General features: G+C 44.4%; 2 protein-coding genes and 1 pseudogene across 2 annotated transcripts; 2 read left to right on the forward strand and 1 right to left on the reverse strand.

Moving 5' to 3' along the window:
- Positions 1-7,003: 7,003 nt before the first annotated feature.
- LOC120639170 (probable carboxylesterase 5) lies at positions 7,004-8,558 on the forward strand. The gene has a single exon (XM_039915182.1). It carries the CDS (start codon positions 7,041-7,043, stop codon positions 8,490-8,492), a length of 1,452 nt encoding a protein of 483 aa, XP_039771116.1. The 5' UTR covers positions 7,004-7,040; the 3' UTR covers positions 8,493-8,558.
- A 9,336-nt stretch (positions 8,559-17,894) lies between these two features.
- Positions 17,895-54,892, reverse strand: LOC120712247 (annotated as a pseudogene).
- On the forward strand, positions 51,514-52,882 carry LOC120712246 (zinc finger MYM-type protein 5-like). The gene has a single exon (XM_039997998.1). It carries the CDS (start codon positions 51,756-51,758, stop codon positions 52,848-52,850), a length of 1,095 nt encoding a protein of 364 aa, XP_039853932.1. The 5' UTR covers positions 51,514-51,755; the 3' UTR covers positions 52,851-52,882.
- Positions 54,893-72,089: the final 17,197 nt, after the last annotated feature.

Below are 72,089 nucleotides of genomic sequence, written 5' to 3' on the forward strand. Positions count from 1 at the left end.
TCCTTGTATGGAAATGTTGCAAACCGACTTCTAGAGGATTAGATCAATCTTCCCGCCAAAATGCATCTGGACGGGAAGCAGGGCTAGTTCGGCCGAACCACTGGTTCGGCCGGCCCCACTTCACCGCCTCTGGCCACTGTCCTTCTCTGGTACACTGCTTGGTGGGTCCTGATGTCAGATGGTCGGTGCTGGGGCTTTGTTGGTCTGTCAGGTGGGCCCTTTTTGTAAGTGAAACGCAGGTAGCGATCTTCTGTGCTTTTCTTGTGCGTTCACTTGTGTTTTCTTTTGTATTTAACTTGTGGGTGCCTGCGGATCACAATTCACCAAAACTCGTGGAACCAATTAGCAAAAAAAACTCTATAACTAAGTTTGGTGCTCAAATGTTATGAAATGCTGCAGAAGTTGGCGGTTGGATTTTCAACTTAAGATCCGCCGACAACCTGTTTCTGATGCTGTAGCTGATCCGGCAGGAGCCGACCGGTCTGACCGGTAGGGTCCAAGTAGAGTCCGAATACAACTAGTGATTTTCATGGATTTAGATCTTGTAAAAGGATTTCTTGCGGGATAAGTCCACCCCACCCTATAAATATAAAGGGTCACAGCAGATTAAGGGATCCAATCGATCAAAAATACAACAATACATTACTTTTCTATCTTTTTATTTCCTTTATGTTTATCTCCAAACCCAAGCTCTTCCACTCTCCTATCTGCTGTTTTCCTTTGTCTCCGCGACGTCTGAAGGCATTTTAGGTTGCCTGCCGATCCTAGAACAACCCTACGTGTGCTTTCCCTGACGGGGTCCCTCCCAGGCGAGCGTTCGTCGGACTTCGCCGACTCACCCAGGCGACCGGTCTGACCGGTCTGACCGCATCTCGCAGGAGGCGCTGCATCGAGCCCCTCCTCGCGCCGCGCGACCGTGTGCACTCGTGTGTTGGCCCTAGATTGACGCCAATACATTTTGGCGACTCCACTAGGGAAGAAGAATTCATCATCGGCAAATATGGCCGAGGATAAATCCTATTTCGACCTCAGGAACATTGATAATCCTGAATATGATGAGATTCTAGAGGACCAGCGCCAAGCTTTGGAGATCAAGCTCAAGGAAATAGAAGCTGAAGCCTAGAAGAAGCTGATCTCATTGTATGGGAAGACTTGGCAAGGTGTTATCCAAAAAGAAAAATTCGTCCTGCCGACTCTCTCATCTACTACCTCTACGGATGCACCTGAGGTAACAGCTCCTGTAAGTTCGACATCTTCCAATGTTACTATGGAGCAAGTTGAGAAATTGTTCGCAGAGCGAGATGTGTGATTAGTTAATCTGTTTACTGAGAAGTTTCTGATATTAACCGGTAAACAACTAGTAATTGATGACACATCACCTGTTTCTACTGTTGTATCTACAGAGATTCTTGTCCCTCAACCATCAGCAACATTACCTTCGAGTCAACCGCAGTATGGAATGCCAATGCATTATTTCAGTGGTCAAATAGTGACGCCAACTAATGCGTTGGTGGCCCAGCAAACATATTCCGATCCGCTTACAAGCATCCATGGTTCGGCTAACTTTTGCCAAACATATGAGTTGGAAATTTCTACACCACCATATTCCACTCATAATTATAATATGCCACCGGAACCTCCCAGAAGTACCATGCAACATATCGGTCCTATCACAGACAAGATGTTTGACCGATAGGTGTAGCGATGGCAACACAGACAGCAACCGGTCAGACCGACCCCATCAACCAGTCAGACCGGTTCCCCAGGTCATGCGACATCGAACAAGCAAATTGCATCTACTTCCACGCAGCCAAATTCTTCGATTAACATTGAGAAATTTCTTGCTGAATGTAAGAATGATTTGTCCAAGATGATCAAAAAAAATCATAGAGTAGATGTTAGAGACAAAACTCAATCTTACCAAAAGTTGTATCATATGTCTTTTGATACGGTTATTTATCCTGCTGGTTTTTAGATTGCGTGAATTTGTGAAGCTTAATGGAGATGATAGTAAAAGCACTTTCGAGCATATTAGCCAATATCTTCCTCAATTAGGAGAAGATGGCTCTATAAATGAATTGAAATTTTGTTTATTTTCTTTATCTTTAACTAGAAGCACTTTCTCTTGGTTTAGTTCTTTGGCTCCTAACTCCATTACTTCATGGGAACAATTAGAGCAAAAGTTTCATGATCACTTCTTTTTTGGAAGTTATGAGCTTAAATTGTCCCATTTAACATTGGTTAAGCAAATGCACGATGAGTCTGGTAATGAATAAATTAGAAGATTCTGCGATACAAAAAATCGATGCTTTAATGTGAATCTTGCTAAAAAGGATTTAGCAGATTTAGCTTTTAATGGCTTGCGTTCTCACATTAAAGAGAAACTAGAGGGCAATGACTTTTTTGTGGTTAATCAAGTGCATCAAAGAGCTTTGGCTGCAGAAAACCGAAGCAAAGAGTGGCAAGAAAGTCATAGGCATCATCGTCCCAATACTCATGCTCTTGAGTATCATTCAGATTCTTTGGATGATGAGTCTAAGGATGTTTACGCCGCTAAATTTGTGTGGTCGCCCAATGATAAACCAAGTACTTGCGCTTGGTTGAAACCGATTCCTAAAAATCGGCATGATGAAGTCAAATATACTTTTGATGTGTCTAAGTGTGATAGAATTTTTGAGTTAGAAGGCTTGAGAAAATTAAGTTCTCTCGCACTATTCCATCGGTAGATGAGTTGAAACAGCGTGGTTATTGTTAATTACACAATACTTTTTTTCATGCTACCAATGATTGCAATGTTCTTCGTAGACAAATACAATCGGCCATAAATAAAGGACGATTAGTTATATCTGCAATGCAAGTTGACCTGAATCTTTTTCCAATGCATGCACATGTGCTTGAATTAAAGAATACCAAGGTTTTAATTCGGCCAAGTCAAGCCGAATCGGCTAAAGAGAAAAATGTGATAACTGGAGAAGAGAGACCTCAGAGAAATATACTACAGAGCAAGACTCCTCGAGCTGCAACAAAGACATCCACACTCGGGGGGGGGGGGGCAAAGAAAAGAAAAAAGGGCCGGCAGCAAACTGACCGGTCAGACCGGTTCTTCGAGCGGTCTGACTGGTGTCCAAACCGGTCTGACCGGTGTGTCGAGTAAATCAGAAAACTTCTCCACGGCTGAAGTTAGAACAAGGCTAAGCTTTAAGAAGCTCTTGGCCAAGTACGAGAAGGAAGGAGCTGCTCAGAAGCAGAAGGAACGACCGAATAAAGCCAAAGGTACAAAATCAATGTCAACATCTAATGAGCAATCAGACCTTCACCCATACCAAGATAATTGTGTTGTCATGCCATATTCAGAGCCGGTTGCTCCATGGTTTTGGCCATATTCCTAGTATTACACGCCTTTGGATTATAGTAGGATGCATATGCAATCATATTATATTCAATATCCACTTATGTATCCAAATCATGCTTCGCAACAAAGACCATTTGTTACTGGTGACAATCTGGTCAAAAGATATCTTAATTGTAGTAAAGAGAGGGAGAAGAATAAGAAGAATCAGTACTTACAGCCGAGGTGGTGTCCCTAAGTCTTATCTCACACTAAAAAGAGGAGGCTGCAACGTTTACACAAGCAAGAAACGATGGAGCAACAAGTGGAGGTCAAGTCAACAAAACCAGTAGCAATGAAGAAAGTTTGGAGACCGAAGCAAATTTTTTCATCATCAACTTGAAGTGAAGCAAGACATGACCGATAATTTTTATCACCTTTATCACAAAAATAGCCGATGATGTATTATTGATCATTGCCCTTAGACAATTTTGGTCTAGAGGAGTATTCTTTGGCACGCAAGCTTTGTCAAAGAACAGGGGGCATATGTTGACGACCAAAATTGGCAACAGATCATCAGACCAACCGGTTTGACCGGTCATCACAGGCAGTCTGACCGGTCTGTGATGCAGTAGCCGATCCGGCAGGAGCCGACCGGTTTGACTGGTGGGTCTAACCGGTCCTAGCAGAGTCCGAATACAACTAGTGATTTTCATGGATTTAGATCTTGTAAAAGGATTTCTTGCGGGATAAGTCCACCCCACCCTTTAAATATAAAGGGTCACAGCCGATTAAGGGATCCAATCGATTAAGATTACAACAATACATTACGTTTCTATCTTTTTTATTACCTTTATGTTTGTCTCCAAATCCTAGCTGTTCCAATCTCCTATCTACTGTTCTTCCTTCGTCTCCGCGACGTCTGAAGGTGTTCTAGTGGCCTGCCGATCCTAAAACAACTCTACGCACACTTGCCCTAACGGGGTCCCTCCCTGGCGAGCGTTCGTTGGACATCGCCGACTCACCCCGGCGTCCGGTATGACCGGTCCATCTGACCGGTCTGACCGCCTCACACAGGAGGCGCAGCATCGAGCCCCTCCTCGCGCCGCACGACCGTACGCACTCGTGTGTTGGCCATAGATTGGCGCCAACACCAATGCTGCTGGTAGTGCAGCCGTGGAGGAGGTGATGGCATGGTGACCGCGGACATTTGAGGAGCCGGCATGAGGGCTGTAACCGGCATTAACGGTCGTCGTTGGCGTCCACGAAGTGGAAAAATGAGGAAACGATTGTCGATGGGGAAGAAATGTAAGTGTGAAGGATCCATTCTTACTTGTTGAAGTTTAGGTCTGGTGGCCTCGTTCCTGTCTCTTCTTTAGATGATTGGATCATCGTGAATCTGTCATTGTTCGTCATGGCGGTGCAGAGATCGTCAAGTCTCTGTTCTTGCTGTTCTTAATTTTTTTGGCGAGTCCATGAATGGAGATCGTGAATCCGCCATCGTGTTCTTGGCCTCGTCGATTCGTCACGTGTAACACGCTGACTGCCTGGATAAGTGTCCGATCGTCGACGGATGCTTCACTAATCACTAGTATAAGGCAAGATATTATACACATAAATCGTGCGACAAACTTAAGATGTTGATGTTTAATTAGATGTTAGTACATAATAAATATTGTCCTCTGCTCCTCTAGTAAGGAAAGAACGAAGAGCTAACGTCAGTAGGAATTCCACCTAAGAAAAATCAATACATGTGTCAGGTGTCACGGCCTGCCACTTGCCACTGTCACCCCCCTGACTTTGACATTGTCACCCCTAGCGCGCTGTCCTATGTATACTGGCATCCGTAGTTGTTGGCGCTTTACAAACAGTTCCACGAAACTACGCACGTGGCACGTATCAATTATTATAGACATGCAGAACCTTCTCTTCTTATTAAATTGAAGTCTTGAGCTTCACGTGCTTCAGATCAATAAAATTAAATATGATGGTCCGCAGCTTCCGGGCACGTATAGTCCTAATTGCACCACATTCTGCTGCACGTCATGCGTTTAATTTTCGAGCAGGTCAGCTCTAGCTCATCAGGGCATGTGCATGTTGCTTTTGATTGACCACGAGTCCACGACGGCTCAACACATGGTCGCGATCGATCGGATCCCCAGCTAGAACGAATTAGTATCAAATTAAATTCGTGTCCTAGTTTAATCAACACATGGCACCTATACTAATTCAAGTCTTGTCCTTCTCGTTAGGTGACGAATTGTCACGTATAGGAGCTTGTCAAAGTATTGTCACACCTTGTACGGAGAAGAAAAGTGCACGCATCCGGCCAATTTTGTCCCCCTCCACGTGCTACACATGCAATGCAATGAGACCAACCATCGATCGTCCTGTGTCTTCAACGTTTGGCTGCTAATCAATCAATATACAAATCTTTAGTAGTCAACGAGCAGGTGTAAATGATGATCGAACTACTTCTATTCTATCCATTAAGGTGTGGAACTCGTGATCATGCGACTTTGTTCTGCAATTCTTGTCCCCAAAATAAAGATGATGGACCGTGAACGTACTACTGCTTTCAATAGAAGCATAGGGAAACTGGTTAACAAAATGAAAGAGGTTGTAAAAAAGTGAATTCATTTTCCCTTGGGAGTTCTGCTTCTTGCAAAAACTTTGGAAACCTCCCCTGTTCGGCGGGGCCATCATAAGAAGAAAGGGGTGGCTATCTTTTGGTAGAACATGTACCTAAAAAATTCGCTCTTTATAGTGTGAATTATAGTATATAGATCTATTTCTACAAATGAAATAGGCATTTCAATAGGTGGATTATTCTTATGCGAAGGTACCATCGATAGAAATGGATTTCCACCTACAATTTATTAATGCATATGGGGAAATAATCGTCTATTTCTAGAGACCGACTAAACCTACGTGGAGACACGTACGCTATCACCCACCTATAAAAATGATTTTTGTTCTAGGGTGAAACACAACAACGACAGAGAATGTATCCGTTGCGATGCTGAAAGGCATCATACATTATTTCTGATCATCTTGTAAGCTGATCTGTAAAACTTTGGCAGTGTGCAGATGTAGAGGCCAGAGCATCTCCCTTTCAACATGATATGTGCTCACTTCCCAAATTCCTATCTTAAAAACAGCAAAAGATGCACTAGTGAAGAGCTTAAGAGCTTTGGTTTACAAAAAGGGACGACATCAAACTTCAACTTCTCAGAATTGAAACATGCACGGCTTCTTGTTGATGCATCATTGGGTTCATCCGTCCAAATGAAAATGCATAAGTAAAGTAGCCCAATAATAAGGAAGATGAAATAAACTTATAAAGCACTATATTCTAGCTAATTTTTTCTGATATAATACCATGCATGGAAAGCTTATACTTTTTTGCAGAAACAATCACATAGCACATACTTTTCTGATATAGTTTAAGCTTATTGCTTGGCGGAATTAGTCAATGCATGCAACTTATTAGTCTATTGTTATTTTACATTGTATATAGGATTGGAGCAGGTCGAATTTTGCAGCCGGCCAAAGCTAAGAGGAATTAAAGAGACCAACACTGCAAGTGGCAAGAGAAGATTTTTTTTTTCTTCACTCAAATTAATTAAAGAGTGTCAGCATTTCAAAATGGATCCAATTTGTAATATGATTGTACCTAACGGACTGAAACGAAATAATGATCTAGCTATAAATGCCCAACAGGGCCACAAGCTGCTACCCCAGAAGCCTACAACGCAGCACAACAAAGAGGTGCAAACGCATACAGATAGACTGCATCAAAAGACCACGCAATATGCCTGCAAGCAAGAACTTTGCGGACCATGCTGTCGCTGAAGTCGACCTTGACTTGTCCCCGTTCCTAAAACGGTACAAGGATGGCCGAATCGAGCGGTTGCTGAGGAGTACTCCCGTGGCTGCGTCGGAGAACCCGGCAAACAACCGCGGGGTGGCAACGAGAGATGTGGTCATCGACCACAGCACCGGTGTGTCGGCACGGCTGTTCCTCCCCTCCCGTGCCGCCATGGCCGCCGGCAGCAGGAGGCTCCCTCTCGTCGTGTACATCCATGGCGGCTCCTTCTGCACGGAGAGCGCCTTCTGTCGGACGTACCACGGCTACGCCACCTCCCTTGCCGCGAGTGCCGGGGCGCTTGTCGTCTCAGTGGAGTACCGACTCGCACCGGAGCACCCCATACCCGCAGCCTACGACGACGCATGGTCTGCGCTCAAATGGGTGGGATCCCTCGCCGACCCCTGGCTAGCTGAATACGCAGACCCCGCGCGCACGTTCCTCGCCGGTGACAGCGCAGGCGGAAACATCACATACCACACAGCGGTACGGGCCAGCCGAGACGGCGGCAATATGGGCGTCAACATTGAGGGCATGGTCATCGTGCACCCCTACTTCTGGGGAGCCAAGCGGCTGCCTTCTGAGGAGGCTTGGGATGGCGCAACGGTGTTTCCACCAAACGGGGTGGACTGGCTCTGGCCTTTTGTGACCGCGGGCCAGGCCGGCAATGATGACCCTCGGCTTAACCCTCCTGAAGAGGAGATCGCGTCGCTGACGTGCCGGCGCGTCTTGGTGGCCGTGGCTGGGAAGGACACCCTGCGGGAACGCGGGTGCCGCCTCCTCGACCGCTTCCGCGACTACTACGCACGCACCGGAGGCGAGGCGACGCTGGTGGAGTCGGAGGGCGAGGACCACGGCTTCCACCTCTACAGCCCGCTGCGTGCCACCAGCAGGAGGCTCATGGCGAGCATCGTGGACTTCATCAACCAGCCGCCGGCGCCGGAGCTGGATGATAGTTTGCATTGGCATGTGTCATGCGAGGGTAAGAAGATTGGCAGGACGACGACATCGGCAGCCAGGACGGCTCCAAGGCCTATGATACTAGGTGTGCCTCGCCGGCCGTTTATGGACGTATTCGGCTATGGGATGGATATGAAACGTCATTGCAGTGGCTCGAGCTCGACGACCTGCATGGCGTATGCAACGTCAAAAATTGGAGGAGGACGTGCTAAATCTGCTTCACCCAAGAAAAACTACGGGCTATTTTCGGGCACCGTGTGGCCTAATAAGCAGGCATACAAGGGGCCAGCAGCAGCACTCCCGGGAGCTCGTCATGTTATCAAGAACATGTGGTAATAACTAGGGGCTGATGTCGTCTTCACAAAAATGTGGGTCTGTGTTTTAATAATCTCTCATTAACTATTTATAACGTGTTATGCCAAGATAATATACATGTACTATTGTATATTATTATAGATAAATAAAGGTGAAGGATTATTGCATTTGTATTTTGCTACAATAACAATGCTCCAAAACGACTATGGACCCTTGATTTTGGATAGATTTTAACACATATTACCTCTTAGAAGATAGATTTTATGGATTGGATGTTAGTTGCATGCTCCGGGAGTGTTATTTTGTAGATGAAATTGCATGCCTCCATGCGTTATTATTGTTTGTATCCGAACAAGTTAACGGTTCCCTGATCGATCCTGCTTTCTGCCACCGTACGCCACCGCCATTCCGTGCCTCCATGCGTCCTTGACGTCATAGTGCCCCGCTTCATCGTCCCCGCCACCGCACCATCTCCCATCCCCCAGCCAGCCCTAGGGTACCGTGCGGCTGGACCGTCATTGATTGCCGCCATTGCTGCATCCTCTTCGACGTCCTCGGCAACAACGTTAGTCTCTTTGTCTGGGACCTGTCACCAACAGTCGCCTCGTGCTGCCGGAGCCCGCAGTCGCTCACCCGCTCTACGGCACGGCAGTGTTCTGCACCGCCGCCTGCAGATGCGACCACCTCGCCTACCATGGCGGCCCGTTATGCAGCCATACAGGTACTAGTGGCCCCGGCCCATTTGGTTACTCCCTAGAAGTCTCTGGAATGGACTTTGACCGCTAATTAAGGTGTCAAACAAAACCAGTTTACAAAACCAACTCCAGAACTACTGCGCTAGGAACCCTGACGAATCTAATGAAGCCTTGACGCATGATTAGAAGATGGTACTGTAGCATCACTGTAGCTAATCATTAATTAATTGCTGCCATTAGATTCATCGCGAAAAGTTACACTCATCCCTGAGGAGGTTTCGCAAATAGACTTCATTTAGCCCGCCATGCATACAAGATTCTCTTCTAGATTTGGTTTCTAGAAGGGAAACCAAACAGGGCGATCACTCTCAAGTACGACCTAGGAAAGAATCAGCTATCACCATGAACGTGACAGCGCCACACGTGTATATGGGAGTTTTGCAATCATGCCAATGGAGGGTGGTTCTCTATAGGGTTTGCCCACATGGGTCCACAACGAGGAATGTCAAAATATGGAGGTAGGTGCTGGATGGGAACGATGCGGGGTCATTGAGCTCTTGGCACCTTTGATCCTGGAATCTTCCTGCAGTAACCAAGCACGTGTAGTTGGTTCTGCGGAGGTCCACATGTTATTTTTTGTGAGGAATGGTGGTGGATTCTTCACGGTTAATTGAACTCAAATCAGGACGGGTGAGGAAGATAAGTAAGCCAGGGTACTATGATGTCGTCTTCCCCTTCATGAGCTTCTACATGAAGGTAAAGTGCTAGCTCTATGCTTGATTGTGATTCTTCAGTGTACAGCTTCTGCTTCTATGTCTGCTAGGTAGACAGTTGCATCTAAACATGTGACACCTATCTGAGAACGTTACGTCACAATCTATCTCATTATGGTCATTTTCGTCTTGTTAAGGATCATTCTTGATATATTCAAGATAGATGTGCCTAGGAGTACCTTAAGGATCATTTTTGATATATTCAACTAACCTTAAGTTGTTGATGTGAAACTTTTGAAATCCCCTCTTTTGGCAAATCTGAAACTTACGTCATTTAACTTGTGTGCTTGGTAGTTTTTGGTTTTCAGAAAACGCTAGCAGAAAATGGTCATAGCAGAGACAGATTAATCACTACTGGTCCCAAAATATGGTAGAACCTGGCCAGTTCAAAAATCCAACAAGCTGAGCGTTAGTATCTTGCAGGGCTGATGCATTGAAATAATGTTCAGTGTTGTGTTGGGTACTTTAATTAATTTCAAGTGTAGGCCACCAACCACCATGGCACCATGCATGCTCAGTTGTAGACCTTGACCGACCTCTCTGCACGGGTGTGGTCTTTGACGTCGACAGCCACGAGAGGAACTACGACCTCAGGTCAGTATGGCACGAGCTGCACGAGCTCTGCTATGACCCGGGGCGCAGCTTCACGGGTCCTTCCACCAGATGCACTCGAGCGAGCCCTTGGTCCATGCTAAGTTTCCTCATCGCATTCTGCTTCTTCTCCTTCCAACTGTTCCAAGTGATCCTGACACTTAACCCCTTGGTACAGAAGCACAAAAGCAGCAGTACACTACTACAACAACCGTCATCACCGCACGGTTCAAAAGATGCATCACCGCCGGTTCGGACAATCGGACCCTGTTGGATTTAAGTGGACAGTGATAGGTTGGGCCATCACCGCCAGGTCTAGAACCAATGGTGATGCCCTTCCAAAAAAAATGACGCTGGCTGCCTGCGTCGGCGCTAGCGCGCTATATATGCCGCCTGCCGCCCGCGCTGCACCATGCAGCGCACTCTACTCTCCGTCGGGCCCCAGTGGCCGCTCAAGCCATGCCACACTGTATGCTCCACTTGTGCTGCCGGCCACTCGCCCTGTCCCCCCCCCCCACCCCCAACTGCGACCGCTCGCACCACACTGCGCCGCTGGTGCTCCACACTGCATCCCTATCCCCATCCCTGGCCGCGGCTGCTCGACACAGCACGTCTCAGTCCAGATCTATTACTACAGAAATCTAAACCGAGGCGGTCAAAAAGCATTAAGGTTAACTGTGCTCTTAACCGAGACAATTTTTTAATGCAATCGCCTTAGTTAATCGAACAAAAAAAATAAGAAAAGCAAAAGCCCGCCGAGCCCATCACGATCCCCTCCCCATGTGTTGGCCACTCGCCCGCCGCCCACCCGCCACCTGTAACACCCAAAATTTAAACTTTGTTTGAATTCAAATAAATTTGTTCAAATGGTGTTTAAGTTTGAGAAAAAAGAAGAAAACTTCTCTCCCTTTTTCTCTCCAACCCAGCCCATCTCTTCCCATCTCTCTTTTTCTCCTCGGCCCAAACAGCCCAACCGCCGGCCCAGCCCACCCCACCTCTTCTCTTCTCTCACTCACTGAAGCGCCGGGCCCACCTATCGGCGCCATCTTCTGCCTCTCGCCGTCCCCATTCCAAACCAGCGCGCGCCCTCCATACCCTGGACGCCCCGCGTCACATGCCCCTTCCCTCTTAACGCCGCCATGATGGCCGTTAAGGCCTCGTGACGCGCTTCCTCCTCCCTCGCACGGAAACGCTGCGGCAATCACGGCCATTATTGCCGCCCGCCCGAGCTCACCGCCCCATCCCTGGCTCACGGCCGCACCAACCCCTCCCCCCTATAAAACCCATGCTCGAGCCACTGCACCTCCTTTCCATTCCACACGACTCACCCATGCTCCTCCACTGCAGCCAGCGCCGCCACCACCGAGCTCCGCCGCACAGAGCTCCACGCCACCGTCGATCTCCCACTCCACCGCGTCCATTCGCCGCCCATTCCTTGGCGAGGCTAGGTGAGGTGGTGAGGACCCTCGCCGCCCTTTTTTCCCTCTCTTCCTCGCTCTATCCCGGCGGCAATTGCTCACCGGAGCCACCGCTCCGCCCCTCGCCGCCGAGCAACCACCATCGGCCTCCCATCCGCCTCCCTGACATCGCCATCACACTCGCCCTCACCTGCTCTCTCTCCCGGCCCTTTTCCCGAGCCGAACGGACGCCCGGAGCGCCGTTCCGCCCAACTCCGGCGGACCCGCCGCCGCACGTCGCCGCGCGCCACCGCCGGCTCGGCTTAGTGCCGCCCGCCGAGCCGCCCTGGGCAGCGCCGAGCCGAGCCAGCACGCCCGCCGAGCCGCGAGCCGACGCCCCGAGCCAACCAGAACCGTCGAATCAAGATCCGACGGATCAGATCCACCCGGACCTTTGTCAATACTGGTCAAACCAGAGGCGCCCATGGTCTTTTTGCTAAAGAGACCCTGGGTTTTATAGAAATCAACCCGCCGTCTTGATCAGTTCAAAAATAATTCGAGAAAGGTCCTTTTTCTTCCGTTTTAACCCCTGATCTTCCTAGAAATAGAACCCGCCGTCTAGAGCTGAGTTTTCGCATGCTAGCCCCTGCGTACAGGGGTTAATTAAGGTTTCAGCCCCTGGTTTCTTTGAAGCTAGCCCCTGGAAGTTCAAAGCTCTTGCAAACAAGTCCCTAGTGCACTGTTTTAGCCATATCTTTCACGTTTTAACTCCGTTTTCAGCGATTCTTGCGCTCATGTGATCCTTGCTTCGCGCTCTACATCTGTTTCAACTTTTAAAGTAATGTTTTTACTGTTTTTTTGTATTGTTTGTTTCGCTTGCTTCGCGCTCTACATCTGTTTCAACTTTTAAAGTAATGTTTTTACTGTTTTTTTGTATTGTTTGTTTCGCTTGTGTGATCATCTAGATGACGTGTCGTTCGAGGGTGATCAAGAGCAAGCTTTTAAAGAAGATTTTCAGCAGTTAGCCGAGGAAGGAAAGTGGCCTTCTCCCTCTTCATATTATGATTTGTCCCATTAACAGCATGTTAATTCACTTTACTGTTTTTGCATAAATTTGACGGGAACACCTATTAAGGACTTTACCTGGTCTTTTACCTTAATCTTGGAACACCGGGTTTAATATTTTGTTGGTTAGAAATGTTTAGTTGCTTTACCTTGGGTTGGTTGTTAAAATCTTGGAAAATGTTAAATATGTCTTTGTTTATATCATGGATAATGGTACAAGATCACTTTATGTTAATTGGAACATGGAGAACCACCTAGAAAAATCGTACAACCACAAGAACCATATGGCTCTGGTCTTGGCTAATTAATTAGAGAATATAGTTTGAATCAGTCTTACCGAAAGGGCAAGAGGGGCGGCGGTAGATGGGGTATAACCCGGTCCTCTTGGGAAGTGGGCTTTGCTAAGAAACTATGCCCATTAGGGAGGTTTATGCTCTACTACTGCTCCGGAAACCTTAGCGGACTACTTCTTATTAGGAAATCTTTGTAAAGGCCTCGTAGCGTCCCTATGCAATCACACCTCGGAAGTGTGGTATTGTGCCTGATCAGCACATGCGTGGTTGGGTTCAAAGTTCTTCTGAACTTTTACACGACTTGTGGTGAAAGTGTACAACCTCTACAGAGTGTAAAACTGATATATTAGCCGTGCTCGCGGTCAAGAGCGGCTTGGACCATCACATGATAATTGAACTTGAAGAATAATTAAATTGTGGTTCTTTGGTTTATGTGGTTGGATCCTTTATGCTTTTGCTTAAGTGGGTTGGTATAAACTTATACTTAGTTAATAGGTGCTTGCTAATAAAATATGATCAACTAATATAAAATTGCTCACCGCTGCAAACCTTTAGCCCATCTTGTTTAACCTTGCATGTTCCCTCACTTGCTAAGTACCCACCATAAGTGTACTCACCCTTGCTTAAACTGCTGCTCAGAAGAGAACTTTGAAGTGGAGAACTTCGATGATTTCGAGGAGTTCTAGGCGTACGTCCACCAGTCAACTGCCTGTGGGAGAAGTCGTGATGTGGACTTCGTTTAGGATGTCGGTGAAAAGTTAAAGACTTTTTTAGTCTATTCCATTCGGAGTGTAATAATGTTGTCTTACTCTATTATTCCTTTACTTTTCGAGCATTGTCTTTTGATACATTCACTCGACGTCGATCATATGTGTGTAAACTTGATTCTGGCACACATATGAGATGCATTCGATTTTTTGTATAAAATCGAGTGTGACAACGCCGTGCCCACCTCTGCCGCCCGCCATGGCCGTCGGCTCGCCGTCGCAGCCGTAGCCGCCCGCCGCATCCCGCTGCCGCCGCCAGATCCGCCGTCGCGCCCACCTCGGCCACCTGCCCGCCGCATCCCACCACCCGCAGCCACCAGATCCGCTGCCGCACCCATCTCGGCCGCCCGCTGTTGCTCGTCGCTACGTCCCGCCGCGCACGGGCAGCCGCTCGCCACCCAACGCCACGGTAGAGAGAGAGGGAGAGAGAGAGAAAGAGAGAGGAGAGAGAGAGTGAGTGGTGAGGGATGAGGAGTGAGGGAGGAAGAGAGTGGAGCGAGTGGATTAGGGTTAAGGTTTGTTATATAGTCGAGTGCAGTAGTGGGCTGTGGGCTGGGTCTGATTTACCGAAGCGGTTGAGTTAAATTGTCTGCCTGGGTTAATGTACTAACCGAGGCGTTTACATTAAAACAACCGCCTCGGTTAATAGACATTAACTGAGGGGACATTTTAAGACGCCCGCCTCTATTAATCTATTGTGCGAGGTAGTTTTTTATAATCGCTTTGGTTAATTAAAAATGACGGTCTCGGTTAAACGCAGGCATTAACTGATGAGGTGGTTAAAAATCGTGCCCGCCTTCAAAGCCATTTTTAAAGGTCACAGTTAATGTTTTTTTTTGTAGTAGTGGTCCCACCTATGGCAGAAGGGGCAGATGGGCTGTAGGGGGAGCGCAGGTGCAAGGGAGGGGAGGCAGCGGGGGAGGGGAGGATCTGCGGTGGATGGGAGGGAAGGGAGGCCAGGGAGGAGCAAGGCAACAGAGAGTTGTGGAGGAGGCAGGGGATGGTAGAGGAACGAGAGGGAGAAGAATGACAAGAAGGGGAAGGGGCGGAGGGAAAAAATATATGTGATAGGCAACACCATCAGGCCCTATTATGACCTGACGGTGATACACCTACATCACCGTCGGTTCGTATTACAACCCGACGGTGTTGTCCTTTATACTATCACTGCCGGTTCGCATTATGACTCGGGTGATGCCAACTATGACCGCCAGTCGAACTAAACCGGCAGTGATGTGGTGTTTGGAATGAGTAATTCTGTAGTAGAATGGCTCGCTGAAACATTCTTCCCGGTGATTCGATACTGTTACAAGTCTGAGGACTACTATACATGACAGCTTAGAATTAATAAAGGCGTGAAATAAAATATTGATAGTCTAATGTCACCCAATAACTGATAGTTGGGGTTGTTGACGCAAAAATCAACACATTGGAATCCGAAGGCAAGTGTTCGCCAAGCTTCGAAGAGTAAACCAAGCGTGTCAGTCAATCTGACCTGTTGATTGATAAGGAGACAGGGTAAACGTTAAATTCGAGGGAGTATCGGCTGGAGTTCCGAAGATCCCTCACAGGCCGTATCGGCAGGCGCTGCCGATACAGAAATCGACAAAATCAGCTCGGTCAGCCGATTTGAAATAGACGATCAGCTAATTCAGCCGATGTGCGCAGGGAGCAATGTAAAGGCTACAAATGTGTTACCTAAACAACGCTATCAAACAAACACTTGAAATAGATCTAATCGTCTATATAATATTTTGAATAAAATAATGCAATAAACAGCCGATCAAACATATTACAAGCTGGATAGATATCAATAAAAGCTAAAACAATAGGTAAAACCTATAGAACTAGCAGATATCGATAAATTGTGAATTAATCTAGACGAGACGACAGCGATACGCCCGGAAGTCAAAGTCTAAATATAATTCGATAACTTTTGAATAGATCTGAACGCGATAGCAATGCGCCCGGAAGCTAAAGCTTAGATTTACTTAGTAAACGAAAAACTTACCAGCAGATCAAGTCGCTCGAATGTGAGGCGTCCTTGATCAACTCGAAAGAGCTCGTCGAAAAGAAAAGAAAAGGCAAAGTCGCCGAAAAGTAAATTGCAGATAAAAAATAGGGTTTGTTGATTGATCGTGTGATAAAACCTTTTACAATGGACGAGGGCACATATTTATAGCCTAGGCTAACTTGACCGACAAACAAAATCTAACTTAAAAACAAATACTTATATACATGGACTCTATCTTCCTTTTCTGTAGAATCCCTATAAATTATAAGCTTCATCTTTTCCGCCGAACAATGCATCATCGGCTTCCTTTCCTCGCTCTATTCTGATTGGTCCGTGCTCCCTTAATCCTCGGCGCAAAACTGATCATGCACATATCTTCACGGGAAACAATATAGTATTCCTAATATCATCCCCGAGTCCAATACGAAAACACCTTCTATTTTGCTTAACCTGACCAATCAGTCCATGGAACCTCAAATACTCTTCCAATCTGAATTATCTCTTGATACGTTTCCTCATATGTGAAGTCCAGGCATATATTGTTTAATATGCGTGATATATCAAGCTTGACTCATCAACTGTCCCATCTTTAAATCTATCGGCCCTCACACCTTCAATCATCCAAATAAAATGATCCGGCCAGAATACCAATCATATTGTTTCCTTCACACGTAACTTCACATGTTGCAAGCAAACTCTTGTTAGCTTGTGCTCCCCTTGCCACGTGAGAATTCCCTGCTATCAGGCTTCCGACTTCATCGGCAATAGCTGTTGACTATCGGCTTCCCTATCGACACAAAGAGCCAATCGCTTCATAATTCAAATTACATTGGATTTACCAAAATCCGGTGCCAACAGGGGTGAATTAAGATGTTGGCACACATGTTGTCAAATAAAACTGTTGGCACACATCTCTGCCAACCATGGATGGAGGTTTAGTAATATAATTAGCTCTTAATAAGTGTCTTCATCAAACTATTGGCTGGTTGGAAACTTCTTGTTTAGCCTTGTGTGAGTGATTGCAGACGTACGGGCTGCAAACCTTGTATCGGCTGTAGCCTCTTCCTGAGGTCAAAGCTGGGAACTCTTTTTCCTATTATCTAAAAAAATGTTGTCAAATAAAAGATTTTCCAATCAACAAGGAAGATATATATAGACGCAACTAACCCCTTGGTGCACATTCAGTAGTGGAAATTTTTCTGTAAGGAATTGTACTACTTATCTAGTTTTTAAGAGTGGTAAAGTTCACTGTTATATATATATTTATTTATTTATTTGTTGTGTAATACTAGTTAATATGAAAATTATAAAAAAAATACACCCAGAATTTGTTTTTTGTTGTGAATTTACATAAATATAGTATGGTCATCTAAAAGACCAAAAAAAAACAAAATATTTTTTTTCTCAAACGCGAATAATGAAAACAAACTTCGTAATAACACAATTAGGGGGGTGCACGTCACTGGCCCGTTGGGTGAAAACGAACTTTGTTCCGCCCCATTCAACATAGAGAATGTGATGAGGTGAACGGATCGGAGAAAAGCATAACATGGGCCCATCAAGATTTTGGCATCATTGAGAGGAATCGCTCAAATTATCTCGACTAAACCGGATTATCATTCATTGTTCAATCTATCTTAAGAGAAATAATCCCGGTAAGTCCCCGGTATGCATGCGCCTCGAGCATCGCCTAGGAACAACTCGCATACAGTTTCTACACATCATGGCAACCATCACAAGGATACATATGATCGAGAGAAAAATTTTAAACTTTTGATTACAAGTCTTAATTATCTTACAAAAACTTATGAGTTTTAACTATAACATAAGAAACCAAACATAAAGTTTTCAGCAATTAAATGCTCTTTACAAACAAAGATGTATCCTAGGTCTAGGTGAATATCCTATCATGTTTTTCATAGATTCAGAGCTAAGATGCAGTGGGGAGAAAAAGAGTATTAAGTAGCAATAATGATGTACTTACCCATATATATACAACATATGCAGCGAAATAAGCATATATAAAATCAGGACACAAAAGCAAGGGCCGGCATATATGTATTGTTCAGCCACTGTTGGCAATCCACACGAGGAGGGAGCGGAAGTACTTGGCCACGGCGCCCTTTGCCACCGGAGCCTCTTCCACCGGCTTCCCAGCAGAACTGGGTGCAACCCCAGGATGTGCTCCGGCATGAAGTCATGCCTCGTCAAGATGCCGACCACCGGCGACCTCTGCAATAGTATTTACGTTAATTAGTCTCACCAAACTAATTAATAACCACAAATATATATACTCCTAGTTAACTTACGTCGCAGGCCTTGGGCACGACAAGGAGGTGGCGCAGCCCGACTTCCCGGAACAGCACGAGCGCCTTCGCCAGTGACATGGTCTCAACCACCGTGTACGGCGACGTGTTGGTGAACGGGTGAAGGTCCACGAACATCTCCATCTCCTCCGCCGAGAGCTGCACGTCGGCGATGGTGTCCTGCTTCCCGGACCCGCACTTGTCGAAGTCTTCCGGCATGAACCTCCCCGCCACGTACTCCTTCCTTGGGGCACCGCTCCGGCGCCGCCAGGAACTCCCTCTTCTTCAGCAGCACCAGCCCGTACAGCACGGGCGTGTTGGGACTGATCAAGCCGATCAGCCTCTCACTCACAAACTCTCTGCACTAATGCAAGGAAGCACTCCTTGCTAGCTTCTCTCGGTGGAACACAGGGACACACAAGAAGAATTTTGCCGCACTGCACACCAGTGCTTTTCTCTTTTTTTTCACCACACTTAACACAATGATTACAGAGGTTTAAATAGTACTCTCACACACACACCACGTCCGGCCACACGACTCGGCCAGGCACTCCGTGATTTCACCACTACCTACATGCAAGCCACTACTTGCATGCTGATCACCACTAACACATGCAGGCAGCCATTAGCTAGTTGATCCACTTTTCACGCCACTTGCATGTTCACTTGACTTGGCCGCACCTCCAAGCCACCATGCACCAGCATGCAGTCACTAACATGAAGATCGCGGCCTCGCTAACCAAACTAACTCATGCATGCACCTGCTAACACACTAACACGACACGACTAATGACTCACAAAAGGATAAACATCAAGATTATCTCTAACAATCACCCCCTTAATCTTGATGAATTTATTTTGCACCTCCTCGTTGGGCTTCAAAGCAGCGTGGGTTCGTCGTCGGCGTCTGCCACGGCGAGTTGTGCCACACCCTTCATCACTTTCTTCACTGCAGCAGGACACTCATCGGCGAAGTGTCCGAACTCACCACAGTTGCGGCAGTCGATCTTCGACTTGTCGAACTTGCTGCAGTACTTCTTCTTGTCGCTGCTGCTGGAGCCTTCACCACGTAGCTTCTCTTCAGCGACTAAGGCCTCCCACTCAGCACGTGTCAGCCGTGGCTCGGCACACGCGGCCAACAGCTGCTGCTCCCCCTCCCTATCACGACGCCGCCCCTTTGAAGACTCCTCGAACGCCCTCAAGCGCCCGATCGTCTCCGTCACCAACATCACAGTCACATCCCCCCATTGCTCGATGGTGCTGATGAGGGGTTGGAACTTGTCGGGGACCGAATATAGGAGCTTTTCGACGACAGTGGTCTCCTCCACTTTCATGCCGAGAGAGCGAATCTCGTTCATGATCGTGGTAACCTTCAAAGCAAAATCATTAATTTTCTCAGAATCACCCATGTACATACCATCAAGCACCCTCTTGAGGGTCTGTACTCGGGCCTTCTTGACACGCTGTTCACCCATGTTCATCTCCTTGAGAGCATCCCACGCCTCCTTGGCCGTCTCGTGCTCGGAGATGCTCATCACCACAGCCTCCGGCACAGCTTGGACAATGGCGGCGAGAGCCATTTGGTCCATCTTCTCATCAACGCCTCCCTTGTTCACCACGGCAGCCCACACACCTTGGGCGCGCATGAAGATCTTCATCTTCACAGCCCACACGCCGTAGTTGTTCTCAGAAAGCATGGGGTAACGGAGTGTCACCCCTGCCTCCTTCACTTGCTGCACCACCAGCTTGTTGTCGCCGCCGTCGTCGCCGTCAACACCTTTGCCAGGACGGCGGCCCGGCGGCGTGTACGCTCCATCCCCAGTCATCTTCTAGGCTCTGAATACCACTTGTTGGGACTGATCAAGCCGATCAGCCTCTCACTCACAAACTCTCTGCACTAATGCAAGGAAGCACTCCTTGCTAGCTTCTCTTGGTGGAACACAGGGACACACAAGAAGAATTTTGCCGCACTGCACACCAGTGCTTTTCTCTTTTTTTTCACCACACTTAACACAATGATTACAGAGGTTTAAATAGTACTCTCACACACACACCACGTCCGGCCACACGACTCGGCCAGGCACTCCGTGATTTCACCACTAACTACATGCAAGCCACTACTTGCATGCCGATCACCACTAACACATGCAGGCAGCCATTAGCTAGTTGATCCACTTTTCACGCCACTTGCATGTTCACTTGACTTGGCCGCACCTCCAAGCCACCATGCACTAGCATGCAGTCACTAACATGAAGATCGCGGCCTCGCTAACCAAACTAACTCATGCATGCACCTGCTAACACACTAACACGACACGACTAATGACTCACAAAAGGATAAACATCAAGATTATCTCTAACAATCACCCCCTTAATCTTGATGAATTTATTTTGCACCTCCTCGTTGGGCTTCAAAGCAGCGTGGGTTCGTCGTCGGCGTCTGCCACGGCGAGTTGTGCCACACCCTTCATCACTTTCTTCACTGCAGCAGGACACTCATCGGCGAAGTGTCCGAACTCACCACAGTTGCGGCAGTCGATCTTCGACTTGTCGAACTTGCTGCAGTACTTCTTCTTGTCGCTGCTGCTGGAGCCTTCACCACGTAGCTTCTCTTCAGCGACTAAGGCCTCCCACTCAGCACGTGTCAGCCGTGGCTCGGCACACGCGGCCAACAGCTGCTGCTCCCCCTCCCTATCACGACGCCGCCCCTTTGAAGACTCCTCGAACGCCCTCAAGCGCCCGATCGTCTCCGTCACCGACATCACAGTCACATCCCCCCATTGCTCGATGGTGCTGATGAGGGGTTGGAACTTGTCGGGGACCGAATATAGGAGCTTTTCGACGACAGTGGTCTCGTCCACTTTCATGCCGAGAGAGCGAATCTCGTTCATGATCGTGGTAACCTTCAAAGCAAAATCATTAATTTTCTCAGAATCACCCATGTACATACCATCAAGCACCCTCTTGAGGGTCTGTACTCGGGCCTTCTTGACACGCTGTTCACCCATGTTCATCTCCTTGAGAGCATCCCACGCCTCCTTGGCCGTCTCGTGCTCGGAGATGCTCATCACCACAGCCTCCGGCACAGCTTGGACAATGGCGGCGAGAGCCATTTGGTCCATCTTCTCATCAACGCCTCCCTTGTTCACCACGGCAGCCCACACACCTTGGGCGCGCATGAAGATCTTCATCTTCACAGCCCACACGCCGTAGTTGTTCTCAGAAAGCATGGGGTAACGGAGTGTCACCCCTGCCTCCTTCACTTGCTGCACCACCAGCTTGTTGTCGCCGCCGTCGTCGCCGTCAACACCTTTGCCAGGACGGCGGCCCGGCGGCGTGTACGCTCCATCCCCAGTCATCTTCTAGGCTCTGAATACCACTTGTTGGGACTGATCAAGCCGATCAGCCTCTCACTCACAAACTCTCTGCACTAATGCAAGGAAGCACTCCTTGCTAGCTTCTCTTGGTGGAACACAGGGACACACAAGAAGAATTTTGCCGCACTGCACACCAGTGCTTTTCTCTTTTTTTTCACCACACTTAACACAATGATTACAGAGGTTTAAATAGTACTCTCACACACACACCACGTCCGGCCACACGACTCGGCCAGGCACTCCGTGATTTCACCACTAACTACATGCAAGCCACTACTTGCATGCCGATCACCACTAACACATGCAGGCAGCCATTAGCTAGTTGATCCACTTTTCACGCCACTTGCATGTTCACTTGACTTGGCCGCACCTCCAAGCCACCATGCACTAGCATGCAGTCACTAACATGAAGATCGCGGCCTCGCTAACCAAACTAACTCATGCATGCACCTGCTAACACACTAACACGACACGACTAATGACTCACAAAAGGATAAACATCAAGATTATCTCTAACAGGGCGCCGGCGAGAAGGGCGGCTCGTCGACGACGGGGAACGCGTGGTGCCCCGTCGTCCGGAGCATGTGCACGACATTCCCGACCTTCTCCACGCCGCCGAAGCTCCGCAGCGGGCCGGCCACGACGTCGCCGACGGCGAGCTGCCGCATGTAGGGCTCGGCGTGCCCGTCGAGGTGGGGCAGCCCCTTGAGCTGCAGGATGAGGTCGTAGATGCTGGAGTTGAAGGAGTCGGCGACCGTCTTGGAGATGAGGAGCACGAGCATGACCAGCGGCAGCAGGAGCAGGTTGTTGGTGAGCTCGAGGATTATGACGCACACGGACACGGTCATCCGGATGGTTCCCCCGAGGAAGGACGCCGAGCCGAGGATGGCGACGAGGCCGTGGTCGAGGCCGGAGCGGCTGCCGAGCAGCATGGCCACGAGGCGCCCGTACGTGGCGCCGGTGAGGATGATGGGGACGAACAGCCCCGACGGCGCGACGACGCCGTAGCTGAGCACGCCGAGGCCGTACGACGCCACGAAGAAGGTGAGCATGGAGACCGAGTGGTAGACGTCGCTGGTGCCGGTGGAGTAGAGGTTGCGGATGGCGTCGTCGTTGATGTTGAGGAAAAGACTGGCCAGGTCGTTGTAGTGGCCGGCAGGGCAGTGGAACCGCCGGAAACGGTTCAGCTCGTGGCAGGTTCCGTTCGTGGGGCACGGCCGGCACGGCGCGAGCCACGGCAGGCCGAAGATGCAGCACGACGTTAGCATAGACACGGTGGCCGCCAACATTAGCTTGTGCGCTCCTCCTCTCCTGCAAATTTATATTGGAGTTAGAAAACAGAACTTAAATAATCATGGGTGATTATTTAAACCCAAGCAATGATGGGAAAAGGAAAAAGAGATAGGAACGTGAATTGGTAGAACGACAAACTCATTGATCATGTTGTAGACTCGTAGAACCTTGATCATGAGGAAGTTGTAGAGACCCCCAAGCAGTGCGCCGGTGACGCCGATGACGACGACGATGGGGATGTCCTTGAGGTGGTAGGTCATAAGGTTGTCGAAGAAGGACCACCAGATCAGCGCGCTTCGCCACCTGATCGAATCATGTATCCGCAATGCACAGCGTCAACGATAAAGGACGACAAGGACAAGGATTCTTGTTCAGTCCTGGCTCTCAAAGTGCTAGAACTTGATAGGATCAAATTGCTTTCGTTGTTTACCATGACGAGAGGGACTCGAGGGCGAACAGCACGCCGGCCACTGGCGCGCGGAACGCGGCCGCGACACCAGCGCCGGCGCCGATGGTCACGAGGTCACGGCGGTCACGGTCGTTCTTGAAGTAGCGTAGCCAGCGGCAGGTAAGGCCGTACTTGCGTGAGCCTCCCTGCCCGAAGATCGCAGCGATGCACGCCCCCGGTGTGAACCATCGGTCCTGCTTTGCCGACATGCAAAGAGGACGAAACGGCGGCAATGTTGCCTGCTATCTGCATAGGGCAGCAGTTTTCAAGAACAAATATATAGTTTGTGCGTGGCAAAAGATTCAATCATTAGTGCACTACTGTCGGGACACTACTAAAAAACGGGCCAAAAGTCCTAGTCAAAAGTACCAGCTGCTTTTGCAGCCGGTACTAATGCGTGGCATTAGTACCGGCTGCAAAAGCAGCTGGTACCTTTGGCCAGCGGCGATCAAAGGTAAGGGGTTTGGTACCGGGTTAAAGTATTACCCGGTACCAAAATCCCAGTATAGGCACCGGTTAGTGCCACCAACCGGTACCAAAAGAACAACCGGTGCCTAAAGGGCGGACAATGGCACCGGGTTTTGCCATGACCCGGTGCCGCCACGTGGCCACAACAAAGGCACCGGTTGGTAGATTCAACCGGTGCCTATGCCTATTGTTTGGCACCGGTTGTTGAGCAACAACCGGTGCCTTTGAGCCACGTCTATAAATATCCCAACCCCTCCCCCCTCCAAGCTACCGTGAACTCACTGTTCGTGGCAGCTGAGTGAGGGGAGGGGAGGCGATTTTTTTTCTTCAAAAAAGGTTAGTTATTTTTCTCTATAACTTAGCAATTGGTTTTTAGAAGCAGTTATCACTTAATTTAGTTTATATATGTGATAATTATTTTTAGTTGTAGCATCTTATTGTAGTTATATGCGTTATCAATTTATTTGATATGTGAATACTATCAAATTATTGTATTTATATGTTTTATCAATTTATTTAATAAGTGAATAGAATCTATTTATTATAGTTATATGTATTATCAATTATATATTTGAATTCAAATTTTGTATGAAAATATTATCAATTACATATGTAATGGGGCTTTATTTAGTTCACTTCAAAATTCCAAAACTTTACAAGATTCCACATTCGAGATGCATGCTGCGCCAATTCGAGACCCGCAGCTCAGCTAGGCCAGAAGGCCACATGTGTCGTTTCTTGTACAAAAATATAAAGTTCCATATAGAGAAACAAAGTTTTTACACAGTCATGCAGTCAGAAGGCCATATGCATCTTTATAATTTTGTAGCTAAGTTTTATTAATAGCATATTCAATGTTAGTTATAAATTGGTAGTATGAATGAACTATTTGTACACTAAAATGATGTATATAAATGTATTGTGGATCCAGATGAGTCGGCAATGGATGTACATGACCGACCGGCGTTCAAAGGAGTTCATTGATGGCATGCATGAATTCATATAAGCGCCCGAGAAACACAAGTATGGCGGTTTCGTTTGTTGTCCATGCAAATTCTGTAAGAATGAGAAGGATTACTCATCATCAAGAACCATCCACAGTCACTTGTTCAATAGTGGTTTCATGCCGAACTACTATGTTTGGACCAAGCATGGCGAAAGAGGAATTATGCTGGATAATAATGTAGAAGAAGAGGACAGGATTCCTGACTTTGCAGCCAATTATAATGTCTTTTTCAATGACACTGCAATGGGTGGGCTTGAAGAAGATACTGAAGGATATGTTGTAGAAGATGATCTTGGTCAGATGCTGCGCGAAGCTGAGGAAGTTTGCGAAACAGAAAAGGAATTGAAAGATCTGAAGCGTATGTTGGAGGACTACAGAACATTATTGTACCCTGATTGCAAACAAGGCCAAAAGAAGTTGGGTACCACATTAGAATTGTTGCAATAGAAGGCATCAAATGGTTTATCTAATAAGGGATTCGAGGAGTTGCTGAAACTTATAAAAAACTTACTCCCTGAGGGTAACACCTTGCCGGCAACAACATACGAGGCAAAAAAAAGTTGTTTGTCCTTTAGGATTAGAGGCACAGAAGATACATGCTTGTCCTAATGACTGCATCCTATATCGAGGTGAGTATGAAAATTTAGATTCATGCCCTATATGCAACGCATGCTGGTATAAGATTCCTCAAGATGATCCAGGTGACGTTGAGGGGATGCGTGTCAAGAAAAGGGTGCCTGCCAAGCTGATGTGGTATTTCCCTCTAATACCACGTCTGAAACGTTTGTTCATAAACAAAACGAATGCTAAATTGATGAGATGGCACAAAGAAGAACGTAAACAAGACAATATGTTGAGACACCCCGCTGATGGGTTGCAGTGGAGAAAAGTGGACAGAACATTCTCAACATTTGCAAATGATGCGAGGAATATAAGGTTCGGCTTAAGTACGGATGGCATGAATCCTTTCGGTGAGCAGAGCAGTGGCCATAGTACCTGGCCTGTGACACTCTGTATATACAACATTCCTCCCTGGTTGTGTATGAAGCAGAAATTTATTATGATGCCGGTGCTTATCCCCGGCCCGAAGCAACCCAGTAATGATATAGATGTGTATCTGAAACTACTGATTGAGGATCTTCTATTGTTGTGGAAAGAGGAGGGTGTTCGTATGTGGGATGCGCACGCAGAGGAACATTTTAACATCCGTGTATTGCTTTTCGTAACCACCAACAATTGGCCAGCACTAAGCAACCTCTCCGGACAATCCAATAAGGGTTATAGGGCATGCACCTATTGTTTAGAAGAAACCGACAGCACATACCTCAAGCATTGTAGGAAAATCGTGTATATGGGTCATCATCGATTTCTTCCGATCAAGCACCCATTAAGGAGGAGGCATGCTCACTACTATGGAAAGGCAGATCATCGTACCAAGCCTAGGCATCATCGTGGGAAAATGGTGTTTGAAATGGTCAAAGATATAAAACTAGTATTCGGAAAAGGACTTGGTAGCAGATCAGTGCAGAGTGATGATGGACGTGCACCTATGTGGAAGAAGAAGAGTATTTTTTGGGAGTTACCTTATTGGAAAGTCTTAGACGTCCGCCACGCAATTGATGTGATGCACCTAACAAATTTTTTTTGTGAACCTTCTAGGCTTCCTTGGTGTCTACGGTAAGCCAAAGGATACATTGGAAGCGCGGCAAGATCTTCAACGTATGAAACAACAGGCCGCCCTACATCCAGAAAAAAGAGATAAAGGACGTCATTACCTAGGTCCTGCGTGCTACACTCTTAGTAAGGAAGAGAAGCAAAATATGTTCGACTGTTTGAACAGTATCAAGGTCCCATCAGGCTACTCTTCGAATATAAAGAGGCTACTAAACTTGAAGGAGAAGAAATTCGCACACGTAAAGTCCCATGACTGTCACGTGTTGATGACGCAATTGATTCCAGTTGCACTTAGAGGTATTCTACCAGCTAATGTTCGAGCAACAATCATAAAGCTATGCGCCTTTCTCAATATAATTTCTTAGAAGGAAATCGATCCATCGAGTTTAAGCAGGCTACAAGAGCATGTTGTCCAAAATTTAGTCAGTCTTGAAATGATATTTTCTCCATCATTCGTCAATATTATGACGCATCTTCTAGTTCACCTGGTCAAAGAGATTGGTATTCTCGGTCCTATTTTCCTTCATAATATGTTCCCTTTTAAACGATACTTTGCAGTCCTAAAGAAATAAGTTCCTAATCGGGCTCGTCCAGAAGGAAGTATTGCGAAGGGTTACGTCACAGAGGAGGTCATTGACTTTTGTGTTGACTATGTGGAAGAACTCTGCCCAATTGGGATTCCAGTATCACGTGATGAGGGGCGGCTGATTGGAAAGGGCACACTTGGAAGAAAATCAGTAAATGCCACAGATCATGCCATGTTGAGCAAAGCACATCTCACAGTTCTACAACAATCAGCCTTGGTGGCTCCATACATGGAGGAGCACATGCAAATTGTGCGAAACATATATCCTTTGAAGTCTGAGATATGGATTACAAAACATCATAACGATACATTCGCCACCTGGTTGCAGAAGGAAGTCATGGCCAACGATTAAATTCATGAGCAGCTAGCTTGGCTGGCCAGGGGTCCGGCAAATTCAATCCTGATGTACCAAGGATATGAAATTAATGGTTACGCATTTTATACAAGAGCCCAAGATAACAAGAGCACCAATCAAAATAGTGGTGTCCGTATAGATGCCACCGACTCTAGTGGCCAAACGAACTCATATTTTGGTTACATTGAAGAGATCTGGGAACTCGACTATGGGCCATTGAAGATACCTCTATTTCGTTGTCAATGGGTTAAACTCACAGGAAAAGGTGTCGATATCTGTAGCGAAAATGGCCTCTCATGCCATATTTCAATATAATATTTTGGCGATTGATGACACAGACAACACTTGGACTAATATGATTGTTAAGATGACCATTCTCAGGCTTTTAGGTTCAAGTGATGACAAAGAGAAGATATGCGTAGCTAGGCCCGAAGGGCCGCACCTACGGTGGTTCTGGCCCGTGGGGGTCGAGGGGGAGCCTCCCCTTGCGGGTCTCAGGGCAGCGCCCTGAAACCTCTTCGGTCCAAAGGACAAGAATTGAAGAGACCGTGAAGAAATCCAAGTTGAAAAAATCAAAACGAAGACAATTTGCTATCACCGGTTAAATCGATGACGAGCAAATTGCACTCATCGGTGCAATGAACACAGAAGCTACGAGCTAGGGTTTGGCACCGGATTAACCGTCGTTGGGTGTTTTACACTCACCGGTGTAATGGACTTGGAGGCCGAAGAAGCAGCAGGAGTTTCACATGCACCGGTTAAACCGGCGATCAAGGCAAAGTGAACGTCGGTGTAGTTGTCCAGAGAGTTGGTTTCCGGGAACTCTGGGATAGTTACATGCACCGGTTAAACCGGCGATGAAGATACATTCACCGGTTGATTACGTCGGTTGATTAAGATAGCCGTTGAAGTATAACGGCTAGTTGGAAAATGGTGCTCACCGGTTAAACCGGTGATGACACAAAGTGGATCATCGGTTTAACCGGTGATAGCGCTTTTTGTCAGACACTTTTCCAACAGCTCATTTGGGGTGTGTGGGCTATATATACCCCCCAAGGCCGATTACTGCATAAGGTTGGACGCCAGAAAAGTTGAAGGAAGTGTTGCCCAAGCAAACTAACATCTCCAACCATCCTAGCAAAGCTTAGTGTCATATCTAGCTTGTGAGAAGCTTTGAGAGAGTGCTTTGTGCACTTGTATAGGGATTAGTTCTTGCGAGAGCTCCCTTGAGCAAAGTCTTGCAGCGGCAAGCAATCGTGTACTCGTCGTGTGACCCTACGACTTGGTGTGGAGAGGCAACGACACTTTGTGCGGGGAAGGAGACCCCTCTTGGTGAGAAGCTCCAATAGTGAAGGCGGTGCCGTTGGTGACGCTTTGATAGAGACGGTGGCAGTGGCCTTGTCTTGGTGACTTGGCGCCACTTAGCCTTTGCTTGCCGGAAGCCTTGGTGGCGAACGCAAGACGATGATCAAGCGAAGAGACTTGGCATCACACTTGTTCGTGTTGGACAAGTGGCCGTGGACGTAGGGAGGGACTTGGTGTCCTAACCGAACCACGTTAAATCGTGTGTCTTGGTGTCTTCACGGGAGTTTGCATATTCTCTCCCTTACCTCTTTACTTATCGTATTACGTTTCCGCATTTGCTCTATCTTGCGTGCCTTTAGTTTCCTAGTTAGTTTGATTAGGATTGACTATAGGTTGCAAGTCTTTTAGGGGTAAGTGGAGAGTAGCATAGATAAACCTTAGTCATAACTAGTATTTGTAGGACGTGTTAGGTTTATCTTATTCAAATAGATTGAGCCATAGGATAGAAAGCGATTACCGACCCTATTCACCCCCTCCCCCTCTAGGGTCGGACACCCCGGTGATCCTTACAATATCGACGAGTACGGAATGACAACGGTAGACCTCAAAGAGCTTGGCTATCGAGACGAACCATTTGTCCTAGCTAAAGATGTCACTCAAGTTTTCTATGTGCAGGACATGTCTAGCAAACCGAAAAAGGACAAGTCCAGGAATAAATCAAGTTTTGTAGGTGCCAGAGATGAGCCAAAGCGCTATATTGTTCTGGCAGGAAAAAGAAAAATTGTGGGAGTCGACGATGTCACAGATGAAGAAGAATACAATAAGGTTGAAGATATGACTCCGTTCGCAGTGGAGGTTGACACAAGTATTCTTTTAGCAGAAGAGGAGGCTCCCTACGCACGTCATGATCATAATGAAGGGACGATTGTAAATCGAACCATAGTTAATATTCCCTTAATTGAATGATTATGTCTTCTAATATTTTTCGTGAACATTATCAAATTTATTAGGCAATTAAATGATTTACTAGGCATATATCAGATTTATTATTCAATTAACTAATTTATTAGACGACTAAATGATTAATTAGACAATTAATATAATTATTGGGTAAATAAATGATTTACTAGGCATTTATCAGATTTATTAGACAATTAAATGATTTATTAGGTAGTTAATAAAATTATTGAGCAATTAACAAATTTATTAGACAATTATTTTAAATATTAGACAATTATTTCAATTATTAGGTAATTAAATGATTTTCTAGGCAATTATCAGATTTATTATGCAAATATCTGATTTATTATGAATTATAAGGCAATTAATAGATTTACAAGAGAAAAAGAAAAGGGAAAAGAAAAGAGAACCTTTGGTAACGGTTGGAAAATCTAACCGGTACCTAAGGGTCCTATTTGGGTAAAAAAAGTGGGGCGTCGCGTGGGAGTCGAACCGTGGCCGCAAAACCTAAATTACCGCACGTTACCATTGAGATACTGGAGAATTCCGTTCAAAGTGGGTCAAAGAAGAGTGAAAAGTGAACTTCAAAAGGCCTAAGGTACCGGTTTTGTTAATCCACCTAGTACCATAGAGGCTTTTCATTTCCCGCCCGTTGGGCCCCTAAGGGACCGGGTGTATGGAGACCCGGTACTTAAGGCCTCGCCTAAGGCACCGGTTGGAGATACAACCGGTACCTAAGGCCTACATAGGTACCGGTTTAATTTTTGACCCGGTACCCTTGGCTAGGGGTATAAATCCGTTGCCTTCTTCCTCCCAATTCTCCACTGCTCATCACCTCAATTCCTCCGATTGACCGCCGCTGCCATCCATCTCCGCGCGCGCACCGTCGCATAGTCGTGCCGCCGCTGCCGCATCGTCGCGCCGCCGCCGCATCGTCGCGCCGCCGCCGCATCGTCGCGCCGCCGCCGCTTCTTCTCTGCGCTCGGTCCAGCGCCGCCCGCCTGCGCCGGTGGCCCCCGCCCCTCCTCCGCTCTAGCCTGCGCCAACCTCATCATCGACGTCGACTCCGGCGACCTCCACGCGCCCGGCCCGGACACGCACACACTCTCCGCGCACTCCTCAACCTCTCTGGTGGTCACGCCGTCCTCTATCACCGTCGCCAGCCCTCCTCGACACCACGCACGGCCCCTTCACCTGCAGCACGTGCCGCCCCCCCCCTCCTACGACGCCGGCGCCCCCTCCTACGCGTGGCGCGCCGACTTGCCTCCTCCATTGTGCCACGCCGAGCTGCTCCCCCTCCACCAGTAACGCCGACCTCCCCCGATCGACATAAGCAATTATTTTTTTTCTTAATTGTTTTATTTATTTATAAATTTTGTATAATTAGTTTCTATTATATATGTATATATGTATATAGTATACAATTTAGGTATATAGTATATAATTTATGATATTAGTTTGTATAATTAGATAGAATTTAGTTTTTAATTAGATAGAATTTTGTTTTAAATTAGTTTGTATAATTAGTTTGTATAATTAGATAGAATTTAGTTTGTATTATATATGTATATAGTATATAATTTATGTATATTAGTATTCAGATAGAATAATGCTTTTAACTATTACTATTAGATAGAATTTTTAAATAATGCTACACTCGACGGACGTACAACTCCAGGCGGACCTACAGGCCGCGATATTTCTTTCTGAAACTGGATTAACGCTAGAGGAGGCAATGGGGCAAATGGAGACGAAAATCCCTGTCGCTGGCGCTCTTACTCCAAAAAGATAGATAGATCTCCCTAGGGTTCGAGTTGCCGATCCCCGGCAACGGCGCCAAAAAAGCTTGTTGACGCTCCTTAGAGCCCTAATTTACGTACCGCAAGCGCACGGATCATGGTAGCTTTTTCCTTAGAGTACTCCCCCAAGGTTTATCAATCCGTGGATCGGAAGCGAACCGACTAGAGTTTACCATCTAATCTATCGAACCTATCCTAAACATGAAGCGAAGATTGCATATAAACTGAACACTTGATAGATATGAATGAAGCATAAGTGTTCATCACACCCACAACCGTAGATGAGATAACACAACCAAGGAGCTAGGGCCTATCGTCTCTAGGTACAGTTCTAGTCAAAAAGGTGATCAAAACATAGATTGCATCTGAACTAAAGGTACACGAAATCATCTCTCAGAAAGGCGGCTCGCAAGCGGCCTACTTTCCCAAGGTCACCGGTGCGAGGTGCGTGTCGATGCCTAAGGTTTCCCAAAGCTTTACCCCAAACGCCCACCAAGTGCTCTTACTCGAAGCTCCTCCTCTTGGTGGCCGCGCAACGACTCCCATGGTTCTCGCCATCGATCATATTCCACATCATGTCATCGCTAGAACTTTTCCCTCCGCCATGCTGTCACCACACCGGGGTAATCAACCAACTAGCTAAAACACGCTACCTCAACGTATCCGCAAGATATAGACTAATCACCACGAATAGATCTAATCTTACTATGAACATATGGATGCATCACATATGAGAAAGAAAGTATGCATTGAAGTAGACCAAAGTCGAGAAACTAGAATAAAGAGTAGATTGATATCACCATCGTGTGTGTATATACCCCGACGAATGTTGGGGATGACTCCTGAACTCCACCATGGCACAACCTCGCAGGGAGGCCATAGCGGCTAGGGGTGGCCTAAGCCATCTCCTAGGTACCCTCGAAGACTCGCGGCGGCCGTCAGCTTCCTCCGGTCTTGGCCCTAGGTTTTCGTCGAGTTCTGGGTGGATTGATTCCCCGAGTTGAATAAGGTGCGAGCTATTTATAAGCCGAGGAAGCCACTGGTCGAAGGGGGGGCTGAACTGCCTCGGAAATAGGCTAGGCCGCCGGCCTCATGGGCCTAGGCCGGCCGGCCTACCCTCTTTCGGGCCCGCCTCGGTCTTATCTTTCGCGTGTAGACTCCTCGCATCTTCTAGAGTCTATGTCATTCACGATTGCACCCCTTTGGACGTCGTTATCTTGGAGATATCTTCGAGGAAAGGATAGGACAGGGAATCCTTCCTTAAATCTTTATTTGCTTTGCTTAATTCCGAAGTATCTTGATCTCATCTTTGTGGACTTGGTCCTTTGGGCTCTCTTGGAGGATGGATGTGCATGAATGAGCTTCGAATCAACATGGGCTTTGGTCCTTCCTTTGGGCTTTGGCCTTCGTCTTTCTCCATGTTAGCGCTCGATCACGGGCCTCGTCATTTCATGCTCCAAAATAGGCCAAAAACCTGCAAAAATGAAGTTCCTCCAAAATATATGTGCAAATGTGAAAATGACCAATAATTAGGCCAGGGTTTGGACGGTTAGTGATTTTGATATTAAATTCATGCCATTATCATGGATAAACAAGGGATAAAATGGGTACTTAAGGAGCGCCAACAGCTAGTCAACCAGAAAGTGCTCAACGAAAATTACAAGGAAACGTGCCAAAACATGTACGATTCGTTGACTAGGCAAAATTACAAATCCTATATATTCATACCATACAACTTTGGGTAAGTCTTGGTCGACTCAATCCTCTATTATATTACTAAATAAATACTAAGTCGTCTAATGCATGCATGTATATATCATATCTATATCTGCAGTTATCATTGGATTTTACTCATACTTTCCGTAGAGACCGGAAATCTTATAGTCTTTGACTCAATGAGAAATCCAAAGGCAATCCAACTTATCATAGACCCCTTGAATATATAAGTTCTATTTGCACAATCAAATCCTTTTTCTGTTAATAACAATTCCTGAATATCAAACTTAACTTTGAGCGCAGGGTTTGGAAAAAATTTGTGAAAAATAACAAAGAACGTGGTCATTGGAGGCCCGAACTGAACGTTAACATGGATTATCCGGTATGTTGATTCATAAAGATTTGTCTAGTTAAGTATATAATCTCAAATTGTTCTAAATTGAGTAATTTATTTGTTTCTCCTTAAGTGTGCGAGACAACAATAAGGAACTGATTGGTGCGGGTACTACGTCTGCGACTACTTACACATCATGACTCCATGCGGGAAGACTACTGATGAGGACATGAGAATACGTCCAAACCGTTCACTAGTACATTTTCATAATTATACTAACGCATGTGATGTTAATTCTTTTTTCCTAAATTATAGATGTCTCAAATGGGGGATGAATGTTACTCTACTGATCGGATCAACGCCGTGTGCGAGCAGCTCGCCGGATTCATTTTGAACAAGATCTTGGATCCTAGAGGCGAGTTCTACCACAACGGTCACATCTATAGAGGACTTCCATCGAGCTCCTGAGGGGACTAGTAGTTGGACTACAAACATGACTTGTACATTTGTAAATATTTCTAAACGTGATGCCTTGATATTTGTATATTTGTAAATATATTAGTTCATCTAATTAGCTTAATTATATGCTCGCATTTCACTTTTAGGTAGTTTCAAATATTCTCTGAAAACGAACACGAACGACCAATAAATGTATAGTACTGTAGAGCTCGAGTGCGTTTAGCAATTATAAAAGAATAAACAGTAATAAATATAACAAACAAAACTGGATTTGAGAAAAAAAGGGAAAAGGTCATTGGTACCGGTTGGAAAGACCAACCAGTACCAAAGGGGCTGCCACCTTGCGTCAGCGTGGCAGCCCCTTTGGTACCGGTTGGTCTTTCCAACCGGTACCAATGGAAGCCAAAGGCACCGGTTGAAAAACCGGGTGTCTTAAGGCGAGGCCATTGGTCTCGGTTTGCGGGAACCGGTTGGAGAACCGGTGCCTAAGGCCTTTTCCAACCGGTTCCCATAGCCTGTTTTCCAGTAGTGGGATCAGTGTATTGTTTTCTGAAGAAATGCGATCAGTGTATTGTTTTTCTCACAAATTGGCAAACACATTTCTTCAGATCTCTGCTGCCTTCCATATATAGTTTGTTGTGTCCAGAAATAAAATGGAGTTTGTGGTTCAAATTTTATCCACAAATATAAGCTATTTCGAATGTATTAGAGCATCTTCAACAGTTTTTCAACAAACATCTACCAATAAAATAGTATTGAGATGTCGCAATACCACTTCTGTAGATTATTGGGAGAGAGGATTTTATAGTTCCTCAATAACCTTATCACAATACAACTAACATATTGGGAGAGCTAAAATTCTTTATTTGAGAGGAGATGGCGTAAAATATTGGAACAACCCAATAATTATTGGGGGAAACGAAGAGGTTTTCGGAACTGCCGGAGTTCTTCCCAATAATATCAGTTTATTAGGGAAATGGATACTGCCGGAGGTTTTCGGAACTGCCGGAGTTCTTCCCAATATTATCAGTTTTCGGAATTGCTGTTTTGTCCCTGTTTGTAAAGGCCTTTAGTCTGGTTTCTCAACCGGGACTACCAATCCAGACTAAAGGTCCTATGTCTTTAGTCCCAAGTCCAATAACCTGGACTAATGGGTTGTGGCAAGGCAAAAAAGGTTACTATGCAACCCAAGACCTCTTGCATCACGTATAGATTTTTTACCGCCCCACCTTTACAGCATGTGATTTTGAATGGGATGTCTTCCTTTCAAGGAAACCCATGAAGGACCCTTTAGTCCTGATTAGAGCCACCAACAAGGACTAAAGGTCCTTTTGGTCTGGGTTGCACTACTATAAAAATTATTAACAGAGGCGGAAAAAACATTTAACTGAGACATTTTTAGCAACTGCCTCGGACACAAAGTCACGGTAAACAACCTATTTACTGAGGCAGTTTGGTGACTGCCACTGCCGGAAATGGGCGACTACTAATCTACTCGACTGATTGTTGTCGTGTGTCCGATTGGATATGCCCTAGCACACAATGACTCAAAATTTATACTGGTTCGTGCTTTATGTCCTACATCCAGTTTGGTGGTTCGCTGCTCGTATTGCTCGAGCCCAAGTGCTCAAGAGAGAGATGGGAAGTTACAGCTGAGTGAGATGAACTAGAGTTCTAGAGCATGAAGAGTGACAAACTCCCCATTCATACATGGAGGACCCTCCCGGGCTTCCTTACAGTAGAAGCTAGAGCGTTGCTACAGAAAAGATAGGCTGCAGTCTTCGTCATTTGGGCTTCCTATTTTCTCACTCCCGGGGTCGTCGTCCTTATAAGTTGGGGGCGTGCGGGCGGCCATCGACAAGGTCCTTCGTGCTGGAGTGCCTGTTCCTGTCTGTCATATTTCGTCAGTCGGAATGGTCTTCCCGTTGGCGGGTACAGTACCAGGGTCTGACAAGGGCTTTGCCTTGTCATTGCCTTGTCATTCCTCCATCGTAGAGGCCCTTTCAAGGTGCGGCCATGATGATGGTGTGTTGGTGTTGAGTCGACAGCTGCCTGTCCATTTTAATCACGAGGACAAGCAGGTCGAATAGCACTCCCCTATAGTGGTGATGGGGCGTACTATTGCACCCATGGGAGAGTGGTTGGCTTGTACTGTGGCTTTGACCGGGATAATCGCCCTTTTCTGCTCGTGCCTTCTTGAGTGGACTTCACTGCGTGTGGATAAATTCTGTTCTCCTTGAGAGATAGATATATCACATGGGAGGTAGTGGTCAGTCAAAACACTCAGTCAGGGAACTGGCACGAGCGGTTTTTCCGACCGCCCCTCACTACCCGGGATTGTGAGGCTGGTCCCTCCGACTGGCAGGTTGATCTGCTCTGATGGTCCCAAGCGGGGCTACAGCCCATAATGGCAAAAAGGCTCTTTCCAGGAGCGGTCTTTGTTTGGCTCTATTAACCGTTTAAGTGGGATCGCTGGGGACCTCGGATCCCTGGATCCCACAGTGCCCGTCTTGGTTAATCAAATAAAAAAGAATAATAAAAATAGAAAAGCCTGCTAAGCCCATCACGGGCCCACCAAGCCCATCTGAGCTACTACGGCGCTTGCCGTGGTGCCCGCCTACTGCCGCCGTGCTAGCCGCCTACTCGCCGCCGCCCGCCCGCCGCGCTCGCTGCCACTTCCAAGCCCGCGGCCCGGCACCGCTGCCGGATCTGGGCCCAATGCCATCATCGGGGACGCGTGCCGGTGGCGCCGCCGAGCCACGGCTTCATCGCCACCAGATTCCTCAACCTTGTGCGCCATCCTAGGAGGTCGATTCCTCGGAGGCACCGTTGCCACCACTATGGCCCAGCCAAGCCTTCCTTGATTACTGCCTCGCCAACTTCTTCTCATTGGCCTTGGCTTGCAAGTCTGAGTTCTCCACGCTACTCCAGCCAACCCCGATATGGGATGTCCTCAACCCAAGCTGCTAGCTTACAACGTCAAATGGGTCCACAACACCTTAAGATATTAGCTTGGTGTTCTCCCTAGTTCTAGTCAAGTGGTGGAGGAGGGCTTCTTCATTTTTCGAGTGCTCATCACCCAACCTGTCATTGCCACCTTTATCCTCACCATTGGTGACCTCCATCATACGCAGTTATGCTTCTCCTTCTCCTCTGACGACGATGCCACTGGTCATCCTTTAACTATTCAAACATCATGTCGCCGATTGTCTGCAGCTAGCCTCCAAGATGTTCGGGCCATGATTCTAGCCCTCCAGCGACTTTTCGGCCCAGGCCTGAGTTTTGCAGCCTTCCAACACTCCACTGGCTACAGGAACCTAGATGGTTCAACTCGGCCAGTGATTGTGCTGGTGCAACCCGTAGAGCCGGGTCATGTCCCTTTAAAGGACTCTTGTCCGGGCAGTGACACTACTGATGCTGACCCTATAACCATCTTGAGCCCATTTGCTAGCTGCAATCCATCCTCAGTGCCACATGTTGCCAATCCTACCCTATGGCTGGTCCATGCAGACAGTCCTCGCTCGTTAGGGTGTGGGGGTGGGGCATCCTTCTATTCCTGGTGATGAAGCGGTCTTCCCCACCCTCTCTCCCTTGGCTGACGCTCCTCCCACTCGACACTTGCACGCCGCATATTTTTGCCTTCCTTTGCCAACGCCTCACACCCTAACCATTGTCCACCTTCGCCTCCCATGTCCTAACTGCCGCCCCTCACATAGAAGACTGCTTTGTGTGTCCAGCATGGTGATCACTGGTGATGAGGTCATCACCATGCTGGACACACAAAGCCGGCCTCATCACCAAGCTACAAGGCGTTGCTAATTTGGACTACGTGTTCGGTTTGGATTCAGCCGACCACCCTCGACGAAATTGGCCATATCGCCCTCATATGACATTGAAACGAGGCGCTCTTTGATGTGTTGGAAAGCTAACGACGAAAGATTTCTTTTGGTTCTAGTTCCAGCTCCAGAAGACTCATGGATCATTCTGTGTGACCACGACAAGATGCTGCATCACCTGTTTTGGGCCAAGTTGGACTTTGTATCGTGTCGGGCCTTAAGCCCAAGTTGTGCCCCACCCCCATCAGCCCTCAACCCTAGGACACCCTCTTTCTGGTATGAACTTAGTAGCTGCCGCACATTAGGTTTTGAGTTTTATTTAGATCAAGTTTTCCACCGAGAAATTGTCTTCTTCATTGTAACCGTGATACAAGTCCTTTTGTTGTGAATTGTGGCCCCCGTTCTTGTTCTTCACTACTGTGGTGATTAGTCCTTTTGTGATCAGAGATCGAACCCCATCTTGATTTTCTCTTCATACACATCTGCAATTTCAGATTGTGTGTTTACTCTTTCTTGCTTGTGTTCTTCGATTAGCTTGTAGGAAAAGCCTTCTCGACAAGGTCAATCAAGCTGTGATTGGTTGATAACCAATAGAGCAGCGGTGTAACGGTTGCAGGACTTTGAATTGTGTATGATTAGAAGCCGGATCGCCGACGGCACATAGTCCACCAATCGAATTTACCCCTATCTCTCGGAAGATCGAGCCACGTTCCCATCAACAGGCCCTCCGATTTCCGAGACACTATCCACCATTGCCACTACTAGTTAATTGGTTACCGCAAAAGAGAGACAGAGAGCAAGAAATGCCCCTTGCACGAGATACTTGCCACATTACAGCCCGACACCTCCTCATCTTTTCTACGGACTCTGCAACTACCCTTGCGCCTATTGCTCTAGCATCTGTGGAGGTGCCGCCCGGCAAGACTCTGCCACCTCCCCCTCTGGACGATGCTCCCATTGCTAGCATCATGGTGCCACCCCCTACGACTAGCCTTGGTGACACTTTGCCACCACCTGTGGCTGTGATTCTGCCCGAAGCTGAAGATGTGGAGATCCTGAACCACAATGGTCATGTGGACTTCTACTTAATAAATATCCGCACGAGCCAGTTCACCTCAGTTTACCTGACGCCGACCAACATGGGGTTAATCATCTTGCGTGCTTTGCTCTAGCAGGGATGCATTCAATGGGTCCACCTCCATGCTTCCTCATGAGGTTTCGTCCTCTCCATCTTTGAGGATGACAAAGCAAGGGAGCAAGCAGTCCTAGCGGCCCCCTTCCCCAATGTTCAGAACACTATCTTCCTCTAGCGATATGGAGAGACTGAAACCCCTTCCAATTCAAGCATGGGTCTAATGTCACCCTCCCCATCACCGATTACCCACCAGAGCACTAGGTTCCCTCGTTGATTGTGGCAACAGTTGGTCCTTTCGCCACCCCGTAGTACCTAGACCCTATCAGCATCTCTGGTATATACTTCTCTGTCATCCTTGTCACTGTCAAAGTTGAGAATAAGGCATTCCCTTTGAAAAGAACCCAAAGAACCTTGACATCCTGGGCTCCGTCACCATGGTTGACATTCTGCATGTGGAGGAAATTGGTATTGATTGTGATGATGGGGAGACAATGACAATGGGGGCCCATGCGATTCAGGTCTAAAGTTGATCTTCTCAGGGGCTCCGCTACCAGGTCTACAGGCGCCGCCATCCAATCTGGGCCCTGACCGTGGCATGGTCCTATCTGGGCAAGCCCTCCCAGCTGATATCACGCATGTGCCGGCTCCCAATCTGGAATTCAACTTGGGTGCCACCTCTGGTGATGTGATCGGTCCTGTTGTATCTAGGGTGGTGGAGTTTCCACCCCTTGATGAGCATCAGGTTCCAATGTTGAAGGTCAAGAACTGCACGGATCTGCTGCCCATCTACTAGGCTTACGACATGGAAAGATTTTGATCCAACCATTACTATAAATATGTCTTTTAGCACCTGTCCTTTTACCCAGTACTTACGACCAAGAGTCTTAGACTTTCAGTCTCGATTGCATAGTATCGGTAGTATAAGCCTTTTTCAATCAGTGCTAAGCAGCACGTTTTCTAGTAATAGAGTAAGGAAGCGCTGGCCCGGCGAAAGAGCATGTACCCTAGTGGTTACAAGAGTCTTGATAGCACCTCATGTCCTGAATTCGACTCCCGTGGGAGCGAATATTATAGAATTTAATGGCGTTGTGCTTTTATTGGTAGGCGACGTTCCCGTCGACAGCGTGGTGCAAGTGGTGACTTTGTCAATCTCGAGAATTTGCCGATTCAATGTTCAAAAATGCTCATAGAAATAGGATTTGTGTTCGTACATTCATAAGAGTGAGTATACGTGTGTTGGGAGTGTCTAAGTTATACTATGTAATTAAAAAATAGAAGCACTGCGCTGCTTATCACCCGCTGTTTTCATTGCCCAACCTTTGAATTATGCTCTTTTTTGTCGATAAAATATTTGGCTAGTCGGATTAGTTTTTTTTTGCTGATTTGATTAGGATGATACTTATGGAGACCCGGTACTGCATAATCCAAGACTCGTGTACGTTCCCCGTTCACGGAAGTTGTTCGGTTTACATTTCACTTTCAGTTAGACAAAGATCCGAATATTATATATCTACAATAATTGATCATACCCGGCCAATAAGAACATTTTGGATAAACTAAACCGACAGCTGACATATGATGGATCCAGACAACATAAAAGAAAGCCCGAGTCCTCAATCATAGTGGTGTCCATGTGAACAGAAGAGTTTCATGCTCCCCATTATTATAAAATGAAACACTATAGTAGTATAGTCCCTCCACAGAAATGTCTATTTATGATTATCCCGTGTGTTTTTTTGAAGTTTTTTTTATCATGTACTCCCTCCGTTATAAACTGTAGGTCGTTTGATTTTTTTGACATTAAACTTGACCATTCGTCTTATTCAAAAATTTGTGCAAAATATTACTTCTTTTTTTGTGAGTTGCTTTATCAATACAAGAATGACTTAAATTTAGTAATGTTTGCGCAAATTTTTCGAATAAAACGCGTGGTCAAACTCAAAGATAAAAAAGTCAAACGAATTATAATTTGAAACGGAGGTAGTACCATCTTGCAATTGAAGGAATAGATGATGTCCTCTATCACACTGCTAGAAAATCTCTCATTAGTACCGGTCGGGAACCCCCGGTTTGTACCAGTTTCCCGACCGGTACCGCTCCTCCGGTACTAAGTGCACGCGCACTTAGTACCGGTCAGCTGGCCCGGTATTAAACGGCCTGTTTAGTACGGGTTGGTAACACCAACTGGTACTAAACTGCTGGCCACGCCAGCAGCTAGGCCGAGTAGTTTAGTACCGGTTCGTAATACCAACCGGTACTAAACGATTTTTTTTTCTTTTTGATGCTTTATATTTGTTCTCTTTTCCTTTCAATTTCAATTAATTAGTATTAGTAGTCGTACTCGTACTCGTATCTAGAATTCGTATTTGTATGAGGAGCAAAGCAAATAAAAAAAATTATATACATACATGGATAAAAGAAATGTTAGAAATTATATACATACATGGATAAAAGACAATAATATTTACAAGTATGAATTCTCATAAGTTTTTTCCGACAAATTCTTCAATAATTCTATTCATCTGCATCGTCATCGGCACCGGCATCCTTCTTGCGGCGTTTGTTGAGTTTATCAGCTCAAGCCACACTTATCATTGGATCGGAATGAAATTCACCATTTGGATTTATCACCTCATCCAACAGGAATCCACAGAGTGCTTCTTGAATTGCCCTGATTCTTTCCGGTTCGATGAGGTTCTCTTTCAGTCTCCAAATCTGTCAACAACAAATAAACACCAATAGTTTAATTTAGTACCCGCATAGAATTAGATACAAGAAATTATTACTAATGTTATACGTACTTCGAAGTTTTCTTGTGTCACTCTCTTGGTATCTCTGCAAAAAAGTGCATGTGCTCACATACGTAGTATCCGCAGAGGTTGGTTCCTTGTTTCTGTCTCAAACACTATATACATATATACATGTTACGAAATATTCATGCTGTTTGAATAAATGAAAGTAGATGTGCGATATTCGTACCGGCTTGTTATGGTTGAATTCAAGCTCAGTCGGTGTTGACGCGACTCCTAATTGTGTTTTGAGGAACCGAGACCATGCCCTTTGCATGATGTCTACAAGATTTTGATATAATTCTTGTGGCTTATTCAAGGAGTCCCACACAGTAACTCAGGACCGATCAATTTCGATCACAAGTAGGATCCTCGGACGACTTGTACTGCACGAATGCCTCCAAATAACGACGTTGATTCTTGAAGTTTTTCTCGAAGTCCAGCGTGAGTCCCTTTTTAATATAATCTTTGTTCAAATTTTTCTTGAACGTCTGAAAAGCAATAGCCATCTTCTTCATGACCCAATCCTTAAACAGTTGTTCTTTGTCCTCCGGAAAGGTGAAGTGCCATTTGACATCTGCCCATAATATTTCTTTCTCGGTCTCGGGAACGACGTCAGCATCGATATCTGTGGCTTTACTTTTCTTCCATAGCTTGAAGCTAATGGGAATGTGTTCCCTGACATAACATCCACATTGATTCACCACCGTCGTCTTCACACCCTTCGGAGACTTTGGTTCACCGTCAGGATGCAATGAAGTGATAATAGTGTGCCCCTCCATGATTTTCTTCAACCCTCGTTTCCATTTTGGTTTCCTAGTCGATCCGGATGTCTAAAAAATATGTATTTAGTATGCATTATACTTACATACAGAATTAATGCGTATGTTTATATATATAAGCACGAATTGTATATACCTCCGCGCTATCATCTTGAACAGTCGTTTGTTCTGTCTAGTTATCATCGCCATCGCCAGTATCATTAAGGTATTGGCTGCCATCGTCCTCGGCAGCATCCTCTTCGTTGTGGTGCGTGCCCGTACCAATTATGTCCACAAGAAAGGCCTTGTCGTCATCACGGTGAAAGGGTTCCATTTCGTTTCCTATGTGAATCAACATATGTTTGATATGCAATTTTGTACTAATTGACAATGTATAAAAAATTTACAAGTGCACCTTCAATAAAGCCGTACAACGCATACAAGATCGAAATTTCTAAAATTTACATCATATACATCTTATATAAAATGTGCCCTGGAATTTTATAAAATGTGCCCTGAATTTTCTAAGATTTTCTACTAATACACAATTCAACCTAAGCAATATAACTTCAATAAAGCTGTAAAGACATAAAGATTTTTGTACAATATACCTAAGCAATAATTTTCCATACATTTTCCATAATTTTCCATAATTTCTCATAATTTCTCTACATTTTCCATACATTTTTCATAATTTTCCATACATTTTCCGTAATTTTCCACACATTTTCAAAAAATTTCCATAATTTCTCCACATTTTCCATAATTACTCTACATTTTCTATAATTTTCCATATATTTTCTACAAATTTCAACAAATTTAGTACAATTTGCACAAATATCTATAATTTTCTACGAATTTTCAAAAATTTCTACAATTTTCACTATTGCGTATCAATTCCTACTATTTTTATTATTTCTACGTATATATCTACCAAATTTTTACAAATATCTAAAATTTACTATAATTTGAAAAAATATCTATAATTTCCACTATTTACTTCATTTGTATAAATATCTACAAATGTTCGACAAATTTACTATAATTTTTTACATGAAAAATATTATAACCGTTCGTACTATTTTCTATAAATTTTTACTAATGTTCACAAATGTTCGATGCAATTCATCATTTTCTATAAATGTTCACAAATTTGTACAAAAGTTCACAAATTTCGTCGATTTTAACAAATGTTCACAAAGTTCATAAATATCTATAGACATTCCATCGATTTGAATAAATTTCTAACAATTTCATCAATTTTCTGCAAATTTCTAACAATTAAATAGCTTTGCTGACGTCAGCACATACTCGTGCTGACATCAGCCCCAGTTCTCACAATGGCGACGGCGGCAGTAGCGGCGGCGGCGTTCGAGGCGGCGGCGCGGAGGTGGCGCTGCGGACGGCCCGGGGCAGCGCAGGAGCCGGAGGCGGAGGGGGCCGGGAGCCGCGCGGCAGCAAACGGCGGCGTGCGCACGCGAGGAGGCGCCGGCGGCCGGCATGGAGATCGGGGGCCCCCGCTTCCGAGGAGGAGAGGACCCGGCGTCGCGGTGGAGGAGGCAGAGGCGCGACGGGGCGTCGGCGCGGAGACGGAGGCGTGGCGCGGTGGCGGGGCGGAGGCGGAGTGGCGACCGGCGGCAGCAGCGGCGGCGAAATCTATCTGGGCGGAGGCGAGAGTTGAAAGTGAGCGGGAATGGCCGGGGCTATTATATATATATAGAGGTGCCACTTTAGTACTGGGTCGTGGCTACGCCCGGTACTAAACTGGCGCCAGCGCAGATTAGTACCGGGCGTCGCCACGGCCCGGTACTAAATGGCCACATTTAGTACCGGTCAAGGGCATCGCTCGGTACTAACCTGCCCTATCTGGCGGGAAAATTTTCACGTAGCTCTTTAGTACCGGGCGTAGCCACAGCCCGGTGCTAAACAGCTAATTAGATAGCTCTTCTGTTTTCTTTTTGAGTGTTTTACATGTTGTTTATTCATAATAAATTAATTATAAATACAAATATATGTTGTTTTCACCATGCAAAATTATATTTCTGTATTATATGTCACTATGTTGGATATATTTAATGTGTATGCACTAAATTTATCATATTGAGTCCAAATTTTTTTATATCTGTTTCAATTGTGTTTTCTATGCAAACTATTATATAAATGCATAAAAAATTAAATCTCAGTTATTTCATACATGTTAATTAAACAGTTAATTAAATAGATTTTCTGTTTTTTGGGTGTTTTATCATATATGTGCATGCACTTAATTAAATAGATTTTCTATTTTAATTATTTTTATCACATTGAGTATGCACTTAATTAATTTATCATATTGAGTCTAAATTTTTTTATATCTGTTTCAATTGTGTTTTCTGTGCAAACTATTATATAAATGCATAAAAATTAAAATATAAGTTATTTCATACACCATATATTACATCAATCACTTGGTTACATGAACATGAAAGTATAACATAATGATTACACATCATTGTTTAATGGAACGTTGACAACCTTTCTTCTTACGAATGTCCCTTGATCATGATCGAGGCGTAAGGAGCATCCTCTTTGGACAACAGGAAGCTAGGGTCAACATCGACAGAGAATGGAGGACGGTCGTAAAACTGATCAAAGTCTTCTGACTTGTCCAAAATATCTTCAACTCCAACGATTTTTCTTTTTCCTGGAAGAACTATGTGGTGTTTTGGCTCGTCGTCGAACTTGCCTTGCCTTGATTTTTCTTAGGTTTGCTTGCCATGTCCTTCACATAGAAAACCTGCGTCACATTCTTGGCGAGGATGAATGGTTCGTCTTTATATCCAATCTTTTTGAAGTCCACTATTGTCATTTCGTACCGGTCTATCGTTACACCGCCACCTGCTCGGTTCACCCATTGGCATCGAAACAAAGGAATCTTCAAGGGGCCATAGTCAAGCTCCCATATTTCCTCTATGACACCAAAGTAGCTGTCCTTATTTCCATCATGGCCTATTGCATCAATACGCACACCACTATTTTGGTTCGTGCTCTTTTCATCTTGGGCTCTTGTGTAAAACGTATATCCATTGATCTCGTATCCTTGGTATTACATGATTGTGGTTGATGGTCCCCTAGCAAGCCATTGTAGTTGTACATCAATCGTGCTGACACCTATGAGTTTTCTTTTTAGCCAAACCGCAAAGCTATCTATGTGATGACGTGTAATCCATACCTCAGACTTCCCTATGTTTTCATATCGGACAATATTGATGTGCTCATCCATATATGGGGCCACGAGGGATGAATTCTGTAGAACGGTGAAATTTGCTTTGCGGATTTCACTTTCAGGGATGTGCATATTAGATTTCTTACCTAGTGTGCCCTTTCCTTCCAATCGCCCATCATAGCGTGACATGGGGACCCCAATCGGACTAAGTTCATCAATGAAATCAACACAAAACTCAATGACCTCCTCTGTTCCATAGCCCTTGGCGATACATCCTTCTGGCCGAGAACGATTCCGAACGTACTTCTTTAAGACTGCCATGTATCTCTCGAAAGAGAACATATTGTGTAGTAATACATGGCCTAAAATGTTTATCTCTTTCACAATATGAACCAGGAGGTGGGTCATAATATTAAAGAATGAAGGTGGAAAGACCATCTCAAAACTGACAAGACATTGGACCACATCATTCTGTAGCCTTGTGAGCTTATTTGGATCGATTGCCTTCTGCGAAATTTCATTAAGAAAGGCACATAGCTTCACCACTGCTAATCTTACATTTTCTGGTAGAATACCCCTCAACGCGACTGGAAGCAATTGGCTCATCAAAACGTGGCAATCATGAGACTTTAGGTTTGTGAACTTTTTCTCTTTCATATTAATTCTTCCCTGCATATTCGAGGAGTAACCGGATGGTACCTTCATACTGTTCAAGCAATCAAACATGCTTTCCTTCTCCTCTTTGCTGAGAGTGTAGCTAGCAGGACGTAAGTAGTGCTGTCCATTTTCTCTCTTCTCAGGACGTAGGTCTTCTTGTTGTTTTGTTTCTTTCAAATCACGTCTTGCTTCTAGTGTATCTTTTGACTGCCCATACGTACCAAGGAATCCTAGCTGGTTCACGCAAATATTCTTCGTCAAGTGCATCACATCGATTGCGTTGCGGACCTCCAGGACATCCCAATATGGGAGCTCCCATAGTATCTTCTTCCACATTGGGGCATGGCCGTTTTCATCATTCAAAACTTGTTTGCTTCCACGGCCCTTTCCAAACACGACATGGACATCCTTCACCATCGAGAAAACACACTTCCCGATTCGGAATATAGGCTTAGCACGAGTTTCTGGTTCCCCTTTGAAATGTTTTCCTTTTCTTCTTAAGGGGTGGTTGAGGGGAAGGAATCGACGATGACCCATGTACACGACCTTCCTACAATTTTTTAGATACAAGCTGTCGGTTTCTTCTAGACAATGAGTGCATTCCTGGTATCCCTTATTCGACTGTCCGGACAGATTGCTAAGTGCAGGCCAATCATTGATGGTAACAAAAAGCAATGCTCGCAGGTCAAAATTCTCCTGTTTGTACTCATCCCAAACACGTACACCGTCCTCCTTCCACAGCAGCAAAAGATCATCAACCAACGGTCTTAGGTACACGTCAATATCATTGCCTAGTTGTTTTGGGCCTTGGATAAGCACCGGCATCATCATGTACTTCTGCTTCATGCATAGCCAAGAAGGAAGATTGAACATACAGAGGGTCATAGGCCATGTACTGTGACTGCTACCCCACTCGCCGAATGCATTCATTCCGTCCGTACTTAAACCAAACCTTATGTTCCTTGGGTCGTTATCAAAATCTGGGAAATCTCTATCCACGTTTCTCCACTGGGACCCATCCGCAGGGTGTCTCAGCATCTGATCTTGCTTACGCTCTTCTTTGTGCCACCGCATCAATTTAGCATTGGATTTATTTCTGAAAAAGCGCTTCAAACATGGTATTACTGGGAAATACCACATCACCTTAGCGGTAACATTTTTCTTGACGGGCTCCCCGTCGACCTCACCAGGATCATTTTGCCTGATCTTGTACCGTTTTGCATCACAGACAGGACAAACATCCAGTTTCTCATATTCTTCGCCTCGATAGAGAATACAATCGTTAGGACATGTGTGAATTTTCTGTACCTCAAATCCAAGAGGGAAAACAACCTTCTTTGCTTCGTATGTTGTAGAGGGCAGTTCATTTCCCTCTCGAAGCATGTTCTTTACAATTCCAAGTAGCTCCTCAAATTCCTTATCGGTGACACCATTAGCTGCCTTCCACTGCAGTATTTCAAGTGTGGTACCCAACTTTTTAAGCCCCTGCTTGCAATCTGGATACAATCTTCTCCAGCCTCGTCCATTTCTTCAGCATCGTCCATGGGTTCATCTTCAAAGGCTCCTGTTTCATATAGATGAGCCCAGTCTGCAATATTATGATCATCATCTTCTTCACCATCTTGCATCACAACTCCAGGTTCACCGTGCTTGGTCCAAAGAGTATAGTTATCCATGAAACCTTTTTCATAAATGTGAGCGTGTAGAGTGCTCCTCTTAGAGTATTCCTTTTTATTTTGGCAAACGCGGCACGGACAACACATAAAACCTTTCGATGACTTGTGGGCCTCCGCAGCATCGAGAAAAGACTTTAGACCATTAATCCACGCCATGGTGCACCGGTCGCCGTACATCCATTGTCGGTCCATCGATCTACAGTTTTGAATTAAGTAACAACATTATTTTACTTGTATTCATATCACTTAAATTGGCACAAAAGCCATTTTTGCGAATTTAACATTGAAATACAAAATTAATAGAAGTCCAAATTCATAAATACATGTTGCAAAGGCTTTGTTTCAGGGTCACTTCCTCTAAAACCATCGAGGATTTCATTATTGGGACCAAGACCGTACTCCATCATCGCGTCCTCATATATACCGCACCGCATCGTGGATATCGATTCTAGCCCCAAATATCAGAGTTTTCACCGAAGGATCAAGGTTAATGACATATTCATGATCCGAAACATACATTTTTTAAACTTCTCGATGGTTTCCATATGAGCCCCAATAAATACATCATTAGAGTGCCAAAATAATGCAACTAAATGCATAACAAATACCAAACGATGCATTCCACAATACATACATAGATTCCACAACGCATACACATTTTATTCCACGACACATACATTCCACAACGATCACCCCCACCGGTGCCACTCCCTCCAACTGCTGAAGCCATATTTTACTGGAAAACACTATTATTTTTTACAACATTATAAATTCTAACAATTACAATAAAATCTGAATAAATTAATTAAAATAAATCACATTAATTTGCAAATTGATTGAAAAAACTCTTACAATTACAATGTAAATATGTACATCATTATATCCTCATATTCGAATTGCACAGGCACTTACAATGAAGTCTGAAATGTAATGAAATTAGAGTTGCTATTGAGGTATTAATCATCATTGTGTGCCGTGCTATGTCACAGCTCTCTGTAAGCCCTTATTCTTTGTCGGTCTTGACCTCACCCTATCTACATAATGAAGGGTCTAGAAAGAGCTGTGACAGAGCAGGCACAATGTGACTAATGCCCCAATAGCAACACTACTTCGTTTACATTTCACACTTACCAGTAAGTGTCTTTGAACTATAATGCAAAATCACATTAATTCTCAATAAAAAAAACCTGAATAAATTAATTGAGAGAAATCTCTAATTAATTGAAATAAATCTCTATAACTCCTAATTATTTTGACACCCTTCAGTTCCAGAACACTCTTTTCAATATCCAGAAACCATCTAGAAGAAAAAAAACTTTATTTCGGAAAATGTATATGTCGGTAACATTGACCCTGCGATGATGACAATGCCTTTCGGGGGGGGGGGGGGGGGGGGGGGGGACACGGTGCGGTACAAGGATGTCACCAATCGGCCAGTCGCAGCACCAATATTTTCGGTTAATAGGAACACAGCACTATATGCACAGGCAGCGTGCTCGTTGATATGCTCTCAGTGCAACAACGGCCACGCTGACTGCGTCAAATGCTGTCTTCGTTTAAATCGGAAGTGCTGGTGATGCGACCAGCCGATTCGCGACGTCCATATAATGCATTGTGTTTCCCCGAAAGGTAGTGTCATCACTATTGGATGGAGATTAACGACGTATACTTGTTTCGAAATAAAGATTTTTTAGCTTATAAATAGTTTCAATGTGAGCCTGAATAAATACATCACTAGAGTGTCAAAATAATCAATTCATAATAAAAAATCTATTATAATTCTTTCATTAGTTCATTATAAAAAATTAACTATCCACATTATGGTTATATCTACTACAATCACATGTTTTGTCTACACTCATTCTAAAAATTTCTACTATCCACATGCTCATCATAATCTAAAAATAAAAAATGTACTACGGTCATTTGTAATATATAGAAAATGATTGAAAAATATGTCTATAAATTTTTCATATTCAACCTAGCCAATAAACCTACTCCCACATTCAAGTCATCGGTTCTATATATCTCAAATCATTGCATAAATCAAAGAAATCATACTCATCCTCACTATTTCTAAAAGTCACAAATTTCTCTAACTATAGAGCATAAAACGAAGAATAAATACTATCAATGAAGAGAGGATGAAGTTGCAAACCTTTGGCGTACTTGGATAACTAGAACACTCATTAAAACTAGAACAAATGCATGACGGCAACTCTCTAAGGGAAGAACAACCCCGAGCTCGAGCTTCTTTGGTGAAATGGCACTGGCTCGGGCTCGGGGAGGAAGAAGGGTGCTAATTTATAGTGGGCGCATTAGTACCGGCTAGTGGCTCCAGCCGGTACTAACGCGCCACATTTAGTACCGGCTGGAGCCACCAGCCGGTACTAAATTTCCTCGCGGCAGTTAAACTGTCACTAGCTGTCGGTGGCGGATGTCAGAGCCTGTCGGTGGCGGACTTTAGTACCGGCTGGAGCCACCAGCCGGTACTAATAGGCTCCCATGGCCACTGTTCCTTTGGCCCGGTACTAAATTTGCACGTTAGTACCGGCCAAAGCCGTGACCGGTACTAACGGCCGCAGACGAACGTGCGTTTTTCCAGTAGTGTCAGCAAACAATATAATTCAGGCGCACAGCTGGCAGCCGTGAGGGGTCCACGTGCAGGCAGTGAAAGTGACGGTGAGCTAGCTGGAGGATAGGAACGCACCTTGACAGCGAGGGTCCGCAACGAGAAGATGTTTGGCGCGTCCACGCCGTTGAGGTAGGCCTTCACCTCTGGGATGCCAGACCCGCCGGCCGCCGGCGACACGAAGGCCGTTATCGACGACGCCAACAGCAGAAGCAACATGTTGGAGCCGGCGAACAACCAGAAGGCTGTCCAATAGCTGCTCCACCGCCAGGAGAAGATTTGAAAGTTTAACAAATTTTCGCCAAAATCAAACCATGATCGTGATCAACTTAACAGCGAATTGAAATGGCCGCACCTGGCGGATTCCATGAGCGCAGACACGGCGTCGTGCTTGAACCCAGCGACATTCTCGACGGCGAGGTTGATCACGAAGCCGGCGATCCCGGTGAGGATGCCGATGGCGAGGCAGAAGGTCCACTTGAGCACCACGTACCGCACCTGGTCGCAGGGCCGGCCCTGGGCCAGTGCAAGCGGTGCGACCGCACTGGGCCTCCGGAATTAGGGGCCTCCAAAACTTAGTGTGCTAATAGGCCTCACAAGTATCAACAAAGCCAAGTTAAAGAGGAATACCAATCGATCGACTCTGACATTCGCCCGTCCATCCGGCTGCCCGCCTCGTTGCGCCTCCTGCCCTCCTCGACTTCTTCGCGTTGCGACTCGCGAGACGCCGGGTCGCCGCCGGCCGTCGCGCAATCTGCAGATCACCGCCACTGGCCGCTGCTAGCTTGTGCCCGATTGCCAATTTGCCATTACCGATCAAGGTTCAAAATCTTCCTCAGTCACATTCCCTTGTCTATTTTTTTCCTAACAGTAGGGTTAGATATACTCAAACTAATTTCGATTTTTGTATCAATGATAGTTTTCTTTTCAGTTTGTAGGGTCACCCAATCAAATCACATGTCTTCCAGTAGAAAGTTTGCATCCGGCAGTGAGAAAAGAAGAAAAAAGAAACGTCAAGATGAGTTGATTCAATCACAGATTGGTGCTATGGACAAATTTATTCAGAAAAAGAAACCAGACCCTTTAAGGAACAGTGAGGAGTTGGCGATAGTTATTGTGGAGCAGCAAGATGAGGGGATTTCACAAGAACGTATGAACATCAGCGACGATGATAACAATGTAAGTCGTGAGAATTCTCCAGTCATAGATCATGAAGAACTAGCTTTCTCTGTTGATATTTATGATCCTAGAAATTGGGAAAATCTTGATAACAAAGCAAGGGATATATTAGTGGAAAAAGGTCCTATAAGAGAACAAAATCTTGTATTCCCTAAAGATAGCAGATCTAGACATTTTTCATATGCTTATTATGACAAAGTGATGGAGAATGGAGAGGTACATGACAGAAAATGGTTGGTTTATTGTAAGCATGGCAACAGAGTGTTTTGCTTCAGTTGTAAGATTTTCAAGTCTAACAACATGAAGAGTGCTTTAGCATATGATGGATTGAATGATTGGGTACATGTGAGTGAGAGGTTGAAAGAACATGAAAAAAGTGTTGAGCATATCATTAGCATGAACTCTTGGTACGAGTTACGAACTAGACTGAGCAAAGATCAGACAATTGATAAAGAAATGCAGGAACTAATCAAAAAGGAGAAAGAGCACATGAAGAAAGTTTTATTCAGATTAGTAGCCATTGTGAAGTTTCTTGGTAAGCGTAATTTGGCTTCTAGAGGATCTAGTGAGCAGCTCTACAATGATAAGAATGGTAATTTTTTAGCTTGTGTTGAGATGATTGCGGAATTTGACCCGGTACTGCAAGAGCATCTTAGACGCATTCAGAGCAAAGAAATTCATTATCATTACCTCAGTCACAAAATTCAGAATGAGCTGATTTCTCTTTTGGGTTCTAGTATTACAAATTCTATCATAGAAATTGTAAGAAAGGCTAAATATTTTTCCATTATCCTTGACTGTACCCCAGATGTAAGCCATCAAGAATAGATGACTTTGATAGTTCGTTGTGTGAACATGTCTGAGAACAAAATAAAGATTGAGGAGTACTTTCTAGCATTCTTGGAAGTGGATGACACATCCGGTTTGGGGTTTTTCAATGTAATGCTGGAGGCCATGGAGTTTTTTGGTCTTAATATTTCTGATATAAGGGGCCAAGGTTATGACAATGGATCCAACATAAAAGGAAAACACTAGGGGGTGCAAAGAAGGTTGCTTGACATCAATCCAAGAGCTCTGTATATGCCATGTGCTTGCCATAGTCTTAATCTTACTCTTTGTGATATGGCAAATTCTAGTCGTAAAGCTGAAATGTTTTTTGGGATCGTGCAATGTATATATGTGTTATTTTCAGGTTCCACTAAAAGATGGAAAGTGTTGCTTGACCATGTTCTAGATTTAACTGTGAAGTCAGTGTGCAATACTCGCTAGGAGAGTCGAATCAAAAGTGTTAGAGCAATCAGATATCAAGCTCCACAGTTAAGGTCAGCTTTGTCCCACTTAATGAAAGCCAGTGATTCTGAGCCCAGTACAAAGAGTGATGCCAAAAATTTGTTTGAATTGCTTGGTAATTTTGAGTTTATTCTTAGCATGGTTATTTGGCATGACATCTTATTTGCTATTGATACTGTGAGCAAGAAGCTGCAATCAGCATCAATGTGTATTGACTCCGCCTTGCAGCAAATTGAAGGTATAATGCAATACTTTAATAACTACAGAAATGAAGGGTTCGAATCTAGCTTGAAAATTGCAAAAAAATCTTGCAACTGAAATGGGTGTAGAGCCATCCTTTCCGTTGAAACGCAAAGTTACCAGAAAGAAACATTTTGATGAATCCGAGTGCAGTGATGAAGCAATATTGCAAGCTGAGAAGGATTTTGAAGTTAATTACTTTTTTGTCATGGTTGATATGGCGACAACCTCACTGAAAACAAGATTTGAAGAACTCCAAGTATTTAAAAAATATTTGGATTTTTACTAAGCTCAAGAAACTTGACATCATTGGATGATATGAAACTAACAGGCTGTTGTACTGCTTTTGCCAAAACTTTCTCTTTGGATGATTCGTGTGATGTGGACTTAAATGATCTAATATCTGAATTAAAGGTTTTGCAGCTGACTTTGCCGGATAGACAAATGTCTGCTATGGAGATTTTTGAGTTTGTTAAAGAAATGGACAGCTATCCCAATGTGTCTATTGCTTATCGAATCTTGTTTACTATGCCGGTGATTGTCGCATCAGCTGAGAGAAGCTTTTCAAAGTTGAAGTTATTGAGGAACTATTTGAGGTCAGTGATGTCTCAGGAAAAGTTAAATGGTTTGGCTACTTTGTGCATTGAGAAGGGGCTGCTGGATGAGATTGATATTGACACTATCATCACTGATTTTGCATCTAGAACTGTTAGAAGAAATTGTTTTAAATGATCTAGAGACATTTCTCTTTTGTATTTTAAACTTGTTAGTGTAAGATTGGTTAATGACACTGAATTTTTTAATATTATCTTATATTTTTATGGTGAATGGGGCCTCCATTTTTTTTTCGGCACTGGACCAAAAAAATGTCAGGGCCGGCCCTGCCTGGTCGACGTTGGACCTCGTCCTCCAGTTCTGGTCGAACAAGTCGTTCTCTATTATCCTGTGAACAAAGATGAACGAAGCCAAAACAAAAGCTGATACAGTTTCTTCATGAGAAGACAATACAAGGAATTGAACAAGCTATGCTGCGATATCTTGACAGGGAAACACAAGGTGACCAAGCAAAGATTGGGGAGCACCGTACGTCAAGGATGCGAGAGCAGAGGTTGCTTACTCGTAGTCGAGGCTCTCAATGGGGCAGGGGTTGGAGCCGACCATGGCCACCTGGGAGGTGTTGGTGGTGGCGCTGCGGTGGAGGAGGTCCCGGGTGAGGGGCGGCCGTTGCTCCTCCTCCTCTTCCATGTGATGATCCTCGAGCGGCGGCGCCATGGGATGGAGGCAAAAGGACGAGGGGGCGCCGAGGAAGTGGACCAGCAGGGGAGATGAGGACAAGATGAGGTGGCTTTATTGTGAAGTGGAAACAGATTTGAAGCTCGCTCGAAAGGCCTGGTCTATAGACCGACACAAGGAGTTCTTGTTATATTTGCATTAGTAATAATGTACAAATTGATTGTAAAACAGAAATGCTTTTGCAGTTTAGTCTAAATTACTTATCTCCAAAACGTAGTTGTTAAGTGCAGATAATGGTTGGCAAAATATCATTTAGTCCTCCGCACGTTAAAATTTCGTTAATAAAGAACAGTTGCGTTCAGTTTGCTACCCGCCGTACGTGCTAGCTCCCTCTTTCTTTAAAATGCCGAATTATGGAGTAAATAGTTTTGCTTTCTTAGGATTATTATCAATCACGCATATCACCAAAAACACCAGCTTCAACATAATAGTAGTCTCACGCTGGTGTATGAACCCAGACAACCAAATCTGGGCACAGGCGTGACACCGAAATAAGGGACAGATAGACAGGGCCCTTTCGCATGCGGCTTTTCGGTGTCCCAAGAGGCATATGGCTTATTGGTACCCATAATTGTATACTAACTAATCAAAACAGTCGCTTGACTCTAGATCCGTGCCCGTATGTTGCTACGGGAGTTAATTTTTTTTAACATAATAAGATAAGCATGAACAAACATGGCGTTTTATGCTCACAACTATCAATTTTATAAATTTTATAAGGATATAGCCTGCAATGGGTAAAACAAATATAGAATGGCCCATCATTATCCCTACAAGAAACTATTTAATTTATGGCAGATTTTCTATGACCTTTTTAGATAACATCACGAATGGCACTACATCTATGATGTTTTTCTATTTCCCGTCATGCATGTGCATTGATGGATATTGAAGCCCAAAACACAGTGATGTTTTGTTAAATTTCTCACAATCTGGCCCAGAACGTGTGATGTTTTAGCAAATTCGTTACAATCATTAAATAAAAAATTGTCATGTTTTGTATGGAAAAATAGAGAAATCAGAAATAAAAAAAGAGTGGAGGCTCAGAAAACACGTTTTAGCAAATTCGTCGCAATCAAATAAATTGAAAATGGCCATGTTTTGTTTGGAAAAATAGAGAAATCAGAAAAATAAAAAAAACTATGGAGTCTCAAAAAAGAAGCTGGAACCTTATGAAGAGAATGTATGCACTTACCATTGAGCTACCTTTTGATTTGTTCATCTTATTGGTCTTCATTCTTTTTATACTGTAGTTTTCATGGTTATTGTGTACGTGGCAACTTAACAGCCAGGTTGTCAGGCGCTAGGATTTAGGATTTAGAGTTTAGGCACGGGGGAGATGACTCATTCTCGGGTAGTCGGGTAGCATGGCATGACGGGGCCCGACGCGTCGTGGCCGTGCTGGTGGATTTGGTTTGATTTGGTCTTCAACGGTTTGACACGTCGGTCAGGCTGGTTTTCTGGTTGAGCCCTAAGATTTTTTCATGGGTGTCCAAGTTTGTGATGGGCCAGATGGGAAGCTCTATTTCCATCTTTATACTCGATCTCGCTTTTCCTTTTCTTTTTAGAAGAAAACGGGGGCCAATCGGGCAAGCCTATATTTGCTCATATTGCTTTTCTTTTTTTTCCCGAAACACTGCTCACATTGCCTTTTGGTGTTAACTTTTTTTTTTGTGGAACGTGGTATTGGCCACTCTTGGCAACAGGGTTGACTATGTTCACTATTGGGCTCTTGGCCAATCATGCTGTCTGATATACCAGTAATCCAATACCACTCTTGGCCAATACTGTCGTCTGTTATAAAAATTCTGATATATCAATGGCCTGTTGCATACGTGGCAACTTAACAACCAGATCATCAGGCGCCAGGGTTGGTTATAATCTATAGTAGAACATAGTCAACCTTGCATACATTGTGTCTGAAATTAATCCAAGGATTCAATAAAATTTGAAGACTTGACTATATTTCGTTTGACGGTCTTAACTCCGTCCACCGGACACGGAATCAAGGGCTATCGGTCTTGATGGAAAGAGGATTCCAAATCCTACACCCAGGGATGAAAACTCATTAATAAGGCGATTGGATTAATTTTTATCATTCACATCCAATTCATCAGGCACCGGTATTTAACTAAAATGATTTGAACACTAGACCGAGCACTCAAGTCCAGCGCGACTTACTACTGGACTACGAGCTTGATTGTGGTCATGCTTGGCATTTTAACTCTTTTGCCTAAGAAAAAAGCAGTTTTTTCTCTAACCACAAAATTAGCAGGTGAGATTCGCACATCTCAACATTGGTGAGATCCTACAGCTGCTCCGCATCGCCGTCGTCTACCACGGCCACCCCGCAACCCAGCTGCCCCCCATTGCCTTAGACTCACACTAATTGCACCGCCACCGCCCACGCCATCGTCGCCGTCAGCCATTGCCCCCGCCGCCTCTAGTGGCACCACATTTGAGACCGCCGGCGCCGCTACTCGTCACTGCCGACACACCTCACACCACCACATCTTCTGCACAGTCGCCAGCCGCCCACCACAGCCGCCACATCTCACACGACCGCTGCAGCCATTGCCACACCAACGTCGTCAATGACCACTCGAGCATGACACCAGCATCACAGTCATACTACCTTGACTCCTACTGTGGGGCAAACCTTCTTCCCCACCTCAACACTGACCATCGGTGCAGGTATGGACTCTCTATAATCCTTTTGTTAGTTTGTTGAATTTAGGTTCTGAATTGGCACGACGTTGTTCATTTGGGTAGTTCTGCAATGTTTGATTAGATGGATCGAATCTGGGTGCATGGCAGATTATTTTCACCTGAACAGATTGATGGTGTCAAGTAATTTATGAGATTCGTTAAAGGAAAATTCAGTGACAATGTTGAAATTCTATGCTCATGTAGATGCCTTAATCAGAAATACCAACATCAGGCTGTTGTGAAGAAGCACATATTGATGAATGGCATGGACAATAGTTATACTCGATGGATTCACCATAGAGAGTCCTTGAATGTAGATGTTACTGATCATGGTGCTGTTGTGCATGACACTGTGTTGTTGTTGATGGTATGACAGAGGAGGACAACTATGGCTATGGTGTTGATCCTTTGGCAGAGGTTTTAGGAGACCTTCACGTTGCAGAACAAGCAAGACATGACGAAGAAAATTAGGATGGTGATTCAAAACCTCGTGAACAAGATTCATTTTTCAAAATAGCCATGAGGGAAGCAAAGCATCAACTTTATCTAGGTTGTACAAAATTTTCAAGGTTCTCCTTTATAGTAAAGCTTCTTCACATGAAATCTTTGTATAGGATAAGTAATTCCGCTTTTTCTACAGCAATGAAGCTGTTGACTAAAGCATTACTGGAATGCAATACACTCTCAAAATCATATGATGAAGCAAAGAGCCTTGTAGGTCTTGGATATGAATCACTACATGCATGCTCCAATAATTGTCTGCTATTGAGAAAGGAGTATGCCATCCATAATAGTTGCCCCATTTGTGGTCTCTCAAGATGGAAAGACCCAGATAGCAAAAAAAAAAAGTACCAAAAAATTTTTGCGGCATTTTTCGTTGGCATCTAGACTAAGAAGGATGTTTCCAACCAAAAAACATCAGAAAAAGCGCAATGGCACAAGTTAAAGCAGTAGCTTAGTGAGAAGGAAATGAGCCATCCAGTTGATTGTGAGTCATGGCAAGATTTTGACTGTGTATATCAAGATTTTGCATAAGATCCAACAAACCTTTGACTAGGACTGGCTACCCATGGGTTCAATCCTTTTTGGGAATAGAATTCAAGATACAACATGTGTCCTGTATATGTTGTGCCATACAACCTTCCACCTTGGGCATGCATGCAGGAATCAAACTTCATGATGGCTTTGCTTATTCCAAAACCTAAATTGCTCAGGAAGGACTTTGATCTTTTTTTTTTGAGCCTCTTATAGAAGATTTACTTGATCTTTGCAAAACATTTAGCCTTTGTGTTGCAGGTCTTTGGTGCATCCCTGATTACCCAGCATTGAGTACTTTTTTAGGGCGTACAACAAAAGGCTATTTTGCATGTATTCATTGTGATAAGCACCCTCTTTCATACAGGCTAAGGAGCAAAATTAGGTACTTTGGGAACTTTTGGTTCCTTCCAAAGGGACATCGTTTGCGGAAAAACAATGAGTTTGCTGGACTTCATGAAAGCAATGGCCCACCAAAGAAATTCACTACAGAAGAGATAATTGCTGATTTGGACAAAGCTAAAGATGTTAGACCTGGGAAGCAACAAGAAAGTGGGAAGAGGAAGCGTTTTGAAATGGAAGCGGGTCGTGTGCAAATTTGGAACCGAATAGTTAGTTTACCATCCAAGATAATCCATGGATGCACCATTTTGTGCATGCGATCAAACATACCCCATCCCCCTCTCTTTTTCCTGGTGCCATCAATTCTCAAATTACTTCCAAAACATTCACAGCATGTGTTGCATTGGTTGCTCTATTTTTCCTATAGTGCATTTATATTGAAGTTACAAGTGAGTGTGTTTCAGCGTTTGTAATTTATATGTACTCTCCTTAAGTCAATGATGTGCATATCTCCTACATCTTTTTAAAAAAATAATGATGAATGGAATGCATTTATAAAAGATTTTCAACCTGCTACTCTTCGTCTAGGAGTTAAACGCACGGGCACATATGAAAAGATGATTAGAATGAATTAACTTGGAGGAAATCAAGATGCATGATTAAATAATTTGTTGCAAAGTAAATCACCAATGGTAACTTTGTTGTTTTCCATTTAACATGCATATGCAGTACTAATATGTTTCCTATGATCACCACCTCAACTGATTGAGGATTTGGTGCAAATTTTGAATCCACTAATACATGGAGATGCCTAGGGCATAATTCCAAGGATCACCTTCTGGTTCTGTAAACCTTGCCATACATGGTTTATCATCAGCTCCATGCTCATTCACTAACTAGTAGAGTGATTTTCTTTCTACATCTATGACACCCTGTTGGCACGATTATTCGCGGCGGGTGGTAAATAATACAAAGAGACAGCAAGGCCTCTTCCAGTCATAGCTAATTTAATTTCCCTGGGCTGATGCATCATGCACCACTACATCTACATTCTATAGTTGTACCTAATGTGTTCCTGATGTCACCTATTCCATGGGGAACAAATCCGTGTAATGGCAGTGCACATCAACTACGCACTCTATCACAGTCTTGTACGGTTCACATGTAAATATGATCAGGTATCCCAGCATATGAAAAGCGATGTAGGAGATGTTGCAATGAAGTAGTTGGTAAAAGTGCCATATATTTACTCTGCCGTACAATAGAAATGAAGTACAATGGTTGAACATGTCACAGATTTCATAAATGGTAGCATACATAATTGTACATGTAAACTTATCATCTACTTTACGGTACTATAGCACAGTATGGGGAAGTACTGTTCCAAAACACTGGCATTTTATTTGTTGCTGAAAGAATGAATTATTGCTCTGCAACAAATCTTATAAAGGCCAGTGATTATCTTCTTGCACCTATCTAATGAACAATGTGATCAGGTCTATCAGTATCAAACAATGTGATCAGGTCTATCAGTATCAAGGATGTACGTATGCATGCCTTGTCAAATAGCACACACTTAGTTGCATGGTCTGTTATGTCCAATTACTTGTTTTAAAACAAGACCATTTCCTAACATATTGGCTTCATTAGTCTAATTAGACAATTTAAGCCTGGACTTTAATTCATAATTTAGACACCCCCACTTTGTCCAGTCAAAGTTGATTTTGGAAACTCTTGCGAACTGAATTCAATCCACATGGTAGAATCGAACCTACTTTGTTGAATAATTTTCTTGACAAGCAGAGCAACAAGACAAGCCAACAACGGTTACACATGCCTTATATGTGGCTCTCTTTTCATTTCTAGGTTAGCAAATGGACAGATGTGCAGGGAACTGAGTTTATAAAAACATATATGTTCTTTTGAATCCTCGGTTAACATGAAACAGAAAATGTGAGGGGACACCCGACATTCAAGATCAATCTTGGATATGGATCATGTGGAGCGAGAACCATCAGATGTAGTGTGACACCAAAGGCTCTCCAAGCTAGTATATAGATTTGTAAGACGCTTTGTGCCTCTACCTTGCTTTCCGATTTGTTTACCTACATGGGATTTTAATTTAATTTTGTCCAAGACAAGTATGCCACTCTCGAAATTTAGGCATCTACTCGCATTTCTCAGAATACTTGTCTTCACTCTGTTTTCGTAATGCGTCTCATTCTCGGCACACTTTCATGCATTACTTGTCATAGACTCATCGCTTTGTACACATATGGACCATGGTGAAACTACTGTCAAGGCTTGCTGCGATGTATATTTATATATAGAAGAGGAGGGTGGGCACCAAGGGCTGAGGAGCTGGACGAACCAGGATTATGAGGATGCTTCCGGCTATATGAACAGGGCTAATAATGGTGCATCTTTATTGCATCTCTTGATTACTGTGCCTACTACTTTGTACTCGAAAATCGAACACATAAAAAGCATTGCTTTGTACGTCTTCGTCATGCCACAAATATATCCCGAATTTGATGCCTAAATAAACATAGTGCCTATGCAGTCCGTCTGCCAGATGCTACAGCTTCATTTACTATGCACTCTGCTCATCACAGACGGTAGATATGATGATGTTACATCAAAACATTGGATGTTCCCCTTGTTGACGCAAAGGAACTTCTAGCATGCATGTTCCGCGATGACGAATTAGCGTCATCCGCGTGACCCGTTGCTTCTTTTTTCTAATTATATTTTGAGCATTCAAGTCTTTACTTAGTTCTCCCATTGGGTCACTAGTAACCTACTCTTCAATAAAACCACAAGGCACTTGGATTGGACTTGTTCCCGTCAATGGCTCGAAACTTTCAAGTTCTCGGAACATATTGGCCAGGAAGAAGGGTCATCCGAGAAAATTAAACAGAGCTGCCATTTGCTTTAATTTCACCAGAACATTCACCTCCCAGCCAACTAGGTGCACCAGAAAAATGCAGATTTTTGGAGAACGTTGGCGATGCATGCAAGATTCACTACTACAAAAACGTTGATTTGTCTCGGTTAGGAAACCCCTGTTGTCCCAGTTTCCCAACCGGGAACGTCAATCCGGGACAAAAGGGGGTGCTCTTTTATTCCGGGTCTGGCGACCGGGACAAAAGAGGACCTTTTGTCCCGGTTGGTAACACCAACCGGGACAAAAGGTGCTGTCAGCGCCCACATGGCTGGCGCACCCTTTTGTCCCGGTTGGTGTTACCAACCGGGACAAAATGTTCTTTTTTTTCGTGTTTTCCTTTTCTCAATTCTTTTTCTATTTCAATTATACTTTTGCATTTCAATTAAACTTATGTATTGGAATTCAGTGTGTATGATCTCCACTAATATATACATATATATATATATAGTTACTTATATAATATTTGTCCTAGATAGTTTTCATATATAAATTAATTCACTTATATATATATACACACATATCTATACATGTGAATTCCTTTACATATGAAAATGTCTAGGACCAATATTATATAAATATATATATATACACATATATATTATTGGAGTGCTTATATATAATACATACATACTCCATCGTATTTGCATAGTATATTCGTTCTTAATTACATAGGTATATTCGTTCTTAATTACATAGTAGAATTCGCCTTTTGGAAATTTAATACATACATACATACTCATAAATAGAAATTTAATACATACACACACATATATATTTACATAGGTATATTCATTCTTAATTACATATATACGCGTATATTGTCATATTTCTTGCGATTGTCAATATTAGATATTCCATCATAGTAGAATTCGCATTTTGGATCGAGGACTTGCTCAACAATAAATCCGGAGAATTGTTCTTGAATCGCCATAATCTTTTCCTCCGGTATGAGTTTATCGCGCATCTCCCCGACCTATAGAAAAAGGGGATAATTAATTTCGACTAATTAAAATACGAGTTCAAATATTAACAAGTTTTTTACTTATTTCCTCCTCCCAATCTGTCCAGCCCTTTGGAGGACCTACCAGACCATGGATGTTCTCGCATACATAGTATGCGCACAATACAGTGCCTTGTTTCTACCTCATACACTTTAAGAGAGAAGAAATTATCAGGTATTTACATGAATATATAATAAAACTAATGAATCGTGCAACGAATCATCCAAGTGCGTACCGGAAAATCTGTCTTGATCTTCAATTCCTTGTCAAATTTGCCTGTATGATTTTTAGCGAATTCTTTCCAAATCATGTGCGTGATTAGAACAATTATAGTCAAGTAACAAAATGATTCAAATTATCGGTCATCGATGGAGTAGTGGTAGAATTACTTTTTCATCATGTTAAGAAGATTTTCGTATTGTTCTGGAGGTCTCCTCAATGAGTCCATAACCACGAGTAGGCTCTTCTCGGGAATTATGACAATTAGGACCCAGTGTTCACTGCAAGATTATACGGAGGCAGTTCTTGGTAGTTAAGGTTTAAACAATTCGATTACAGAATAGAAATAGTTAGACGGAAGGAATCACTCACGCAAAGTTGTAAGGAAACAATATCATTTGCTTGTTGTGATGAACGCTTATGTACTTGAACAAGTTTTGGAATATCTCATCGGAATTGTCATGTAGAAGCCTCCAATTATAAGTAATTGGGTCGATGAAGCCGAGGTGAGAGTATCCCTTTCTTCTGCAAGTATGTATCTCCATTCTACATGATACCGAATAAATGAAGAGATCAGTATGTTGAGATCATGCAAAACAATACGTAAGGAGAGTAAAATACTTACAGAACCCACAAGCCGACCATAGAGATGTCGAGGGCCTCCTAATGAAATAGTTGGTAAATTTCTTCCCAGTTTATCCATATAATGGCCTCCCCCCGTAAGAAATCGTCATCTTTAATCTTTGCGCCCTGCATGAAGATACAATCGGCCATCGCACGCATGTAGTGCTGGTGCAGCTTATACATTTGCGTCAGAAGCACAGACACTACTTCGGGGGGTACAAGAGTTTTGCCGATCTCAAACGTCCATTTGACGACCACATCAGCCTTTGGAATATCTTTTCCCCCTGCAATCTGAGCCGCCGTCAGGTTTGATTCTTTCCAAAATGTAATAAAGTCTTGTTCTTGCGTCGTCTGTCCCACTACGAGAGGCTCTATTGATTGTTTCTTTTGGGCTCCGAGCTGTGGAACGTCGGACAACGACGACTTTGATTATCTCTTCTTTTTCTTAGTAGTTTTGATAATTGTGCGTTCGTAGTCTGAAGGGGGGGTCTCTCGGAATGAATTTTCTCTTATTTGCTTCGCACATTCCCTTAAAAATTTTCAAATCTATCGGATTTATCACTTTCTCGGGCTCCGGCTTCGGCTTCGGCTTGAAGTGCTCTTTAACTCTTTCTTGAGTTATCCGATCGCATTCTTCAAGGCTCATATCCCAGGGTTTAATAGGAGCCTCCTTGGTTTTCTTCTCCTTTTCCTTCTTTTTTGGAGGCTCCTTAGCCGGTGCAGCTACCTTCTTTGCCGGCGGCCATTTCTGCTTCTTTGCCGGCGGCAGAGGGGGTGACCATGGAGGCGACGGTGATGCTTGAGTGTTCATCGGCGCATGAGATGATGGTGATGGAGAATGTGCCGGTGAACCTTGCCGAGATAGTGCTGCCCTTGGGGAGTTTTGCGGAGATGCCGGTCTTGGAGAGGCATGCTGAGATGCCGATCTTGGTGTTTGATCATCCGACTTTAGGACAATGTAGCGCTTATCCCATAGGATGTAGCCATTAATGGCTTCTGCTAGTGTCCTCTCCCCATCGCCTCTAGAAATATCAAGCTCGAGCGTCTCCCAAGCCTGGCACACCTGCTCCACACCAACTCTTGTGTATCTAGGCGGAATTTGCTACCCGTGGTACACGTCGCCTGGTTGGGTTGGCATGGCGGTACCGTACGCAACAGTGAACATTAAGTTCTTAACGGCAGTCTGCAGGTCACAAGGTGTCCGCTAGGTGATCTCATCCACTGGAAATCGCTGCGGGGCCGACGCTTCAACTGCGGCCTGGATCCCCGTTGGCTCGGTGACGGTGACGTCTGTGGAAGCGCAGCTGCTTTTCCGCTGAGACAGGTGATCGGCTGCGACATTAGGCTCTGGAGGCACCGTTTGCGCTTGCTGTTGCTGGCTCATTGCTATGGCCACTTGGCGTTGAACCTCTTCCTCCAGTCTTTGATCGTGTGACATGAGCCGTTCTTCTAGCCTTCGCATGTGCTCCCGCTCATCATTCTTTCTTCTTTGCCGGCTTCTATATGATTCAATGTAATCCCTGAACCCATACTTCCACGGAACCACGCCTTTGCCTCTTGTGCGGCCCGGATGCTCTGGATTCCCAAGGGCGTAAGTCAGCTCGTCCCTCTCTCTATCCGGCTAGAATGTTCCCTCGGTCGCTGCTTGTATGGCCTCCTGTAGTCTCTGGACTGCTCGCTGGATGTTTGGCCCATAGATGCAGTCACCAGTCAATGGGTCCAAGCTTCCCCCGTGACCATAAAACCAGGTCCTTGACCTTTCAGGCCAATTCATGGTCACAGGTTGGATGCCTCTGTCAAGCAGATCCTGCTCCATCTTCTCCCATTTGGGTACTGCAAGCTTGTAGCCTCCCTGGCCTAGAGTGTGATGGTACACTTTCTTCGAGGCGTTGTCTTTGGCCTTATGCACCTTCTCAAGCCCAAGCTCTGAAGACTTATATTCCACAAATGCATCCCAGTGACCCCTGAGCTTTTCGAGCTCGCCGGTAAATACGGGTGTGGTCCCGGTCTTGATATATTTCTTCGTCAAAATTTTCTTGAATGATCGCAGCTGTTCGGCCATCTTACTCAGGGTCCAGCGCTTGCATATCTCTTCGGATTCAGCTGGAACCGTGAAGTTTTTCTTAAGCTCCCGCTAGCACCATTCTTTTTCTCTTTCGGGTACCGCATCCCGTTCCTCGCTTGGATTGGAAGCTTTCCAGAGCCTGAAGCTGATCGGGATGTGGTCGCTGACAATACATCCGGATTGTCTTATGAATTTTTTGGCGGCAGCTTCTGGAGCGATCGGTTCGCCATCTGGTCCAACTTCCGTTATAATGAACCACCCTTCCAGTTTTTTTGTTGGGCCTCACTTCGTCTTTTTCTGCTGCGACGATGATCCAGACGGCTATAAAAAAATATTCATAGTATTCATATAGATTCAGATGAAAATATGACTGTCACTACAAATAAGTATAGTTGTGATATGTACATTAGCACTTTGTTCAGCAACAGCGTCATCCTGAATAGATGGTGGCTCAATTCCATCACCGGACATATTCAAATATATGTCGGTATTGCTGCCATCATCAGCTTGTTCAGGGACATCTCCTTGACCTTCGCCAATCATATTCAACAGGAACTGTTCGTCTTCCGTGTCTGTGTGTCGCGGGTCCATCGTAACTAAAATATGAATACAAATAAAACCCTTAAAAAAATTCTCTAAATAATCCACATATTTGCGAGCATTTGACTAAGTACCGATCGATGGACGAGGTCGAGTAATATTCTCTAAGTAATTCAAGAAATAAACTTGAAATATTCTATATATGAAATATTCTAGATGGTTTTTTCACTAAGTACCGATCGATGGATGAGGTCGAGAAATATTCTCTAAGTAATTCAAGAAATATAAAAGAAATATTCTATCGATAATTTCACTAAGTTATTTCTGGGCGGCGACGACGACGGCGGCGGTGCTCGGGGACGTTGGGCTCACGTGGTGGGGGGAGCAGGGGACGGCGGCGGCACCAGTCGGTAACGATCGGAAACTATCGGAAATGATTCAGTCGGTATCGGTAACAATCGGAAACTATCGGAAACAATTCGGTCGGTATCGGTAACGATCGGAAACTATCGGAAACGATTGTGTGTTAGCGCGAGTTTGCGAGCTCGAGAAGTAATATAAATGACATAATTAAATAATAAATATATGATAAATTAAAGGCTTCGAATGATATAATTAAATAATAAATACATGATAAATTAAAGGCTTCGAATGACATAATTAAATAATAAATACATGATAAATTAAAGTCTTTGAATGACATAATTAAATAATGAATATATGATAATTAAAGTCTTTGATTGATATAATTAAATAATAAATACATCATAAAAGAAATTCTCTCTAATTATCTATTTCCTTCTCTATTTCTCTATAAATTCTCTCTAATTCTCACTATATCTCTATAAATAAAGAAAACACTATATCCATAATTGCATTCTAATAATGTCTCTATAAATCAATTCTACTTAATATATAATAAATAAAACACTATATCCATAATATAATTCTAAAAATATCTATATGCATAATTGAATTCTAGTTAATATAAAACAGAATTACATAAACATAAAATTTTAAAAGAAAAAAGAAAATGCCGGCGGCCAAACTCACACAGGGTGGGGAATGCTAGGGCGGCGGCGGCCCTGGACGATGAGGCGGAGCTGGCGGCACGGTGGCGCGCGGCGGAGAGGGTGGTGGCGCGGCGGCGTGCAGTGGAGGCCGCCGGGGGCGGCGAAGACGAGGGCGCACGCGGAGTGGAGGCCGGGGCGGCGAAGACGAGGTGGCACGGGGGAAGGACGGCGGCGCACCGGTGAGCGGCCTGGCGGGGTCGTTGTCCAAGGCGGGCGGGGCGTGGAGGCGGCGGAGCTCGGGCGGCGCTCGGGGATGGTGGGGGACGTTGACGGCGCTCGGGGACGGCGGCGGAGCAGGAGGCGCGATGGGAGCAGGGGAGATGACGACGGCGCGGCGCAGATCAAGAACTGTGCCCAAGTGTTAGGGGGAAGGGCGAAAGGAGGAAGGAAATATATGGGGGGGCCTTTTGTCCCGGGTGAAACCACGACCCGGAACAAAAGGTCCTTTTGTCCCGGGTGGTGGATTCACCAGGGACAAAAGGTGTTTTTGGCGGGCCGGGAAAATTCCCAGCCCGCGGCCCACCTTTAGTCACGGGTGGATCTACCACCCGGGACAAAAGGGGCCCGTTTTCCCTCGTTCCTGCCTAATCTTATGTTTGTTTTTGTTTCTTTTTACTTCTATTTTAAAATTGGCTTTCATTTGTTAATTTAGTTAATAAAATTATGATTCCAAAAATTATGGAACAAAATTTCTTATCTCTATATAAACTTGATACACGCAACAAAAATAATTAATTTTCATTCAAGTGATTGGGTCAATGAAATATCTAAATTTTTTGAAATCATATTTGTTATTTTGACCATGCAAAAATATATTAGGTGAACAAAATTTTTCAATCTGTTGCTTTTCGACAGAAAGTGGATTCTATCACGATATTAACGTTTAAAAAGTGAATTTTAGATAAAATTAAGTAATTTCATGATATTAATGAGTAGTGTGTGAGTTTGAGAGATAATTTGTGTTAGTGAGATTGTGTGTGTTAGTGAGAGAGTATAGTGTGTTAATGTGAATGTAATTTCATGAAATAAATAAAATTAGTTGAGTAATCCATTATTGAATGAAAATTATAATTGAGTCTGGTAATAAGTGAAAAATATATAAAATAATATATATAACACATAAAGTATAATTGTACAGTACATATATAATAAAAGTATTCGAATTGCGATTATGTTTTTATACAATAATATAAAATGATTCAAGTACATGAAGGATTAGCGGTAACAGACTTTCTCTTCACAAATGTCCCTTGATTATGATCACGGCACAAGTATGGAGCATCATCATTGGCTAGCAGGATGCATGGATCAGCATTTACTTCGAAAGGTGGAATGACAACAAAATTATTATATTTTTCTGACAAGTCTGTCTTGTCCTCCACTCCAACGATGTTTTTCTTTCCTGATAGAACTATGTGTCGCTTAGGCTCATCCTTTTGTTTGTTTATCCCCTTCTTTGGCTTGCTGTACATGTCCTTAATGTAGAAAACCTGAGCGACATCCTGGGCTAGGACAAATGGCTCGTCTCTATACCCAAGATTGTTGAGATCAACTATTGTCATCCCATACTCATTTTTTGTTACCCCTCCTCCAGATAGCTTAACCCATTGGCAACGAAATAGAGGCACTTTGAAATTGGGACCGTAATCCAGCTCCCATATCTCTTCAATGTAGCCGTAATATGTGTCTTTTTTTCCATTATTGTCCGTGGCATCCATACGAACACCGCTGTTTTGGTTGGTACTCTTTTTATCTTGGGCTATCGTATAAAATGTGTTTCCATTTATCTCGTACCCTTGGTATGTTAAGATATTCCTAGATGGTCCCCTAGCCAATAAGAATAGTTGTTCACTTATATCCATGTTATGCATTAGATGCTTCCGCAACCAGCTGCAGAAAGTGTTCATGTGCTCACGTGTAATCCATGCCTCAGACTTTTCCGGGAATTTGGAGAGCAGAATTTTCTTGTGTTCCTCGATATATGGGTCAACCAAGGATGATTGTTGAAGAACCGTATAATGCGCTTTCTTGAATGAGAAATCATCTGTGCAGACATAAGATTTCTTTCCTAATGTACCCTTTCCATTTAGTCTCCCCTCATATCGCGATTCAGGGACTCCAATCGGTTTAAGGTCATCAATAAAGTCAACACAAAAGTCAATGACCTCCTCAGTTCTGTAGGCACTGGCGATGCTTCCTTCTGGACGAGTTTTATTATGAACACATTTCTTGAGTACCCCCATGAACCTTTCGAATGGGAACATGTTGTGTAGAAATACTAGTCCGAGGATATCAATCTCTTTGACAAGGTGCACTAGAAGATGTGTCATGATGTTGAAGAAAGATGGTGGAAATATCAGCTCAAAGCCAACAAGACATTGCACCACATCATTTTGCAGCTTTATCAAATTCTCCGAGTCAATTATCTTCTGAGAAACTGCGTTGAGGAAGGCACATATCTTCACGATGGTTAACCGGACGTTATCAGGCAGGATCCCCCGCAGCACAACCGGAAGAAGTTCGGTCATAAGCACATGGCAGTCATGGGACTTGAGATTTGTAAATTTCTTCTCTGCCAAATTTAAGATTCCTTTTATATTGGATGAGTATCCAGATGGAACCTTTATACTGCTCAAGCAGTCAAACATGGTTTCTTTCTCTTCCTTGCTAAGAGTATAGCTGGCAGGACTTAAGTATTGTCGTCCATTATCTCGCTGTTGTGGATGTAAGTCATCTCGTTCTTCCATACGTTGCAATTTTTGACGTGCTTCTACTGTATCTTTTGTCTTTTCGTACACTCCCAAGAATGCTATCAGGTTGACGCAAAAATTATTCGTGAGGTGCATCACATCAATTGCATGACGAACATCTAAGACTTCCCAATATGGTAGCTCCCAAAATATAGATTTCTTCTTCCACATGGGCGCCATTACGTTTTTGTTTGGAACAGGTTGGCTACCAGATCCCTTTCCAAAAATAATTTCTAGATCTTTTACCATGTTGAAGACGTCTTTACCACTACGGTGCATCGGTTTTGTTCGGTGGTCTGCTTGGCCTTTGAAATGCTTGCCCTTCTTTCGTACCGCATGCCTGATGGGAAGAAACCGACGATGACCCATGTATACAACCTTCTTACAGTGAGTCAACCATATATTATCGGTATCATCTAAACAGTGTGTGCATGCTTTGTATCCCTTGTTCGAATGTCCTGACAAGTTACTAAGAGCAGGCCAGTCATTGATCGTTACGAACAACAATGCTCGTAGGTTGAAGTTTTTCTGTTTGTATTCATCCCACATCCATACAACTTCATCGCCCCAGAGCAATAAGAGTTCTTCGACCAATGGTCTTAGGTACACATCAATGTCATTTTCGGGCTGCTTTGGACCCGAGATAAGCACTGACATCATGATGAACTTTCGTTTCATGCAGAGCCATGGTGGAAGATTGTACAGACAAAGAGTTACAGGCCAAGTGCTATGACCACTGCTCATCTCACCAAAAGGATTCATGCCATCCGTACTCAAACCAAACCTTATGTTTCTCGCATCCAAATAAAATTCAGGGTACGTTCTATCTATTTTTCTCCACTGCGACCCATCAGCGGGATGTCTCAACATCGAGTCTTTCTTGCGTTCCTCTTTGTACCATCGCATCAACTTAGCATTATCTTTATTTCTAAACAGACGCTTCAAACGTGGTATTATAGGCGAATACCACATGACCTTCGCAGGAACTCTCTTCCGGGGAGGCTCCCCCTCGACATCTCCAGGATCATCTTTTCTAATCTTGTAACGCAATGCACTGCATACGGGACATGCATCCAAATTCTCGTACTCGCCTCGGTAGAAGATGCAGTCGTTGGGGCATGCATGTATCTTTTGCACTTCCAGTCCTAAAGGGCAAACAAGTTGTTTGGCTTCATACGTTGTGGCAGGCAATTCATTGTCCTTAGGAAGCATTTTTTTAACAAGTTTGAGTAATTCACCAAATCCCTTGTTGGATACTCCATTTGTCGCCTTCCATTGCAGCAACTCCAAAGTGGTGCCAAGTTTCTTCAATCCATTTTGACAATCTGGGTACAACAACTTATGGTGGTCCTCTAACAACTTCTGGAACTTCAACCTCTCCGTTTCACTCTCACAGTCTGTCTGCACATTGTGCAATGCCTGCCCCAGATCGTCGCTGGGATCATTTTCTGCTACATCTACTTCAGGCTCTTCCATGGGAATATCGTCATCGAATGTACCGATTCCAGCATTCCCGGGAAAGTGGTCGTCAAAATCTTCTTCTTCATTGTCTTCCATGGTAACCCCCTGTTCTCCGTGCTTCGTCCAACAAACATACTTCTCCATGAAACCATTTGCGAAAATGTGGCTGTGTAGGATTCTTGAAGATGAGTAATCCTTATTATTATTGCAATGAACACACGGGCAGCACATAAAACCATTCTGCTTGTTTGCCTCAGCCATAGACAAAAAATAATGTAGGCCATCAATGAATTCTTTCGAACGTCGGTCAGCATTGTACATCCATTGCCGGTCCATCTGCATTTTAAATAAATCAATTTGAATTCTTTGCACGTATCGAATAAATAAAATATATCAAACCTAAATTAAACTAAATGTAACATAACATGAATAATTAAAAGATATGCAATATCCATCATACATCTTGATTAATTAAAAG

Source organism: Panicum virgatum, chromosome 6K (assembly GCF_016808335.1).
Source record: "Panicum virgatum strain AP13 chromosome 6K, P.virgatum_v5, whole genome shotgun sequence".
In the NCBI taxonomy this organism is placed as follows: domain Eukaryota; kingdom Viridiplantae; phylum Streptophyta; class Magnoliopsida; order Poales; family Poaceae; genus Panicum; species Panicum virgatum.

Bases quoted from the DNA above. Each gene is read 5' to 3' on its own strand.
- LOC120639170 (XM_039915182.1), top strand. From the start codon at position 7,041: ATGCCCAACAGGGCCACAAGCTGCTACCCCAGAAGCCTACAACGCAGC.
- LOC120712246 (XM_039997998.1), top strand. From the start codon at position 51,756: ATGATAGTTTTCTTTTCAGTTTGTAGGGTCACCCAATCAAATCACATG.